This window comes from Oncorhynchus kisutch, linkage group LG7 (genome assembly GCF_002021735.2).
Source record: "Oncorhynchus kisutch isolate 150728-3 linkage group LG7, Okis_V2, whole genome shotgun sequence".
Classification (NCBI taxonomy): Eukaryota; Metazoa; Chordata; class Actinopteri; order Salmoniformes; family Salmonidae; genus Oncorhynchus; species Oncorhynchus kisutch.
The window spans coordinates 49,915,170-49,979,630 of NC_034180.2; the positions used below are offsets into that span (position 1 = coordinate 49,915,170).

Here is a 64,461-nt window from a genome sequence, read left to right on the forward strand (position 1 = left end):
AGGACAAAATAGTAATGGTGGATGTTCCTAATCCCCAGTCTACCCCTCTACCTTGTGTTTTAAAGGTAGGAGACTGGATCAGGATTAGGAAGAATCCAGCGGCAGATAAAAGTGACCTGGTAGTACCAAAGAAGTAAAAGGCGTATTATTGAGGAAGTAATAAGCGCCAATACTGTAAGGACAGTTTGCGGGAAAACAGTTGACATAGCACAACTTAAGAAAGTATGTCCTCCGCAATAGTACCAGAATGGAAATACCTCCTAGAGTGCAGAGCAGGCCTCCAAGTCAGGAGGAGTCCAAGAACCATTTGGGTAGGCAGGCACTTTAGACATGAGGAACTAGCCAGACAGGGCCTCAAAGGAGGGAGCACAGGAAGAGTGGTCTGGGAACAAAGTGTTCTGACAGGTCTACCTGGCTCAAGCAGACTGAAGTGTGTCCCCTGTATCATATGCAATGAGCCCACTGGCGATATGCAATACGAAGGGCCCGCTGAGCTAAGCATCAGGCAACTAGAGGTGTGCCCTGATGGAGCCTCAGGAGAGAATAGGTGCAGGTATGGACGAGTTCAGACGTGTGGCAGGTGCAACTGCAACACCATGACCAACTGCGCACTAGACATAAGGACAGTTAATAGTTCCTGGGACCCCAGAGGGTGTCAGTGTGCCTGGGATAGACATGGGAACATCTCGGACAGAGATTGCCTAGAATGTCGCAGACAGAGGGTCACAGAGGTTAAACTAACCAGAGGGGCCCTCTTAACCCCAGTGGCCTGGATGGAGTGCTTCTGGAGTCCACAGGTTGGGACCAGGTGGACAAATATCCCCTAGACAATAACCATGAGGCTAACAAACATCCTGGATGGATGAGGAGGTGTTGGTGGGAAGGCCAGTGCCGGCCAGTTAGAGAGCTACTCTGGGGCAGAGCCATGAGAAAGGAACAAATGTTCACTTTTGTCACCCCCATGACTAGAGGAAATGATGTCCCTCCCCATGATGGAGATGGCAGGAGAAGGTACAGGTTAGGCCTAGGATGGCAGCTGTACTTAGCCCAGGACCCTGTGTATAAAACTGAAGGGGTCTACTCTTGTCACAAGTACATAAGTTGAGATAGTGCTGCTGGAGAGGGAAAGGGTAAGCAAAAGGCAGCACTCAAAAAAGAACAGAGCCCACCTAAGAAATCATTCCTGGCGAGGGTAAAATTGGTATTTGGATCAGACCCTGGAGAGGGCCTATACAAACCCAGAAACCCAATGGTTAAAAAATAAACTAAGAGATGCTCTCCCTCTTATACTTCACAGGAAATATGAAGTTGGGGGAGTACAGAACAAAGCATAGGGAATGTAAGATAGGATGGTGCTGGTGGGTGAGTATGTTTTTAATTATAGTTGGCGTCCCCAGCGCCACCATATTAGGGTTTTATTTGAGCCTAAAATACGATCAAGAAGATTTATCCATAGGGAGCGCACTATACCTACAGCAACGAGAATGCGAAAGGGACTTAACCACATTTAGAACATTCACAAAGAGATGGGGCATCCAGGTACAATGTGACATAGCCAATGGAACTGGGTGTCCAGGTTTCCCCACTGTAAAACTAAAAAACAAAACTACTTACACTGAGTGGAACAAAAGCCCAGGTGAAAATGTCACCCAAGTAATACTATGGAAATCTATCGAGGGTACCATGTTATCAGGCTGGATAGTTAACCTAACCCCAGGACCAGTTTTAGTAAATCACACTTGTTTAAACGGAATTTACACCCAGTCCTATAAAGGAGGGCAATGGGAAGGTAGCCTAAACAATGGAACAAATATCACAGAGATGAAGTTCATCTACGACCAAAGCACAGATAGTGAACCTTGGGAGGACGTGGTTTGTCACAACCCCAGTGTTGTTTTAAACACCACGACCTGGCCTACCACAATAAGTAGCAACCGCACTCTTTTAACTTCCGCCATAACAAGCAACCCAGTAAACAGAACTACATCTCCCCAACCCTCTAGAGAAACGGACACCGCCAGTGTGTCAGCCACAGAAATAGCTGGGGTCACGCCACCACAAACATTAATCAACAGCGCAGCGGTAACTAAGCCAGTCATAAAACTACAACCACCCCAGATAGAACCTAGGCCAAGCATGGATAATGCCTCCGAAAGGTTATGCATAAAACAGAAAAATGGCCCTAAACTTAAAATGCAACGCCAGGTTAAAAGGGGACCTAGTCAGGTAGAGATATACCTTAAAGATTTAGTGTTATACCTTCACCCAGGCAATAAATCATCATGGGATGATAGAGCGCTAGGAGGGAAAAATGGAATCATCCTCCCTTATACAGAACGAAGAACATACATGTATCCAGGTTACAAGTCAGGGCCTCTAGATAGGTTCTTTATGCTTAAGTATGGGCAAGTAAACAATGAGATACCAATGGCCCAAACCCAGGATAACAAGCCCATGTACTATACAAAGACAGGGTGGACCTGTTTTACCACCCACAACAGAAGCAACCCAGGCCGGGTGGGACCCCGCCAGACGCCATGGGTGACGCTAAATATAACTAGCCTAAAAGGAATATATAAACAAAGCCTAGCCATGGCACAATACTTATGTGGAAAAAAGCCCCAATGGAACTGGGGACAAGAATTGAATAACCCCTACCTCCGCAAAGGGGTCTGGAGCAATGTATTTATCTATGTCAAATTTTTCAAACCACCTGTCAACCAAACCGAAGCATGGGCAAGGTACCACTGCATCTCGGCACATGGACAGCTTCATGAGAGATATAGTACCCCCTTCTACCACAAATGGTCTGAAGATCATTACCCCTCCCCAGGTATGGTAGGGGTAAGCCCTCGCTTTGCGGCAGCCAACCTAAATGCCCCTAGGCCAAGTATATCTGGTAGCAGCGGACATTGTCCTCAAAGACGGTTAGCGGTAGGATCCGTGAGCAATCCAAGAAGAATAGATCCTGAGTATTTTATGGAACCTGTGAACTTCCATGGCTATAGTTTCCCTGCCATAGGACAGGCGAATAACGATACGTTTGTATGGATGCATGGCCTAACCATGCAAAAATGGAACACCACGGGCACAGTAATGACAAGGGTAAAGGTAAAACTACAAGAAGCCCTAGTGTCTACCTACACAACCACACTTAAACCCAGCAGTACAGTTGTAACGACTCTGTACGACCCAGACAGTCTAGGGTGGCATAAGAGGCCTTTAGACCCCACTCCCTCCACAGGAGGGTACGTACAGCTAGCCTGTTACGGAGGATTGAAATTCCATGTCAACCAAGGAGACATACCCGGTACTAGGGATCAATCATTGAGAACCAATGCGGCATTAGCTATGCATTCCAGATTCATGATGGAGACAAGCAGTAGGAAATGGTTTATGAAGGCCTACCAAAACTGGGCCACAAAGTTAATGTGGACCTTGGCAGAAACCCAGTGGGCTGATAAATGGAGTACTAGCTCAGATTGGAATAATAACCTAACTATGGTGTGGAATAAATCTAGCTGCGGGGAACAAGGGTGTAAAAATAATATGTCTCAAGGATGTCAGATAATACAAAATAGTGTTTCTCTTTTAAGGAATGGAGGTCAGGACAACTTTTGTAATATCCTAGGAGAAAACTTCTGGACAGAAGGTGTAAATGGGATACAATGGTATTTGAATGAAGAAAAAACTCAAGGGGCCTATGGGAACTGGATAGCGAAAGCCTGGGGAGGTTTCACTACTGGATTGGCAAGAGCAGCTAAAGATATCATTGAAAAACCATTCAACCAAGTTAAACAAGCAATTGAACTTTGCGACCTTTTGCCACATTTCAGGCTTCAAACACAAAGATATAAAACTGTATTTTTTTGTGAAGAATCAACAACAAGTGGGACACAATCATGAAGTGGAATGACATTTATTGGATATTTCAAACTTTTTTAACAAATCAAAAACTGAAAAATTGGGCGTGCAAAATTATTCAGCCCCTTTACTTTCAGTGCAGCAAACTCTCTCCAGAAGTTCAGTGAGGATCTCTGAATGATCCAATGTTGACCTAAATGATTACACCCGTGTGTAATCAAGTCTCCGTATAAATGCACCTGCACTGTGATAGTCTCAGAGGTCCGTTACAAGCGCAGAGAGCATCATGAAGAACAAGGAACACACCAGGCAGGTCCGAGATACTGTTGTGAAGAAGTTTAAAGCCGGATTTGGATACAAAAAGATTTCCCAAGCTTTAAACATCCCAAGGAGCACTGTGCAAGCGATAATATTGAAATGGAAGGAGTATCAGACCACTGCAAATCTACCAAGACCTGGCCGTCCCTCTAAACTTTCAGCTCATACAAGGAGAAGACTGATCAGAGATGCAGCCAAGAGGCCCATGATCACTCTGGATGAATTGCAGAGATCTACAGCTGAGGTGGGAGACTCTGTCCATAGGACAACAATCAGTCGTATATTGCACAAATCTGGCCTTTATGGAAGAGTGGCAAGAAGAAAGCCATTTCTTAAAGATATCCATAAAAAGTGTTGTTTAAAGTTTGCCACAAGCCACCTGGGAGACACACCAAACATGTGGAAGAAGGTGCTCTGGTCAGATGAAACCAAAATGGAACTTTTTGGCAACAATGCAAAACGTTTACGTTTACGTTTGGTTTACGTTTGGCGTAAAAGCAACACAGCTCATCACCCTGAACACACCATCCCCACTGTCAAACATGGTGGTGGCAGCATCATGGTTTGGGCCTGCTTTTCTTCAGCAGGGACAGGGAAGATGGTTAAAATTGATGGGAAGATGGATGGAGCCAAATACAGGACCATTCTGGAAGAAAACCTGATGGAGTCTGCAAAAGACCTGAGACTGGGACAGAGATTTGTCTTCCAACAAGACAATGATCCAAAACATAAAGCAAAATCTACAATGGAATGGTTCAAAAATAAACATATCCAGGTGTTAGAATGGCCAAGTCAAAGTCCAGACCTGAATCCAATCGAGAATCTGTGGAAAGAACTGAAAACTGCTGTTCACAAATGATCTCCATCCAACCTCACTGAGCTCGAGCTGTTTTGCAAGGAGGAATGGGAAAAAATTCAGTCTCTCGATGTGCAAAACTGATAGAGACATACCCCAAGAGACTTACAGCTGTAATCGCAGCAAAAGGTGGCGCTACAAAGTATTAACTTAAGGGGGCTGAATAATTTTGCACGCCCAATTTTTTAGTTTTTGATTTGTTAAAAAAGTTTGAAATATCCAATAAATGTCGTTACACTTCATGATTGTGTCCCACTTGTTGTTGATTCTTCAAAAAAAATGTTATGTTTGAAGCCTGAAATGTGGCAAAAGGTCGCAAAGTTCAAGGGGGCCGAATACTTTCGCAAGGCACTGTATGTGCACTGTAAGAAAAGTATTTCCTGTTGTAAAATATGTCATCACCCTCTCTGCTCTGAGGGAATGGGAGGAGCAGTGGATCGGGTGCAGAGAATCAAAAGGTATATAAAGAGACATTTGCCATTACTTTGGCGCTGACTTCTTGAATTCTGAATTCATTTAGACAACCATTTGACTTCGGGTAAATTGACACCTGACTCAAATTACTTAAAAGATTCTAACTTGTTGGATCTGAGAAGTAACTCTCCGATATACCGTTTAACTATTGAACAGTTGTTTTGTGGGTTTTGCGCCAGGTACGTGGGTGCTGATGCAAATATATCCAGAGAGTTCTTTGTAGCCTCTCGATTGAGCTCAGTATCTCGACCTCGTTGCGGGCCACTGACACTGCGGTAGTTCAACAGGGTTGAGAGGCACTCTAGTCCTTAAGGTTATCCCTTGCTTTCTCTTATGGATGTCTGAATTGACCCTGTGGTTTTGCGCCAGGTACGTGGGTGCTGATGCAAATATATCCAGAGAGTTCTCTGTAGCCTCTCGATTGAGCTCAGTATCGCGGCCTCGTTGCGGACACAGACTTTTTGGTATTCCATTTGGGGCAGGGAATCACCAGCGGGTTCTCCCATCCGAGCCAAACTTGAATCTCTCAATTTAGTAAAGCACCGACTCCAATTCAACCTCTCAGCCAGTAGAGGGGAGTCGCAACCTATGTAAATTCTTAACAGAACTCTGACCGATTGAAACTCTGCTCCTGATCTCGTGGGTCTCCTCGTCATCTCTCAAATGTAATTAAATAACTATTACAAGTATTTAATATAGAGATAAGTGTTATCATTGTACCAGGCATTTTATAAGAGCATTAAGTCATTTGCATGTTTTTGATTAACGCTGTGTGTGACCGAGTAACAAATTGTGTATTTTGAAGTGTGTTTGATTGTAAAAAGACAAAAAACAGAGTGTTTTCAAAAATAAATGGTAGTCTTATTTTGTCTCGAGTAAAACGCCCTCCCAAGACAGTTAACGGCACGGGAGATAACAACTCTGACACTCCACGTTACCGGGACACAGGAAACGGGGATCAATGCTCTATGACAGAATGAGTTACCATTAAAAGACAAGGAGGAAGGTGTGTCCAGTAGTGATTCATTTAATTGTCTTATCGATCTAAGTTTTATTTTCCAAGCGATACATAGCCGACGGGCAGAGTAGTGAGACTAAGTTGACTAAAGGTCTTCACACTTTAAACTAGATACATCACAGAGGGGAAATACTCAACCACAGGGAAATCATATAGAAACTGGTAGGCCTAGTGGTTAATAATAACTCAAGGACAAATTAGTGGTGAAGCAAAGAGTCTAGAGGATAAAGGTGGGGTTCACACATCCCAGCTAGAGCTAGACCGTTGAGAGTGACAAGGCAAAAGACCCCTCTAAGCGGACAACGCTTCGATATAGGAAGAGAGGCAGGGCTACGCGAGCGGTCCTGGTTATACCGAGATAACCTGAAGTATCTATAGTGCCCTGTCCAATCCAGGGAATGGGACGCTAACCACCTCTAGCACCCCGCTGCCGGCCAAGGGGCGGGGCTGAAGGTTTCGTATCGCGACAAACTGATGTTGCATGGTAAGAACTTGGTCTCATTGAAAATAAAAATCACTGTCAAAGAAAAACAACACTCACATTTGAAACTGAAAGAGCGACTTGGTATTTTATTATCCCCAGTAGCTGTTGCACAAGCAGCAGATACTCTACCTGGGGTCCACACAAAACATAATGACATATACAGAACAACAAGAACAAATCAAATCAAATTTTATTGGATACATATGGTTAGCAGATGTTAATGCGAGTGTAGTGAAATGCTTGTGCTTCTAGTTCCGACCATGCAGTAATATCTAACAATTTCACAATAACAAAGGAATTAATAAGAATATGTAGATGTAAATATATGGGATGAACGGCATAGGCAGGATGCAGTAGATGGTATAGAGTATATACATGTGAGATGAGTAATGTAGGGTATGTAAACATTATATAAAGTGGCATTGTTTAAAGTGACTAGTGATACATTTATTACATCAATTGTTGTATTATTAAAGTGGCTAGAGATTTGAGTCAGTATGTTGGCAGCAGCCACTCAATGTTAGTGATGGCTGTTTAACAGTCTGATGGCCTTGAGATACAAGCTGTTTTTCAGTCACTCGGTCCCAGCTTTGATGCACAGACACAAGAGCCCCGACTTCCCTGTACCCAGCTGTCTGTTGATGAAGAGTGAACAGTCTATGGGAAAAGCAGTTAACCTCAGAGAGGGAGACTTCTCTACTAAACAGGGATAAGAAGTATTGCGTCATTGTTTTGGGGTGAAGCTGGTTGATCAGTTGTAGTCAACTTCTTTTTCTTACAGAGACCAACAGGAGAGATCAGAAGCAGATATTTCCAGTGGTCAGTCTTCCCAAAGTCATACAACAGACCTGGACTCGATATTCCTCATGGGGCGGCAGGCAGCCTAGTGGTTAGAGCATTGGACTAGTAACTGAAAGGTTGCAAGATCGAATCCTGGAGCTGACAAGGTAAAAATCTGTCATTCAGCCCCTGAACAAGGCAGTTAACCCACTGTTCCTAGGTCATCATTGAACATAAGAATTTGTTCTGACTTGCCTAGTTAAATAAAGTTACAATAAAACATTCATGGTGAGCTGTCATACATAAAAATAGAATTGAACTTAATTTTTTTGTCTGAAATCCCAATGGGTTTACCTAAATGTAAAAACTGCTGAAAAGAAGGCCAAATATCATTTTAATTAACTTTTTTTTGTATTGGTTGGTTTCAGTTGCTTGTGCAGAATGAATTACACCTAAATGTAAAAAAATAAAAAACTCTTTCTCAGTCACTTGAAGAGACTGTCATCACTTTAGTGAAGAAAGAACTGAAGAGTTTCAAGAGGATTCTGAGTCCAGATCTCCCAGAATGCTTAGAGAGTCAGAGAGAGGATGCTGAAGATGAGAAGCAGGAGAGCAGGGCCAGAGAGGATCACACTTCACTTCCTGAGGAACATGAAACAGAAGTCTGTTTATTGATGCTTTATACACGGTTTTGTCTTTAGATGTGCTTCTTGACAACATAAACTCAAATCTAACCTGAAGAAGTAGTTTCGGTGTGTGTTTGAAGGAATAGCTGTCATAGGAAACCCAAGTCTTCTCAATAAGATCTTTACAGAGCTGTACATCACAGAGGGTGGAAGTGGAGGGGTCAGTCATGAACATGAGATGAGTCAGATTGAGATGGCATGCAAAAACCAAACTACGCAAGAGACGCCAATCAAATGCAATGACACCTTCAAGCTTTTACCTGGACAAGACAAGCCTATCAGAACTGTGCTGACAAAGGGAGTCGCTGGCATTGGTACAACAGTCTCTGCGCAGAAGTTCATTCTGGACTGGGCCGAAGGAAGAGCTAATCAGGATATCCACTTCATATTTCCACTTCCTGTTCGGGAGCTGAACATGATGATAGAGAAAAAACACTGTTTGATTCAAGTTGTGGAAAACTGTTTTGTGTATGTGAAGCATTCTGGAATCTCCAACTTTGGCAAGTACAACGTTATGTCTGTCCTTGATAGTCTGGATGAGTGCTGACTGCCCCTAGACCTCAAGAAAAATGATAGCTGCTGTGATGTCAAACAGTCAACCTCAGTGGACATGTTGCTGACAAACCTCATCAAGGAGAAACTGCTCCACTCTGGACAATTTCCCGACCTGCAGCAGCCAATCAGATCCCTTCTGAGTATTTGGACCAGGTGACAGAGGTACGATGTTTCAACGACCCACAGAAAGAGGAGTACTTCAAGAATAGAATCAGTGATGAGAACCTGGCCAGCAGAATCATCACACATATTAAGTCATCAAGGAGACTCCACATCATGTGCCACATACCAGTCTTCAGTTGGATTACGGCCACTGTTCTAGAGAGACTGTTGGTTGAAGCAGAGGGTGGAGAGATGGCAAGACTCTGAAACAAATGTACTCACACCTCCTGGTATTTCAGACCAAACAGAGGAGTAAAGTCAAGTTTTACTTTATCTTGTTCAACACTGTACACCAAGTCAGAACTGTAGGATAAATAAAGGGGGCTTAAAAGCAGACAATAAAAGCTCTTACAATATTCAATGATGACATTTCTCTAAAAACAGGCTATAGGCTACATATGCACCAGTAAGTCAGAGCAGTAGGCTAAGTTAGGAGAGGAAAAGGGACACAATGATTAGGGTGAGCCGCATGGGCTACTGACAGCTTACTTCACAACATACACTTAGTATTACCATCTTAGCTACAGTATACATATCTCCCTGGCATATTACATCATTTATGCAGCAGCTTCCAATACATTTTTGGACTCACCTTATTGTGCTGTGCTCACATGAACAGGAAGGTGGGGAAATTTTGTCATCAAAGTCTGGCATTCTCTGGATTGATGGTGCTTTCAAGACAACTGGGAACTCGGAAAAAAAACATGGTTGAATAATAAGGTCATTGATCTTCAGTTTGGAGCTCTAGGAGGAGGCCCGAGTTCCCAACTTGGAATTCCGAGTTGAATGACTGTTGAATGACCGAGTTTAATGTATTTTTTCAGTTGGAGCTCGCTTTTTCCCGACCTCACAGTTGTCTTGAACTCACTGAAGTCACGTTTTCGTAGTTCTGAGTTAATAGTATTTTGAGTGCGGCACAACTCATGCTTCATTGACAGCATGGCCAATGTTGAAAGTGTATTATTTAAAACTTGGAAAATAACCCCTTAAAACCTCTACGGGATCGATGTCCTCTCCCATGGGAGATATATGATTAGCATGACATTGTAAGTAACAAGAACATTTCCCAGGACATAGACATGTCTTATATGGGCCGAAAGCTTAAATTCTTGTTAAACTAACTGCACTGTCCAATTTACAGTAGCTATTACACAGTAGTTGAAAAAGTACCCAATTGTCATACTTGAGTAAAAGTAAAAAACCTTAATAGAAAATTACTCAAGTAAAAGTCCCGCAGTAAAATTCTACTTGAATAAAAGTCTAAAAGTATTTGGTTTTAAATACACTTAAGTATCAAAATAATTTCAGATTCCTTATATTAAATAAAGCAGATGGCACCATTTTCATATATATTTTTTAAGCATTGCCAGGGGCTTTCGCCAACACTCAGACATAATTTACAAATGCAGCATTTGTTTAGTGAGTTCGCCAGATCAGAGGCAGTAGGGATGACCAGAGATGTTCTCTTGATAAGTGTTTGAATCAGACCATTTTACTGTCCTTCATTCTTTCTCTTCATATGACAAGGATTATTGATGACTGCTAGATTTTGAAAGTAAGATGATGACATGATCAGTCCAATCAAAGCTACTGTACATAAAACATGATTTGACATCATTTTATCTGTGGCGAATGACCTTGAGCCTTCTTGGATGGGCACTTATACTGTAACTCTATCTCTACCCTTAGACTTGGAGGTGACGTGGTGTCCCCATAAGTGACTGAACATTGAGGCAATCACAGTGCAATGCTCTGTATTTTCTGCTGGCTTGCTCCACCACCACAGAAAGCACTGAGCTAGGCTGAAACATCTGTATTTTGGAGCTGCCTTTCTCAGGAAAACAAAATAGAGACCATGTTTGTATGTAGCTTTATTAACTCAATTATATAAATCTTTTTTTTTACATTGTTTGCAAACTAATATGTGACAAGTATTAAATGACAAAATAACATGCAAAACAGGCAAGCCCCCCCCCCCAATTTTTTATTTTTTTTCTATATTTTTGCAAAAACTCTGGTGCTCAAAACAGAGCCCCACCTGCCCTGAATTATGGGTCGCCACTGATGATAACGGCCCCATGTCACAAAGATTTGTAAACAATTCCTGAAAGCTGAAAATGTGGCAGTTCTTCCATTGCCTGCATACTCACAAGACATGTCAGCCATTGAACATGTTTGGGATGCTCTTGATTGACGTGTACGACAACCTGTTCCAGTTCCTGCCAATATCAAGCAAATGTGTGCTGCATGGAGCAAATGATGGTCACACCAGATACTGACTGGTCTTCTGTTCCACGCCCCACTACTTTTTTTTAAGGTACCTGTGACCAACAGATGCATATCTGTATTCCCAGTCATGTGAAATCCATAGATTAGGGCCTACTTATGTAAATTGACTGATTTCCTTATGCAAACTGTAACTCAGTCAAATCTTTGAAATTGTCGCATGTTGCGTTTATATTTTTGTTCAGTATATATTATTAGTACAAATCTGTTATTAACAAACTCTTGTGCAAGAAAACAAACAATAGAAGCCACTGGAATTTGGTTAAATGCAGGGAAACTTAAATCACTTCTACCAAATTTCCATCAACATGTTAAATCTGCAACCAGAGAGAAAAAAATTCTAGATCACCTGTACTCCACACACAGAGACGAGTACAAAGCTCTCCCTCGCCCTCCATTTAGTAAATCTGACCACAACTCTATCCTCCTGATTCCTGCTTACAAGCAATAATTAAAGCAGGAAGCACCAGTGACTCGGTCTATAAAAAAATTGTCAGATGAAGCAGATGCTAAACTACAGGACTGTTTTGCTGCACAGACTGGAATATGTTCCTGGATTGTTCTGATGGCATTGAGGAGTACACCACATCAGTCACTGGCTTCATCAATAAGTGCATCGAGGACGTCGTCCCCACAGTGACTGTACCGAGGACGTCGTCCCCACAGTGACTGTACTTACATACCCCAACCAGAAGCCATGGATTACAGGCAACATCCGCACTGAGGTAAAGGGCAGAGCTGCCGCAGTCAAGGTGCGGGACTCTAACCCGGAAGCTTACAAGAAATCCTGATATGCCCTGCGACGAACCATCAAACAGGCAAAGCGTCAATACAGGGCTAAGATTGAATCATACTACACCGGCTCCGATGCTCGTCTTATGTGACAGTGCTTGCAAACTATTACAGACTACAAAGGGAAGCACAGCCGAGCTGCCCAGTGACACGAGCCTACAAGACGAGCTAAATCACTTCTATGCTCGCTTCAAGGCAAGCAACACTGAGGCATGCATCATGAGAGCATCAGCTGTTCCGGACGACTGTGTGATCACACTCTCCGTAGCCGACGTGAGTAAGACCTTTAAACAGGTCAACATACACAAGGCTGCGGTGCCAGACGGATTACCAGGCCGCGTGCTCTGGCAGGTGCCTTCACTGACATTTTCAACATGTCCCTGATTGAGTCTGTAATACCAACATGTTTCAAGCAGACCACCATAGTCCCTGTGCTCAAGAACACAAAGACAACCTGCCTAAATGACTACAGACCCGTAGCACTCACGTCCGTAGACATGGAGTGCTTTGAAAGGCTGGTAATGACTCACATCAACGCCATTATCCCAGAAACCCTAGACCCACTACAATTTGCATATCGCACAAACAGATCAACAGATGATGCAATCTCTATTGCACTCCACACTGCCCTTTCCCACCTGGACAAAAGGAACACTTATGTGAGAATGGTATTCATTGACTACAGCTCAGCGGTCAACACCATAGTACCCTCAAAGCTCATCACTAAGCTAAGAAACATGGGACTAAACACCTCCCTCTGCAACTGTATCCTGGACTTTCTGACGGGCCGCCCCACAGGTGGGGAGGGTAGGTAGCAACACATCTGCCATGCTGATCCTCAACACCGGAGCCCCCCCCCCAGGGGTGCGTGCTCAGTCCCCTCCTGTACTCCCTGTTCACCCAGGACCTCATGGCCAGGCACGACTCCAACACCATGACTTAGTTTGCAGATGACACAACAGTGGCCTGATCACCGACAACGATGAGACAGCCTATAGGGAGGAGGTCAGAGACCTGGCCGGGTGGTTCCAGAATAACAACCTATCCCTCAACGTAACCAAGACTAAGGAGATGATTGTGGACTACAGGAAAAGGAGGACAGAGTAAGTCCCCATTCTCATCGACGTGGCTGTAGTGGAGAAGGTTGAGAGCGTCTAATTCCTTGGTGTCCACATCACCAACAAACTAGAATGATCCAAACACACCAAGACAGTCGTGAAGAGGGCACGACAAAGCCTATTCCCCCTCAGGAAACTAAAAGATTTGGCATGGGTCCTGATATTCTCAAAAGGTTCTACAGCTACAACATTGAGAGCATCCTGACCGTTTGCATCACTGCCTGGTATGGCAATTGCTCGGCCTTCCGACCGCAAGGCACTACAGAGGGTAGTGCGTACGGCCCAGTACATCACTGGGGCTAAGCTTCCTGCCATCCAGGACCTCTACACCAGGCGGTGTCAGAGAAAGGCCCTAAAAATTGTCAAAGACCCCAGCCACCCCAGTCATAGACTGTTCTCTCTACTACTGCATGGCAACTTTAACCATATCTACATGTACATACTACCTCAATCAGCCTGACTAACTGGTGTCTGTATGTAGCCTCCCTACTTTTATAGCCTCACTACTGTATATAGCCTCTACTCTTTTTCACTGTCTTTTTACTGTTGTTTTTATTTCTTTACTTACCGATTGTTCACCTAATACCTTTTTTGCACTATTCGTTAGAGCCTGTAAGTAAGCATTTCACTATAAGGTCTACTACACCTGTTGTATTCGGCACACATGACAAATAAACAACTACTAATCAGTATAGCATTACTGTATAGCATAGCTAGCATTACTGTATAGCACACATGACAAATAAACAACTACTAATCAGTATAGCATTACTGTATAGCATAGCTAGGGGGAAATAATGTATGTACTGTATTCTGGAGAAAAATGATTCCTCTGTAATGCTTGGGTTCATGTTTCCATAATGCAAATAGGTTTATGCCAAGTTCCATGCTTCCAATAACTATCACTGGTGCTTGACAGTCTTATCATGGATCACACTTTGAAAAATTCAGATTGTCCACCTGTAGAGGCTCTTATTATTATTATCATCTATCCTGATGCCTAGTCACTTTACCCTGCCTTCATGTACATATCTACCTCAAATACCTCATTATTATCTATCCTGATGCCTAGTCACTTTACCCTGCCTTCATGTACATATCTACCTCAAATACCTCATTATTATCTATCCTGATGCCTAGTCACTTTACCCTGCCTTCATGTACATATCTACCTCAAATACCTTGTTATTATCTATCCTGATGCCCAGTCAATTTACCCTACCTTCATGTACATATCTACCTCAAATACCTCATTATTATCTATCCTGATGCCTAGTCACTTTACCCTGCCTTCATGTACATATCTACCTCAAATACCTCATATTATCTATCCTGATGCCTAGTCACTTTACCCTGCCTTCATGTACATATCTACCTCAAATACCTCATTATTATCTATCCTGATGCCTAGTCACTTTACCCTGCCTTCATGTACATATCTACCTCAAATACCTCATATTATCTATCCTGATGCCTAGTCACTTTACCCTGCCTTCATGTACATATCTACCTCAAATACCTCATATTATCTATCCTGATGCCTAGTCACTTTACCCTGCCTTCATGTACATATCTACCTCAAATACCTCATATTATCTATCCTGATGCCCAGTCAATTTACCCTACCTTCATGTACATATCTGCCTCAAATACCTCGTATCGCTACTATCAACAAACTATTTGCTGACAACAGCCATGCCCTTCTTTTCATAGTGTTTCCGGATGTAATTTGTGATGGCATTCTCGTTGTTGAGCTCCTTCCTGAAGAGCATGATGTAGCACTTGGGAGCAAAGTGACAGCAGAGTACGCTGTAATTGGACACCAAGATGGCCGCCGCCTCGATGGCCCGCTGGTACTTCCCCGACATGTTGATGTAGACAGGGATGAAGACAATCCAAACCACCAGGAAAATCATCATGCTGATGGAGACAAAACTGGCGTTCTTATACAAATCTGGCAACTGCTTCCCTTTGAACGCAAACAGGAAGCAGACCACTGCCAGCAGGGCAATGTAAGTCAACATGGCTCCAAAGAGCATCTTGGAACCTTTGTTGCACTCCAGAAGGATGGTGGCCTCGTCGAACCTGCTGCTTTCGACAATGAACGGTGGGGCGTAGGTCAGCCACAGCACGCACACGGCCACCTGGACCGCCGAGCAGCACGTTACCACAGCGATGGGTCGGTTGAGGCGCTTCAGTGTGTCGCCGACTGTAACCCTCAAATCGAAAGTGAAGCCCACAAAGATCTGGAGCAGGTTGGCCAGGATGCAGGAGACGCAGACAGTGAAGGCCATGCCAAAGAGTGGGAGACCCGCCATGCAGGTGGTCTTTGTTGGCTCCCCCAGGAACATACTGATACAGCAGAAGCAGGCCAGCAGGGACAGCAGCTCCAGGAAGCTGAGGTAGCCTCCAGTGGATTTCACTATGGGTGTTCTTCGATCCACAGCAAACAAAATGGCCACCAGAAGGCTGACAACAATCCCCAAGACATCAAATGAGACCAGAACAGTGGTGAAAGCGTCAGTCCACCCCAGGTACTCAATGGTTTTCATCAAACATCTGTCCTTGTCTGAGGATGTGTACTCCCTTTGTGGATGACAGGCCACGCACTTCTTACCTGAGGGTTGAATCAAATAGACAGTATGTGATATTTGTGATAATAATCATGTACTTGTTTGAGGAGTATGCAGGATATATTTACATGAGGACGTTTGGCTTTGAATAGAGTTGTGTGAGAAACAGGCGTTGTCTGGTATTATGACACTATTTGAAGCAGTCCACAGTAACCACACTTATGCAAATTACCTATTTGCTTAGAGACCCAATTTGCCCTCAGAACATCCTCAGTTCGTCAGGCCATGGACTCTACAAGGTGTCGAAAGCATTCCACAGGGATGCTGGCCCATGTTGACTCTAATGTTTCACAGAGTTGTGTCAAGTTGGCTGGATGTCCTTTGGGTGGTGGACCATTCTTGATGCACACAGAAAACTGTTGAACGTGAAAAACCCAGCAGCATTGTAGTTCTTGTCGCACAAACCGGTGCGACTGGCACTTACTACAATACCCCGTTCAAAGGCACTTAAATATTTGGTCTTGCCCATTCACTCTCTGAAATGCACACACACACAATCCATGTCTCAATTGTCTCAAGGCTTAAAAATCCCTGTTTATTAACCTGTCTCCTCCCCTTTATTTAAAGTGTATTTAACAATTGACATCAATAAGGAATCATAGCTCTCATTGATTCACCTGGTCAGTCTATGTCATGGAAAGACCAGGTGTACTTAATGTTTTGTAAACTCAGTGTATACAAAACATTCAACAAAATACAGACTAAACATTTAGACAATAGACTCAATATGCCCTCAGATCAGTTACAGACCTAAAGTAAAAATAAATTGTGGCCATATAGAACTGTAATCAGATTAGTTGCAAAAATCCCCTCAGACAAATCCCCGGTGGTATGGAAACTGACCTGCTTTGGATATTGTCTGATGATTTTTCAATTTACATCAAAATCAATAAGCATCTTGATATTTTACTGTACTTACCACCTCCGGTAGAAATGTATCCACGACTGCAAAGAGAACACTCCTTGCAGCATGAGTTTATCTTTGAAATTAACTCATATCCCGGATTACATGTCTTACAGCAGTTGGCAAAAGTCACCTAAAAAAGAGAGAAGATTTTAGGTAGCACTTTACATTGCAGCATGGAATAAAGTGGTAATAATATGGTAATAGTAGAGTAACAACTAATGTCAAGTAGACTTCATGTCCAATGCTATCTATTGTGTACTGTAGATCGAGCTCTTTGCCCCAACCTCAAATTAATAGGAGGCTAAGTGAACCCACATCCAAGAATAATGATTAAAGATGGGAAGGCTTACTGTAAAGTTAAGAATACTGATTTAAGATGGGAAGGCTTACTGTAAAGTTAAGAATAATGATTAAAGATGGGAAGGCTTACTGTAAAGTTAAGAATACTGATTTAAGATGGGAAGGCTTACTGTAAAGTTAAGAATAATGATTAAAGATGGGAAGGCTTACTGTAAAGTTAAGAATACTGATTTAAGATGGGAAGGCTTACTGTAAAGTTAAGAATAATGATTAAAGATGGGAAGGCTTACTGTAAAGTTAAGAATAATGATTTAAGATGGGAAGGCTTACTGTAAAGTTAAGAATAATGATTAAAGATGGGAAGGCTTACTGTAAAGTTAAGAATACTGATTTAAGATGGGAAGGCTTACTGTAAAGTTAAGAATACTGATTTAAGATAGGAAGGCTTACTGTAAAGTTAAGAATACTGATTTAAGATAGGAAGGCTTACTGTAACATTTTCGAACTCTCTGATGAGATGCTCTCTGACGCGGATGGGTTCATCAGGCCTATACTCTCCAACGGTTATTATCCGATTTTCTGAAACCGACATATTCCACTCTACGATGTCATATCCTGTAGTAGGGTCACCATTTTCATTGAAAGCTATGTGTGTGGTATTGTCCACTATGAAGTTAACCCGCTTGAGTTCCTCAAGAAGCTGTGGACACAACCAGGTAAATATGAACAGCGGGCAGCATCTTATAGTTTACTCTGTGGTGTTATGTAGGAGAGATTGTACGTCTAAAATACAGTCAACCCTATGAATCAATCCTAATTAACAACAGTATCACAATAAAAGGTCCATTCAAATATAAGATTATTTTTTCTCTTTTGCACACCAGTATCTCTACCTGTACATGACCATCTGATAAATTATCACTCCAGTGTTAATCTGCAAAAATTGTAATTATTCGCCTACCTCCTCATGCCTTTTGCACACAATGTATATAGACTCTTTTTTTTGTGTGTTATTGACTTGTTTATTGTTTATTTCATGTGTAACTGTGTTGTTGTCTGTTCACACTGCTATGCTTTATCTTGGCCAGGTCACAGTTGTAAATGAGAACTTGTTCTCAACTAGCCTACCTGGTTAAATAAAGGTGTTCTCAACTGGCCTACCTGGTTAAATAAAGGTGTTCTCAACTAGCCTACCTGGTTAAATAAAGGTGAAATAAAAATAAATAAAATAAAAGTATGTACAGTATATGCATCAATCTGAAATTAATGGGAAAGATAGACACCAAATACAACGAGGAAATTAGTGCCAATCTTTCCCATTAATTTGGGGCCGAGGCACATAGCTGCATCTACACTAGCCTACAGATAGTATAGTATCTTTAGAGGTCTGAAAACCAACACCTATTTTTTGGAACTGATTTTGTAATTAAGTGATTTTAACCCACACAGTGCAGTGGCTTACCTCCCAAACAGCAAAAGTGGCATTTCGTTTACACCTTACATTGTCGCAGTTCAGCAAGCTCCTCAGCCCCTGAGCAATGACTTTGACCGCTAGATAGATGTAATAAGACTCATCCTTGTCAATGTATTTCAATAAGCACCTTCTGTCCAGGCATGTCCTTCCACCACTCTCTGACTGGGATTTGGTGTCGGGTAATGTACAGTTCAGCACACTTTCATCTACCAAGGAATCGGGACATGGAGGATAATGACACATAAATTCATGGATAAAGCTGTTATGGGCTTTGCTTTGGAACATAGAGTCACGGACGTACTGATGAAAACCCGGCACTTTGTTTCTCTTTGGAATGAATCCAAATACCCTCCCAACCTTTTGAATATCGGGCATTTCAGAAAGCTCCTTGTTGGTGGCCCAAGTGTCACATGCAATCCAAATTCTGCTGATCCCCATTCTAAGGACCTCTTTGAGGATGATCCTAACATTCAATTCAGCTGTGAAAATGACAATGGCCTCGGCAGACGAATTGCGAATCTTTGACATGAGCATGGCCAATTCTGTTTGTGTTCTGGTCTCGTTGAGTAAAAAGTTTGCTGATAGGATCTCCTTGAAGTCCACACACAGTTTCCTGTCATTTAAGTGATCGATCAGCCTCTCGGCGCCATACTTGCCGAACTCATCATCACTGCCTATCACTCCCACGCTCTCCCAGGTGAGATGCTTCACCAACTCAGCGATCGCAATGGTCTGATGCTCATCACTGGAGACCGTTCGCAGAAACGAGGGGAACTTGCACTTCCTACTGAGCAACTCACTTGTTGATGAATAACTGATCTGCAAAAATGAGGAACAAAGCATTGAACAGCGCTAGAGCAGAAGTTACAGTGACAATTGGTCATTATGTATTCCCACTTGAAATTAAACCTAACTTATAAAGGCTTTATAGAGCATTGAATGCTTTATAGAGCATTAACAAAGGCTTTATAGAGCACTCATAAAGGCTATTAAGATTATTTACGTTTTCATAAGTACAACACAGACTCTTCATAAATCATTTATAAGCAAAGTTATACTCCATCAAGGGTTAGGGTTAGTCACTACATCAAGGGTTAGTCACTAGATAAAGGGTTAGTCACTAGATAAAGGGTTAGTCACTAGATAAAGGGTTAGTCACTAGATAGATAAAGGGTTAGTCACTAGATAAAGGGTTAGTCACTAGATAAAGGGTTAGTCACTACATCAAGGGTTAGTCACTATATAAAGGGTTAGTCACTACATCAAGGGTTAGTCACTACATCAAGGGTTAGTCACTACATCAAGGGTTAGTCACTACATCAAGGGTTAGTCACTATATAAAGGGTTAGGGTTAGTCACTATAAAGGGTTAGGGTTAGTCACTAGATAAAAGGTTAGGGTTAGTCACTAGATAAAGGGTTAGTCACTAGATAAAGGGTTAGTCACTAGATAAAGGGTTAGTCACTAGATAAAGGGTTTGGGTTAGTCACTAGATAAAGGGTTAGTCACTAGATCAAAGGTTAGGGTTAGTCACTACATCAAGGGTTAGGGTTAGTCACTACATCAAGGGTTAGTCACTACATCAAGGGTTAGGGTTAGTCACTACATCAAGGGTTAGGGTTAGTCACTACATCAAGGGTTAGGGTTAGTCACTACATCAAGGGTTAGGGTTAGTCACTACATCAAGGGTTAGGGTTAGTCACTACATCAAGGGTTAGGGTTAGCATACCTGAGCCACTAAAGGTAGAGCTAGTAGACGGGCAACAGCTATTGACTTCTCAGAATACCTCTCCCCAATTACCACTTTAACATGTGGTGTGGTTACATTAGGCTTCACCCCCTGCCCTTGGATGTCCTCCATCATGCTCAGTGTTGCTCTGATGGCATTTGTTACATCCCCACAGGTGTCGTATATTTCGTATCCGACACTCACATTGGGCAACATCTGAGACCTGTTTATCTCTTGGATGGCATAAATCATCACTTGCGATCGGAGGAACATCTGCACGTCGTAACTGCAAACATTATACAATTAGAATGGTTTGGAATAGCGTACTGTACGTTCTAGTTGCAGTCTTCTAGTTACATAGAATTCTAGTTACATAGCATTCTAGTTGCATAGAATTATAGTTACATAGCATTCTAGTTGTAGTCTTCTAGTTACATATAATTCTAGTTACATATAATTCTAGTTACATAGCATTCTAGTTACATAGCATTCTAGTTACATAGCATTCTAGTTACATAGCATTCTAGTTACATAGCATTCTAGTTACATAGCATTCTAGTTACATAGCATTCTAGTTACATAGCATTCTAGTTACATAGCATTCTAGTTACATAGCATTCTAGTTACATAGCATTCTAGTTACATAGCATTCTAGTTACATAGCATTCTAGTTACATAGCATTCTAGTTTATTGATGACGCTCATTGATGTTCACTGTATACTCACTCAATGCACGTCTTTTGCGGAGGAATGGTGGATCCATTAGTTTTCACCTGCAGGTAAACGGGAAAAAGTCCACCCACAACAATGTCCCCAGGGACATAAATATGACGAGGATTGTTGTTGACTGAACAAGAAGGTCCCGAGACTATTGAGGTTACAGTCACAATTAAGAGCAACAAGACCCACATTGTGTATTTACTGTAGACTGGTGCTGAGGTCCTGTCTGTGTAATAACTCCCTGTCTGTGTAATAACTCCCTGTCTGTGCTGAGGTCCTGTCTGTGTAATAACTCCCTGTCTGTGCTGAGGTCCTGTCTGTGTAATAACTCCCTGTCTGTGCTGAGGTCCTGTCTGTGTAATAACTCCCTGTCTGTGCTGAGGTCCTGTCTGTGTAATAACTATGTGTAACACTCCCTGTCTATTGAAGACCTGTATATGACAGAGGAAGTTTGAATATTTGCATACAGACTACAAACAGAATTCAGAGTAACAGCGTTGTCTGTTTGTTTTCTAATTAAGGCAATGAAATGAATGTGTAGTTCTTATCTATGAAGATGAGAACTAACCCTAACACTTGTAGAATAAAACCCAGCAATTTATAATAGTATTAATTATGTATTCTTTAGGTTCTCAATATGAAACTTCTGGTTTGTGGTTTGTTAACAACCATTGTAATTTTCTAAGCACTCGTATTTAGTTTTTTTGAGGGGGCTTTCTAGACACAATCCAACAGGATAATTGCCTTGTTCAAGGGCACAGCGGCAGTCGGTTTGGAATCTGACACCAGTATCCCCTCAAATGCCAGTTGAGTGTGTCAGTGTGTTATTTTTTAGTACTGTAGCAAGATGATTTTGAAAAGGTTAAAGAGGGACTTGACTTGCAGGATCCGGGTAGAAGTAAATGTTTTAATACAGAGTTTTGGGGTACAATGGTGTAAATAATGTGTGACTCGGCTATCTTGCAGTGACTGTGTCTGTTGGAGCTGCTGTCATTCTCAATCGAACCAATGGCTGGAAACACTTGCCCGGAAAACAAAGAGAGAGGAGAGACAGTAGCACAGCTACCACAGGCCATCTGAGTAGTGACAGCTGGTTAGTCTGTGACCAATCCTTGTCTGGCATGGTTGGAGATGGTTACGCTAAGGGCGATTTGCAGTAACTCAAGAGACAGGAGTAGTTGTCATTCTTACACAACATTCCACCATAACAGCTCTTCAGAGCACCCAGTTAAATAGTGTTTAGGAGTGCTTTTCCATGGTAGAAATAAATGTCATTGTTGTATTTCTGGGGATTGTGTTTAATTTACTGTAATCTTAAATAGAAATACTGAACTATTTTAACATGGTTTACTTTAAGCTAATTTCCCTATGGCGGACAGAACGTGTTGCTACATTACGCTGACTAACGTTTTCACCACAATATTTACAGGAAATACACATCCCTTTTTACTTCAGATTAGTGATGTTTGTATAAAAGTTTACAGTCGTCACAATCTCACAAAATCGATTGCTTAAAACAGATCAATATCTTTGGTTTAGCTCCAGTGTTTTGCTCATATGCACCTGTCTGTAGATGGTCTTTGAACTCCGCTGTGATTTTCAGACCATGGAGGCAATCTTTTTTATTTTTTTTATTTTAGGGCTCCTCGTATGAATGTCTCTGGCATAGGTTTTTAAGCTATCATTCAAATGAAAACCGACCCCTGTTTGTCACGTATCCACCACCAGGCTGCCCTGCATCACGCACACCTGCCTTCCCTTGTCACGCACATCAGTGTTGTTGGACTCACCCATGAACAGCATCCTATTTAATCCAGTAAAAACTACCGAATGAGCCCAAAAAATTTCGTTTGATTGATTGATTTTGATGATATTATTGAAATCGTGAAAATACGTTTGTCTTGCCTGTCAGAACTCGTAAACTACAACACAACATGTCAATGGAACATACTACTAAGACCCAACACGGTATTTCTTGAAGCTTAAAGCTACTGTATATTCACAATTACCAAAGTTTGAAAACGTAAATGATTAAATGATTAAACTTCGCAAATTTTTTACAACTTTTAATGCGTTATGAAATAATGACATGAAAATTATTTTAGGGCAGGTTGTCAGCTCTATCTGCCCGGACGCTAACTGCCAATCATGATAAGCACCCGGCCGGTTAGAGTAAGTTCGAGATTTCCCCGTCTGCCCTTACGCTAACTCACCAAGACCACCCAACCTGTCTATTAGGTTAGGTTCAAAACAAAGAAATCAAAACGTCTTACCTGCGTGAACATCTGTAGGATGATTTTAAAGAGTAGCTTTTTGGTAAACTCCGTTCCTTTCTTTGTCAATTACACACGCTGTGCTGTTCATCAGTCTCTTCCTATCATGAGACAATTTATAATATTGTCACCCATCAGACTATTGTCAATTTAGGCTACATCTATAATTATGATGGGCCAGTGGTCGCTCAGACCTTCTGGGGGGACTGTGAAACTGTGGATGCCATTGATAGACTTATTTAGAAAAATGTCAAGGACGGAGGTGGACATGACATTAAAATTGTAATGATATTAACATTTTAAATATGTTCCAACGACATCGGCAGCTGTTCTAGCGTTAAACAATTGCAGCCATGGTTGTCAACAGCCTTTTTGGCTATTGTAGTCTTTTGACTGTTAACAAACCGGAATCTCTAAAGTTGTCAGAAGTGAGGCATGCAGCATGCAACTAACTGTGCCAGCGCCTGACCTAAAACCAACCCGCACCTTACCGCATTTGACCACTTCCTGTTTTTTGCTGTTTAACAGGAAACCAGACTTCTAGGAAACCAGTTTAAGCAAAGATTGTCTATTAAATTGACAAGATAGTCAAGTAACCGCTCTAATTATGGAAATACATGTCCTCAGATGGAAGACAGGCAGGAGAAGGCGAGATCAGGTGGGACTATTCTAGCCAATGAGAGGACAGATACGCGTGTGAACAGCAGGCCATGGAGATAGACACTGTATATAGACATAATAGGACATTTGAAATATATTTAATATTTTTTAACTTTTGTGAGTGTAATGTTCAATTTTGTTTTGTATTTCACTGTTGTTTATCAATTTCACTTGCTTTGGCAATGTAAACATGTTTCCCATGCCTATAAAGCCCCTTAAATGGAAAATTGAATTGATAGAGGACTCATCTTTGTGGCGATCGTATAGGTGTACAGTGAAGATTTGATGACTCTGTGATATATTGTAAATCTTATCTACATAGTCTGACACTAGACGATGTGGCGATCGTATATGTGCACAGTGAGGATTTGATGACTCTGTGAAATGAAATGTATGAAATGTTTTGTTAATTGATCGAGACGTGTAGCCAAGACTGGGACTGGTGGAGCTGGCATCCCACCAGGAGCCTCGGTTATAGATTAAGATTGGACTAGGAGTGAAGGAATTAAATCTGATCTCTCCAGATTAATGTCACTGATTGACCGTTTCATGAGACCGAGTGATACTGACCACTGACTCTAAAATTGACCGCCGAGTCAAAAGTGGAGCGGGGGGGTGCGGCCGCCGTGCTGTGTAACGAGTTGATTTTTGTCCAATTCGAGCTGTTGGTGTTGCCTAGAATTAATTCGACCAATATTATAGAAGGCAGTTGAATACATTGACACTGACCCAAAAGTAGGCGTTAGGGACACTAACATTTGGCCAGGCAGTAGAAATGTGGGTAGTTGTAGAATTACAAAAAAAAAAACCTTAGACGCATAATTATCTCGCGAATATCCCCATCGATATTATAGTATAGTAATTCTACAAAACTCTTTGTGCACGAGGGTGAGACACAAGAGATAAGTCTGTGTGAGCACCGTGAATACATCGCTGGTTTAGACTAAGTGACGGGCTAAGTGTATGAAGATAGTTATTAAACCCAGACATAGTTAAACGACAGAATGGCCACAACCACCATTCCCAAACTCAAATTCAACGAATATTTAGATCTGAGAATACAGGAGAGATCAGGGGGAAAACAGGAATATAATTCTATAAAGAAAGTATGGGAGGGAATTAGGCTGAAATGGACACAGGCAGGTTACATTAGTGGAGTCGTCCCGTCAAGGGAACAGCTCGTCGCTATGGAGAGAGAATTAGAGGAAGCAGTGGAACACAGTAATAACAGAGAAACAGAAATAAATAAGAGCCATTTTTTCAAAAATAAAGGGACGAAGAATAGGAAGAGCCCGGAAGCTGAGCTAAAAATAGGAACGTGGGCAATTCAAGAGACAAAAAGGACACGCCCACACAAAAAACCTGATATGATGGGCGTGCTTGCCGGGGCCTCAGATGACGTCAGAGAAGGCAAAATCAACAACCACAAACCACTACCGCCCACCGTGACCACCCCATCAGCCCCGCCCTCTCTATACCCACCACTGCCACAGGAAGAGAAGACTGCAGTGCCACCTCCCTATTCACAAAATCCATTCACACACCTCCCACACAACCCGTTTAAAACCCACACCACCCCAGCCGCAATACAGGCCCCGGTCTTTATGGTGCAGGGAGGACAGCTAAAAGGGAACATGACTGTGGGTATTCAAGATGGCCTACTAGTCTGTGAAGAAAGGCCCGATTGCTCAAGCCCCATAGCACTACAAGGCCCAGGTGGGTCCCTGTCGAACTACACACAACCAAGGGAAGGAGGATCTCAACCGGGCCTCCTAAGGAAAGAGGGCCACGATCTTATTCAGCTCTCCTCTACTCCGAACACTGACTGGTACGGATGCAGAGATAAAGAAGATGATCAAGGGTCGTGGGTGTCACAGGGAAAATGTTCCGTCGGGGCTTCGTCAAGAGATCACCCCAGTAAAGACGAGGAAAACGAAAGTAGACCTGGACGTGATGAGGAGGAAATGGGACGGGACATCCGGAACTCTGTAGCTCAAGCCAGAACTATGATAGACGAAGCTGAACGTGGAGGGAGCACATTCCATGTGGAAGGGGTAATGGTAGGAACAGTGACAGACCTGATCGAACCTGTCAGACAGTCCGTAAGGCTCTCAGAACTAAAAAGTAGGGGGGTCTCGTCCAGAGCAGACTGGGATCCCCAACATGGAGAGACAGGAAGGACAGGCTTCCAAATGCCGTTGAGGCCCACTCCTGATGGAGAATACGAAGAGTACCAACCATGGAAAATGACAGACCTCACCACTTTAATGGAACAGATGCCCAGTCTACATGGGGGGGCCTCTGCATGGCTCCTCCAACTACAGACACTTACCTCTGGCCTACGCCTCTGTCTGGGAGACATGAAAGCTCTGTTGGCTAGAGCTACAGACCATACCACCATGATGGCTCTCATAAGATACGCAGATCTGGCCACGGCCCCAGCTGCACTAGGTCTAGGACGATTCCGAACTCAGTTATGGGCTGAGTTGAGAAGAGTATACCCTACCGAACGAAACCACTCAACCCTGTCATCATTCACCATCAATCCAGGGGAACAACCAGCAGCCTACCTGGATAGAGCAAAGACAACATGGAGAACCGTTCATGAAGACCCATATGATCACACTGCTACCACACTCAGCATGTGGAAGGAAATGGTGGTGAACGGGACCCAGAATGAAGTCCGTAGGAAACTAAGGGGCACAGTGGGGTTGATGGCGCTACCTTTAGCTCAGTTTAACTCCCATGTACATCACCACATCACCCAATTCAACAAGGAAAAGGGTGGAGCAGATACACAAGTCCAGTCCCTACAGATTCAACTTCTGAAACTTCAACTGAAAGACGCGCAGAGGGGAGACAAACCACAGAAACAGATGGTGGCCGAGGCATCTACAGACATTGCCGATATAATCACTAAAACAGTCACCCAGATGATTTTTATTTATTTTATTTTACCTTTATTTAACCAGGCAAGTCAGTTAAGAACACATTCTTATTTTCAATGACGGCCTGGGAACAGTGGGTTAACTGCCTGTTCAGGGGCAGAACGACAGATTTGTACCTTGTCAGCTCGGGGGTTTGAACTCACAACCTTCCGGTTACTAGTCCAACGCTCTAACCACTAGGCTACCCTATGCAGCAACAAACTGTCCAGCAGACCTCCGCACCCGCTCCTGCCCCTGCGCACTTAACACCAATGCCAATGGCAGCAGAGGGGGGACCACAGGTTGCATTCCAGCCACAATGGATTCCAGGACTGCCTAAAGGGGGAGTCTGCTACAACTGTAGGACGCCCGGTCACTACTCAAGGGACTGCCCATATCCACTGTCTCAACCTCAGTCCCCACCCAGGGGAAGAAGGCCCTTCTACGGTCCACCTAGAGGGAGGGGTGGCTACAGGCCATCCCCTCAGCCACAACCACAGCCGCAATCAAGAATTGAGAGTGAACAACCTGCATACAACCACCCAGTGCCATTTGCCTCCTACCCACCACAGCAGGCGCCGTTCCAGGTTATGTCAGGAGAATACCCACCTTGGCAATGAAGCTGCCCACCATCACCACGAGAGAAGGACCTGACTCCTGCACCGAAACAGCTGCTAAAGAATTGAAACTAAGACCCGACCTGGGAAACACACCACTGACCAAACCTGACCTATGGTTATACACAGGTGGCTGCTGCTACAAAGGAGAGAATGGTGATGTGGCGGACTATGCAGTGGGACAGCAGGCCCAGACGGCTCATACGTTACCCTTGAATCAGCCATCATCCCTCAACCAGCACCTGCCCAATTAGGTGAAATCATCGGATTTGACGCAGGCCCTCATCAGAGGAAAAGGAAAGACTGTGAATATCTATACAGACTCAGCCTATGCCCATGGAGCAGTCCACACTGATGGACTCAGAACTTTTACGAGAAGCACATAGCCACACACACGAAGGCAAACTAAGGATTTTACAGAAGGTGTCTCACATCTGGTGGCACACTCACATGAAAATATGACAGATTTTTTATATATTGTTATTATTTTATTTTATATGACGATTATTTATTTTATGACAAATGAAATGTTTGTGACAGACACAACCCATTGAAATCATATCAAACACCAATGGGCTCATACTCAGTACCTAATGCATGTTTTCAGGATATTAGTATAGACCACACCGACATGGGCCCCGACAAGGTATTCTAAAGATAAACGCTATCTCCTAGTTATGATAGATAGGTTCACCAAATGGGTAGAAGCAGTACCAACAGCGAAGAGGATGCTAGGTATGTCGTTAAGTGGCTAACAAACCAAACTAATACCCAGGTATGGCATCCAAAGAAAATTCTAATTTGACTATTTGGCTCACATTTCAATAACAAACACCTGAGACAGGTGGAAGCGATTTGGCATAACACACAGATTTGGTTCTGTGTACCACCCCCCGATCCCAAGGTCTCGTGAAACGCAGGTCAACCGCTTAAATCCAAAATAGCTAAAGTATGTGCCGGGTCGAAGTTGAAATGGGTCGAAGCCCTGCCCCTGGCGTTGATGGCCATGAGAGCCTCACCAGGGTCAGGCACCCATCTCTCTCCTCATGAGATAATGACTGGTAGAGTCATGCCTGGTCCACCAAGGGAGGGAGGTCATATGCCCGCCCTTGATGTACAACAAATTGTAATGTCTGATTATGTGAAAAAACTGACGGTTCTCTCTGTAGCTCTCTCTGTTTAGGTTCGCAAGGTCCAGGAGAGAGAACTGCCGGAAGCTCCAGCACCACTGAAGGTAAAAATTGGAGACTGGGTAAGGGTAAAGGTCCACAAAAGAAAGTGGCTGGAACCCAGGTGGACTGGTCCGTACGAAGTGAAGGAGGTTACTTCACACTCAGTCCAGGTCAAAGGTAAATTGGGCGCACCTTGGCACCACCTCACACATTTTACACCAGCTCCAACCCCTTCCCGCACACTGACGTAAGTCAGAACTGACCTAAGTGGTCTACTTTCGGTCCCAAATTCTACATCTATTTAGCCAAGGAAAATGGGAGGTTCAGCCCCATACTCCCTGACTAAATCACACTTTTCCCCCTGGGAACGGTTGGGAATCTCGAGACCCCAGTTTGTTATTTTTCTCTCACAGGAGGGGTCACTCTACTTACACTCACATGGCTCATAGACAAACAGATGCACCCACTACCGATTCACACACTGAATTCTACTCTGCCAGGTGAAACTAACTCTCTCTCTCTTCCCTCTTATCTACCACAAGACCATACCGTTTCTAGGCGTGAGGTGAGGGTCACTAAGTGCACCCCCCAGGAGTTGAAGAGCACCACCTTGTGTTTGCCTTTCAATGCCACCACCACCGCTTACCTGCCTTGGAGCCTTTTGGGTCATACGTGAAATAGTCTGGGGCTACCTGCCTGGACCTATTCCAGTTTTAACTGGTATATAACCAAAGGGGGATATGGTGAGTGGTCTTGGAAAAACCTGGTGGCAGAAACAGGATATGACTGGTCCAGCTATTCCAAGGGACGGGCTGTCCTTGCCTGGCGCAAACGGCTTACACTTTCACGCACTGGTTTTCAAATGAAGCTGATTGTACGGCCTGGGACCACTATGGGTTGCCAGGTTTTTACGTTGGCCCCATATGTAGATAGCAGCAGGGCCGAAGTCTATTTCACACTATATATCTGCTTTACGCCACAACCGCAGCCTACTTCTGTGACGGTGCGTGACGATATGGCAAAGCCACATACCCTACCCAAGCAAAGGGATGGGTGGGGTTCTGCTGTTTTAGTGGCCACTACCCCTACCCCGGATGAGAACATTCTGGTTGCTACAGGTGTCTCAGGTTTGTCTAACAATTGGTTATTATTGACCGAACAAGCAGCCAATACAACCCCCACTAGTTGCGTAGTTTGCATGGGTGCAAGACCATTGCTCCGCATTGTCCCGGCCACTGTCAACATCGGATGTTTGATGCCCCTTATGGACAAAGACAATCCGACTGGTAATTGCTCCTTGTGGGATGCAGATTACCCTGTGGTCTCCGCTACGGTCAGGGCACCAGTATTTTCCTCTGATGTTGCCAGGGCCAAATTCTCCTGTATTAACATGACAGGGGGTACACTACAGTTAGGGTTGCTCCCTGTGGGTTGGTGTACAAATACTATCATAGTAGTGGGTGGGTTTAAGCCAGTGATCAGGGCTGACATCTGGTGGTGGTGTGGGGGACCTCGGCTTTTTGACAGAACTCCCAATAATGCCACGGGTACTTGTGCGCTTGTAACACTTCTGCTGCCTATCTCTGTTTACCCTATAGGTGTGGGTGATTTGGTGACCCGGATACAGGCTGTGGACCCACAGTTTCTGCCTACCAGAACCAAGCGGGAAGCAGCCCCGACTGGTGGGGATCCCACATATATTGATGCCATAGGTGTTCCTAGGGGGGTCCCTGATGAGTACAAGCTGGTGGACTAGGTCCCAGCAGGTTTTGAATCATCTCTCTGCTGGTGGTGCACTGTGAATAAAAATGTTGACCGCATTAACTATATACATTTCAATGTCCAAAAATTAGGTAACTGGACTCAACAAGGTTTTGAGGCCGTACATGGTCAACTGGCTGCCACCTCACTTATGGCTTTTCAAAATCGCATTGCCGTTGCATGTTGCTGGCTGAGAAGGGTGGGATATGTTTTATGTTTGGGGAGCAATGTTGCACATGTATCCCTAATAACACAGCCTCTGATGGCAGCCTCACTTTGGCGTTAGAAGGCCTGCGTACCCTTAATGGTAAAATGAAATCCCACTCTGGGGTTGATACCAGCATGTGGGACTCCTGGATGGATGCATTTGGTAAATATAAGGTCTTGGTCACTTCTATTCTGGTCTCTATCTCTGTGTTTGTCGCTATATTAACCCTCTGTGGCTGTTGTTGCATCCCATGTGCCCGCTCCCTGCTTTTTCGTGTTATTACTTCTGCTATTCCACCAAATAATGACCCTGCACTGATGTTCCCCCTCCTACAACAGGAGGATCCTCTGGTGGAGTTTGAAACATGCACATATGGGTAGTTGTCACGTCTCTTTCGAGACGTAAAGAGGGGGACTATAAATTTTACTTGCTTTTAATTCATGTCACGTCTCTTAGGAGACGTGAAAAGGGGGATTTGTAATGAAGTGCTATTTCCTATGCAAATGACCAGCTTACTACTATTGCATTGCTATAACTGTGACAACACATAGCAACGTATTTTCACAGTAAAACATGGAAGGGCCATACAGAATCTCTCACACACGCACTCACTGAAAAGACACACAGACTTGCCAAGACAGGAACACACACACTCACACACACGCAGCCCCTCCCCTTCTGGATGGGCTCCAAAGACAAAGAACTCCGTCGAAGAACCAATGGGATACTGACACCAGGCTGGAGGAGACTGTCTATCATCTGCAAACAACCTATCAGAAAGCCAGGACTACTAGAATCTACCTACGTCATTTCAATGTATAAAATGAACTGTACGATTGTGACCGGGCTCTCTTTTTCTTTTTCCAATGGTTCGCATGAGAACTTGACGAAACGGAGCCGTGCACGTAATTGCCAGATATCATTACTCTTGAATAAACGGCCTTTACTATACCGTATCCGCCTTGTCCAGCGTCTCGACTTGGTCTCGTTTCTCATATACCTATTCATCAACACTGCCTACATTTTCACCCAATTCTACATGTAAAATCTGTGAGCACTCGGTTAGCAAATTATAGCCAACACTGTACTCTGTTCAGAGGTGCTAAGTACTCTCGGTCAGCAAACGCTATTGGTGTGTCTGAACCCTTAGATTTGAGGTTGGTTCAGGGGTTTGTCTCATTAGTTCCATTGCGGCGCATATTCTCATCTGATATTTATGCAGACAATGTCCTAGTTATCGGCACCCCTAAAGGCTGCATGACTCTGGGTTGGTTTTAATCGTATTCTAAGCACTTCTAGATGAACACATGTCAACATTCCTGTGTATTCATGGTATGGATGTAGGAGATATGAAAATTAAAGTAGTCCTGTTTTGTGGTATTGCTATAGGTCTAGCTGGTGTGTAAGAAATATATTTGCTATTTTCACAGCCGGAATTATGAGTGCAATAGCTGGCGGTGGGGTGAAGGAGCTGGGTTTTGATGAATTAGCAAGTTGTATGTGTGAGGAAGGCTTGGCCACTCACTGGCCAATCAATTAGTTCCATTGCTTAATTCTGCATGTGTTTGTCTCAAGTTTTGTAGGTTACTGACGGTCTTTGCTTTGTCATCAACTCCAATTCGGCTGGGAACCAGAATATTATCCTCCTGAGCCCGGTTTCCCAAAGCATCTTAAGGCTAAGTTCATCGTTAGAACCTTTGTAGGAGCAACATTAAATCTCTGAGCTGTTTCCAAAAAGCATTGTTATTAGCATTGCACTTGAAATGCTCGTAATCTAACACCTACCTCAGACCACTCGTAGAAAAGCTAAGTGTGTCGATTGATGCTTTTTTGCCCTCCATGCATCACTTTATTCACAGATCTTCACTCAACATGGATAAACCATGTGATTCTGTCTCTATGTGACCATGATAACTTCAGAACAAAGTTGACTACAAATACCAAGTAGTGAGGGCCGAGCCCTGGTAGACATCAGTAGTGAGGGCCGAGCCCTGGTAGACATCAGTAGTGAGGGCCGAGCCCTGGTAGACATCAGTAGTGAGGGCCGAGCCCTGGTAGACATCAGTAGTGAGGGCCGAGCCCTGGTAGACATCAGTAGTGAGGGCCGAGCCCTGGTAGACATCAGAAGTGAGGGCCGAGCCCTGGTAGACATCAGTAGTGAGGGCCGAGCCCTGGTAGACATCAGTAGTGAGGGCCGAGCCCTGGTAGACATCAGTAGTGAGGGCCGAGCCCTGGTAGACATCAGTAGTGAGGGCCGAGCCCTGGTAGACATCAGTAGTGAGGGCCGAGCCCTGGTAGACATCAGTAGTGAGAGTCGAGCCCTGGTAGACCTCAGTAGTGAGCTGTCTTGAAGCTTGACTGGTTAGTGTAGCTTTTACTACTTGAGAAAAGGTACAGGGACTCTGTTCAAAAGGGTATCTTAATTTGAACCCTGCATTTGTTTCTGTAGCCCACCAGAGGGGTGTAAAGAGGGTGTGCTATCCTCAGTGTATGAAATCTGGATCACCTACATTCGGAGATGAGCTCGCCAATCCAAAATGGGTAGATTTTGGGAAGTGTGTTGCCAAATATCTGCGCTATGCTCAGGAAAATGAGAAAATGCCCCAAAAGGTCTTCCAGTGACATCTTTGTCTTTTTCCTTTCACCTCACCAGAGGAGCTAGATGGAGAGGAAGAGAGAAGGGGGTTGTGGCCATAGATCTCCACTGTAAGTTGCTGTGTGTGTGTGTGTGTGTGTGTGTGTGTGTGTGTGTGTGTGTGTGTGTGTGTGTGTGTGTGTGTGTGTGTGTGTGTGTGTGTGTGTGTGTGTGTGTGTGTGTGTGTGTGTGTGTGTGTGTGTGTGTGTGTGTGTGTGTGTGTGTGTGTGTGTGTGTGTGTGTGTGTTTGTGTGTGTGTGTGTGTGTGAAATCAACAAACACAATCTTGGTCAGACTTTTGGCAAGTCAAGATGATGAAAAATACCATATCACATGCTCTGCTCTACTGTGTCAATCTCCAAACTAAATATATATATATTTTTGATGTTAAGGAATGGATCACGAATTGTCTACTCGTATCTGATAATCATTTCAAGTAGCATGCAGACACAATATCAGTCTGATTTATTAAAGGTACACTATGCAGAAATCACTCATTTGCTTGTTGCTGAACTTCGAATAGTTTGCCTAATTTCAGTTTGTGACAAAACAAGCAATTATAGTCTAGGTAATCATTGTACCATCTAAACCGCTTTTGGATATATTTTCAGCTGATTGAAGCTGGTGTACAAAACCGAAAGTAAAAGATACAAAAAACTAAATTTAACTTTAACAGGAAGCATAGAAATAGAGCCGATAAAACAGATCTACCACTTCTTAGACTTTCAATAATGTTTTATTTAATAATTATTAAACAAGGCAAGTCAGTTAAAGAACAAATGAAGAAGAATGACAGATCTACTGTATAATAGTAATAAAAATGTCTTTTTGAATTTGGTCACCCAAAATGTATTACAGCTTTAATTAAACAGAAATTAAACTTTAAATGAAACTCACATGGCCAGATCAGCTAAATACGAAACGGTGATAAATCATTTGATAAATCAGACTTCTTGCACACTGCCGTTTCTGTCAAATCCATGCTTGTTTGTAAATGTGTGTGTTTTAATATAATTACAGCCGGCCACTATCAGTATGATCATTAAATCAGGGCTAAAGCTATTTATTGTGTTGTGGTGTTGTGGTTAGGGGCAAGGAGACATGTTGGTGGTAGGAATGTTGTTTAAAAAAAAAAAAATGCACATCAATGTCCCTTTTAATTATATTACTCATTACATTGTACTTATTAATTCAAATATATGTTGCATACCAAAGTGTAAAACTAAATTACACTCCAAAATCACATTTTCAGATGTTTTCAGACCGCTGATGTACAAAACTCAGGTCTCAAAATGTGCAGGTTGGCATTTATTGTCATGAATCTTGCCCTGGTGGCCATGCTGCAGAGTGGTCACTAGCTGGCACATACAATCTGATTTTAAACCTTACCCTAACCTTAACCACACTGCTAACCCTAATGCTTAACCCTAACTTAAAATTTACAATGTAGCCAATTTTGACATTGCAGCTGGCCCATTTAGCGTACAAATCGCTCAGTTTTGCCTCCAGGACAAGATTCATGACAATAAATATCAACCACAACATTGCAGAATGTGATTTTGTAGTGTCATGTGCCTTTTAACTTGAAGTGGCATTCCTCAAATTGCAATTCGACATGGCACAAAACAGAATCCAGATGGAAAATGTCTCCACTGTGTCAACTTCAAATAGAATGAACCTAGTGTCTTTGTTTTCTTTATCAGGGTCCATCAGGAGAGACCCGGCTCCCCTGTACCCAGCTGTGTATCTATGAAGAGTGAAAATTCTATGGCAGATATAATCAACTTCAGTGGTGGAGACTTTACCCATGAACCAAGGTACAGTAAAACAATATATATGACTATATATTTGCAATGAATGAATTACACAGAAAAATCGAAGTCACATAGTCAGATTTTTTTCAGTCATCCGTTGTACAAAAACAGCAGTGGTGGAAAAAAGTACCCAATTGTTATACTTGAGTATAAGTAAAGATACCATAATAGAAGATGACTCAAAATACCAGTTGAGTAAAAGTCTTAAGGTATTTGTTTTTAAATATACTTAAGTAGCATAAGTAAATGTAATTGCTAAAATATACTTGAGCATCAAAAGTAAAAAAAATAATTTCAAATTCCTTACATGAAGCAAACCAGACTTCACTATTTTATTGTTTTTTTTTGTTGCCAGGGGGCACACTCCAACACTCAGACATCTTTTCAAATGAAGCATGTGTGTTTAGTGAGTCCACCAGATCAGAGGCAGGAGGGATGACCAGGGATGTTCTCTGTTTAGTGAGTCCACCAGATTAGAGGTAGTAGGGATGATCAGGGATGTTCTCTGTTTAGTGAGTCCACCAGATTAGAGGCAGTAGGGATGACCAGGGATGTTCTCTGTTTAGTGAGGTCACCAGATTAGAGGCAGTAGGGGTGACCAGGGATGTTCTCTGTTTAGTGAGTCCACCAGATCAGAGGCAGTAGGGATGACCAGGGATGTTCTCTTGATAAGTGCATGAATTGGACCAATTTTCCTTTCCTGCTTAGCATTCAAAATGTAACGAGGACTTTTGGGCGCCAGGTAAAAAGTATATAATTTTCTATAGGAATGTGGTGAAGGTAAAGTAAAAGTTGTCTAAAATATGAATAGTAAAGTTCAGATACCCCCGAAAAACATCTTGAGATGTACTTCAAAGTATTTTTTACTTAAGTACTTTACACCACTGCAAAACAAATGGACTCAACTTGACATAGACTCTGAAAACCAGACCACTGGGAACAAACTGGTTCAATCAACGTTGTTTCAATCTAATTTGTCGACGTATTGTGACGTGGAAAATATATTGGATTTGAAAAATGTAATCACCTGTTGTTTTGAGGGTGAAATATCCACCACAGGATTATGTCATCAGGGTAACCACATTTCAACATAGACAAAACCTTACATAAAATATGTTGAATGTGTACCTTTAAAACAATGTCAGATTTTCAACGTTATAACTTCCATCAGAAAAAAAACAGTAGGTTGGCCATGACCATGCTTTTATCAATCATCAATGATGCTATTTAGGACAATATAGCATTTGCAAAGCCATCAACAGCAATTGTTTAAATTCATCCCAGAATTCAACAACAAAAATTGTCAATAGCATAAGCCTTGGGTTTCAAGCTCTGGTTGATTTAAAATTCAATGATATTTAGTGATATTGAATTGTGTTTGATTGTGAATGCAACCAAATATCAACATTTGAAGGAGTATCTTCTGCTTGGATAGTTCCATCTGTACCACTGACTTAGTCCGGCTTTAATGTCAGTTTTTCTACAAATTGATATGTTGCATTCACTTCTCCATTGCAACCAAAAATCGAAGATAAAGAATAGGATTAAATCAAATCCAATTTGTATTTTAAAGTGCTTAAAAACATTTATTTGATTTAGTCCTATTCTATAACATAGATTTTTGGTAAAGAGGGAGACGTGAATCCAACATATACATTATTAATTTGTAGACAAACTGAAATTAAAGCCAGACTAACAAACTGGAATTAAAGCTAGACTAACAATCTGGAATTAAAGCCAGACTAACAATCTGGAATTAAAGCCAGACTAACAATCTGGAATTAAAGCCAGACTAACAATCTGGAATTAAAGCCAGACTAACAAACTGGAATGAAAGCCAGACTAACAAACTGGAATGAAAGCCAGACTAACAAACTGGAATGAAAGCCAGACTAACAAACTGGAATGAAAGCCAGACTAACAAACTGGAATGAAAGCCAGACTAACAAACTGGAATGAAAGCCAGACTAACAAACTGGAATGAAAGCCAGAGTAAATTTGTGTCTCAGATCCAAGCAGAAGATAAATCTCCTCCAAATGTTGATATTTGGTTGCGTTCTCAACCAAACACAATTTAATATTCATTTTGTAAGACATTAAATAGCCAAAAAATTAAGGCTGTTTTACAAACTAATGTAACATTCAACCTTAACATGAGTAACACATCCATGGCCACATTTTGAGGTTACTGTAACTATAAACGTCTTCTTATGTGATCATATAAAGTGTGCATGTTCAAGATGGCATGCAAGGGTCAGTGGAGGTCAGTGGAGATCTTCACATTGCTGTAATAATCTGTCAGAATCTCGAACGCCATTGATCACCATGCAGTCCAGGTTGTTTGGTTCTGCTATTTGACGAAGCCCAGTGATAACACATTAATCTGATGTAGAAACAAACAAAATATCTGACATTGTATTCCCATTTTAACTTTGCTGTGATTTTAAATTGTTGAAAGCGCAGTGATAAAAATGTGGGTGACAATTAAACCAAAAATCTGACATTGTTTGTGCATTGGAATATGGTTGTGCTTTTAGATGGTTGAAAGCAAGGTGATAACACATTGGAAATTCAACTAACATTTTGTGTGGGTGAATATAGCTTGTAATGTCATTGATCAATGTTTCAACTAAATATGACTCAACTATCCACGTTAACATGATGTAGGTTACCCAGTGGGAGGACTGGGGTCAATTTGAGTTGAAGGCAGTCAATTCAGGAAGTAAACTTAAGTAACAATTCAACATTAGAAAAAAGCCTATATATTTTCAATGACTGAGGAATAGAATCTATTTATGTACGTTTTTTAAAACTTTATTTAATTAAATTAAAATCACTTTCTGAATTGACTGCTTACAATTTGAATTAACCCCAACCCGGCTGGAAACATCTGACAATGTGATTTTAGAGAGAAATGTTCCTCTACAGTAAAGTGGTATTCCTTAAATCGCAGTTTAACATACCACAAAACAGCATCCAGATTAAAAAACAATGTTTTTCCATGTATGAATATGTTATCCAATGTGTTTCCATAGGCTAATAGCATTAAGGCCAAATCCAATGTTTCAACAACAACAAAAATCTCATCAGTCTACAGACAATACCACATAATGACAAAGCAAAAACAGTTTTCTTGAAATTGTTGCTAATATATTAAAAAGAAAAATCACAAATAGCTTATTTACATAAGTATTCAGACCCTTTGCTATTAGACTTGAAATTGAGCTCAGGTGCATCCTTTTTCCATTGATTATCCCTGAGATGTTTCTACAACTTGATTGGAGTCCACCTGTGGTGAATTCAATTGATTGGACATGATTTGGAAAGGCACGCACCTGTCTATATAATGTCCCACAGCTGACAGTGCATGTCAGAACAAAAACCAAGCCATGAGGTCAAAGGAATTGTCCGTAGAGCTCCGAGACAGGATTTTGTCAAGGCACAGATCTGGGGAAGGGTACCAAAAAATGTCTGCAGCATTGAAGGTTCCAAATAAATACAGTGGCCTCCATCATTCTTAAATCGAAGAAGTTTGGAACCACCAAGACTCTTCCTACGGCTGGCCGCATGGCCAAACTGAGCAATCGGGGGGTGAAGGGCCTTGGTCAGGGAGGTGACCAAGAACCCGATGGTCACTCTGACAGAGCTCCAGAGTTTCTCTGTGGAGATGGGAGAACCTTCCAGAAGGACAACCATCTCTGCAGCACTGCAACACTGGGAGACTAGTCAGATTGAGGGGAAGATAAACGGAGCAAAGTACAGAGAGAACCTTGATGAAAACGCGTGACCTCAGACTGGAATGACCCAGGTCAATGACCCTAAGCACACAGCCAAGACAATGTAGGAGTGGCTTCGGGACAAGTCTTTGAATGTCCTTGAGTGGCCCAGCCAGAGCCCGGTCTTGAACCCAGTCAAACATCTCTGGAGAGACCTGAAAATAGCTGTGCAGCTACTCTCCCCATCCAACCTGACAGAGCTTGAGAGGATCTGTAGAGAAGAATGGTAGAAACTCCCCAAATACAGGTGTGCCAAGCTTGTAGCGTCACACCCAAGAAGACTGGAGGCTGTAATCGCTGCCAAAGATGCTTCAACAAAGTACTGAGTAAAAAGTCTGAATAGCTACGTAAATGTGATATTTCAGTTTTTCTTCTTCTTTTTTTGCAAAAATTTCTAAAAACCTGTTTTTGCTTTGTCATTATGGGGTACAATTTAGAATCAGTCTGTAATGTAACAAAATGTGGAAAAAGTCAAGGAGTCTGAATATTTTCTGAATGCACTGTATATCTACAAGGGTTCTAAAATTCCAAATCAAATAGCTACGTAAATGATTCATGGTATAACCATCATAAAACAATTCTTAGCATTCTCAAGTATTTAAGGAAAGCAAATTGGCTTGCCCCAGAAGTGTAGAGTTCCAGTGACAAGAGGATGTTGAGATATCTATTTATTTCTGATGCTAGAAAGTGAATAAAAGTATATTGTATAGATCAATAAAAACAAAGAAGGCTATTTAAATAACTTTTTTTTTTTAAACAGTATTTATTTATTTGTTATTTTACCAGGTAAGTTGACTGAGAACACGTTCTCATTTGCAGCAAATGATCTGGGGAATAGTTACAGGGGAGAGGAGGGGGATGAATGAGCCAATTGTAAACTGGGGATTATTAGGTGACCATGATGGTTTGAGGGTCAGATTGGGAATTTAGCCAGGACACCAGGGTTAACACCCCTACGATAAGTGCCATGGGATCTTTAATGACCTCAGAGAGTCAGGACACCTGTTTAACGTCCCATCCGAAAGACAGCACCCTACACAGGGCAATGTCCCCAATCACTGCCCTGGGGCATTGGGATATTTTTTTAGACCAGAGCAAAGAGTGTCTCCTACTGGCCCTCCAACACCATTTCCAGCAGCATCTGGTCTCCCATCCAGGGACTGACCAGGACAAACCCTGCTTAGCTTCAGAAGCAAGCCAGCAGTGGAATGCAGGGTGGTATGCAGTATAATCTCTGTTTGTCAGCTTTATGTAATTGTTGTTACCACCTTGAAAATCACTACGAGGACCTTGAGCATTTTCTCCAGTGTGCAAATTGTTACCGGGAGAGGGCTCTGTATTAAAGAAAATGATTAGTTAATCAAATCAAATCAAATGTATTTATATAGCCCTTCGTACATCAGCTGATATCTCAAAGTGCTGTACAGAAACCCAGCCTAAAACCCCAAACAGCAAGCAATGCAGGTGTAGAAGCACGCTTAATCACACCCTTTTAGTGTGTTATAAATGTTTGTGTTCTGTTGAAACTATGCCTTTTCTAAATCCAAAATGTAATTTAGTGTTACTCAATTTAATTAAGTGAAATAACCATTTGAGCAAAATGATTAATCATACAACATTTAGTAAATAATTTGTTAAACATTGATGACCTTAGATTTTAGCATTTGTGGCCTCCATTTCAGAAAATCCAAATTTTCCTAAAATGTCTCATTGGTGTTACCATCGTTGGTGTTACTACTCCTACTGATGGCACAATGTTATCATATTCGTAAAAAAAATATTTGAAGTAATTAAGCTTCCACAAAATCTTGAAAATTTTTCTGCAAAAATACATTCTGAATTGCTTCTTCTTTTTTTCAGAACAATTGGTGACCAAGAGCAGAGGTCAGAGTCAGAGATTCCGAGTGGTCAGTACACTTGTTCACTGATTGGCCAGCTTTAGTCCTTTCTTGGTATCAATTCATAAGGAATGGATCACTAATGATTGTTTAAATTAAATCATTAATAAACGATACATTGTTTTCAAGGGATAGTTCTCTCAAAATACAGCTTCATGATGTTTTCCAACTTGTCTTGTCTAGTCGATCCCCAGGAAAGTTGTTGTGTGTGTATTTCGTTAACACTTTGTTAACACTTCGTTAACACTTTGTTAACACTTTGTTAACACTTCGTTAACAATTCGTTAACACTTTGTTAACACTTCGATAACACTTCGATAACACTTCGTTAACACTTTGTTAACACTTCGTTAACACTTCGTTAACACTTTGTTAACACTTCGATAACACTTCGTTAACACTTTGTTAACACTTCGATAACACTTTGTTAACACTTCGTTAACACTTTGTTAACACTTTGATAGCACTTTGTTAACACTTTGTTAACACTTCGATAACACTTCGATAACACTTCGAAAACACTTCGGTAACACTTCGATAACACTTCGATAACACTTCGATAACACTTTGTTAACACTTCGTTAACACTTTGTTAACACTTTGTTAACACTTCGTTAACACTTTGTTAACACTTTGTTAACACTTCGTTAACAATTCGTTAACACTTTGTTAACACTTCGATAACACTTCGATAACACTTCGATAACACTTCGTTAACACTTTGTTAACACTTCGATAACACTTTGTTAACACTTCGATAACACTTCGTTAACACTTCGTTAACACTTTGTTAACACTTTGATAGCACTTTGTTAACACTTTGTTAACACTTCGATAACACTTCGATAACACTTCGAAAACACTTCGGTAACACTTCGATAACACTTCGATAACACTTCGTTAACACTTTGTTAACACTTTGTTAACACTTTGCTACGACACAGTGTAGCAGCTAAAAACCTACTGTTGTCGCGACGCCCCAGTCGACGCCCCAATCATGTAAAGACTTCATTTTCACACAAATTATGGTGCAGTGAAACATGATGCAATAATTTATTCAGTAAACACTGTCAGTGTGGAGGACAGAAAATGGTTACTGTAGTCTGATGTCTCCTCTTGTATTACTGTAGTCTGACGAGGGCTCCTCTCCTACATTACTGTAGTCTGACGAGGGCTCCTCTCCTACATTACTGTAGTCTGACGAGGGATCTTCCTGTATTGCTGTAGTCTGACGAGGGTTCCTCTCTTGTATTACTGTAGTCTGACGAGGGCTCTTCCTGTATTACTGTAGTCTGACGAGGGTTCCTCTCTTGCATTACTGTAGTCTGACGAGGGCTCCTCTTGTATTACTGTAGTCTGACGAGGGCTCCTCTCCTACATTACTGTAGTCTGACGAGGGCTCCTCTCCTACATTACTGTAGTCAGACGAGGGCTCCTCTCCTACATTACTGTAGTCTGACGAGGGCTCCTCTCCTACATTACTGTAGTCTGACGAGGGCTCCTCTCCTACATTAATGTAGTCTGACGAGGGCTCCTCTTCTACATTACTGTAGTCTGACGAGGGCTCCTCTCCGACATTACTGTAGTCTGACGAGGGCCCCTCTCTTGTTTTACTGTAGTCTGATGAGGGCTCCTTTCCTACATTACTGTAGTCTGACGAGGGCTCTTCCTGTATTGCTGTAGTCTGACGAGGGTTCCTCTCTTGTATTACTGTAGTCTGACGAGGGCTCCTCTCTTGTATTACTGTAGTCTGACGAGGGCTCCTCTCCTACATTAATGTAGTCTGACGAGGGCTCCTCTCCTACATTACTGTAGTCTGACGAGGGCTCCTCTCCTACATTACTGTAGTCTGACGAGGGCTCCTCCTGTATTACTGTAGTCTGATGAGGGCTCCTCTCCTACATTACTGTAGTCTGACGAGGGCTCCTCTCCTACATTACTGTAGTCTGACGAGGGCTCCTCTCTTGTATTACTGTCGTCTGACGAGGGCTCCTCTCTTGTATTACTGTAGTCTGACGAGGGCTCCTCTCCTATATTACTGTAGTCTGACGAGGGCTCCTCTCTTGTATTATTGTAGTCTGACGAGGGTTCCTCTCTTGTATTACTGTAGTCTGACGAGGGCTCCTCTCTTGTATTACTGTCGTCTGACGAGGGCTCCTCTCTTGTATTACTGTAGTCTGACGAGGGCTCCTCTCCTATATTACTGTAGTCTGACGAGGGCTCCTCTCCGACATTACTGTAGTCTGACGAGGGCTCCTCTCCTACATTACTGTAGTCTGACGAGGGCTCCTCTCTTGTATTACTGTAGTCTGACGAGGGCTCCTCTCCTATATTTTCTCTCGTCCCGACTCCTGGGTGCTGCTTGACTTTCGCGCTCTACTCTACTTTCACCCAGAATTCTGCAAACTGAAGTGGATTTCGCAAGTATGGAGCAGAATATTCTGCTCATATCTGGCCAATGTAGGGATCTGTAATTATGTGAATGTTAGTTTGCACGCAAGCAAATGATCATGTAAAATGTATTCATGCAGTGAATTTGTTTCCGCTCAGATCAGTCAAATAGAAAACTTTGATAAATCAGATGTACACTTTTGTGCTCAACCACCTCTGTGGAAAAAAAATACTTATCCAAAAATAGCCAAGGTAATTGGACAAATCATATGAGATTGTGTTTTGAGTAGAAGATCCCTTTAATTACCCTCTATACTGCTAGAGCTAACGAATCAAAATGAGGAGTTATCATCCTTCATATCAGTGTTTCTAATGTTGAGAGTCCTTAGGACTGCATGTTATTCCTCCTAATACATTTATTTGACCAGTGATGCTGAAATTTATAAATGTTACTGTGAAAAGAATGGTTTCAGGATTATGGAAAATGTATTTGTAATTTGCATTCCCCCAAAAATTGAGCTGTACACTACACTTTTTAGTAATTATCAGGGAACATTGAAATATCTGTCAAACTACATCTGTAAAGTTAATGATTTTGCTATTTATAATACTTGTTTCATCAAATAGATGAACTTCATCTGGTGTATCAACTCAAATCTACCCTGAAGAAGAGACATGAATGCATATTTGAGGGAATAGCTAAACAAGGCCACTCAACACTTCTCAATAAGATCTACACAGAGCTCTACATCACAGAGGGTGGAAGCGGAGATGTCAATAACGAACATGAGGTGAGACAGATTGAAACAGCTTCCAGGAAATCAGCAGCACAAGGGACAAAAATCAAATGTAACGACATCTTTAAACCCTCACCTGGACAAGACAAACCTATCAAAACTGTGCTGACAAAGGGAGTTGCTGGCATTGGAAAAACTGTCTCTGTGCAGAAGTTCATTCTGGACTGGTCTGAAGGAAAAGCTAATCAGGATGTCCAATTCATATTTCCACTTCCTTTTCGGGAGCTGAATTTGATGAAAAATAAAAAAATCTGTTTGAATGAACTTATAGATCACTATTTCATTGAGATTAGAGAATCTGGAATCTCCAACTTTGACAGCTACAAAGTTATGTTTGTTCTTGATGGTCTGGATGAGTTTCGACTTCCTCTAGACTTCAAGAACAACAAGAGCTGCTGTGATGTCACAGAGTCAACCTCCGTGGATGTGCTGCTAACAAACCTTATCAAGGGGAATCTGCTCCCCTCTGCTCTTGTCTGGATAACATCCCGACCAGCAGCAGCCAATCAGATTCCTCCAGAGTGTGTTGACCAGGTGACAGAGGTACAAGGTTTCAACGACCCACAGAAGGAGGAGTACTTCAAGAATAGAATCAGTGATGAGAACCTGGCCTGCAGAATCATCACACACATTAAGTCATCAAGGAGCCTCCACATCATGTGCCACATACCAGTCTTCAGTTGGATTACGGCCACTGTTCTAGAGAGACTGTTGTGTCAGGCAGAGAGTGGGGAGATGCCCAGGAATCAGACTCAAATGTACACACACTTCCTGGTATTTCAGACCAAACAAGGGATTCAGAAGTATCTTGAAGACCATGACCGAGATCCACACTGGGATAAAACGATAATTCTCTCTCTGGGAAAACTGGCCCTCAAACAACTGGAAAAAGGCAATCTGATCTTCTATGAGGAAGACCTAAGGGAGTGTGGCATTGATGTCAGAGAAGCATCCGTGTACTCAGGAGTGTGCACACAGATCTTCAGAGAGGAGTGTGGGCTGTACCAGGAGAATGTCTACTGCTTTGTGCATCTGAGCATCCAGGAGTTTCTTGCTGCGTTATATGTGTTTCTCACATTCAACCAAAGCAGAGAGAATCCACTGGTCAAAAAGAGATCTTCATTCAGGGACCAGGAATCATCGATCGGACACAAATCTACGATCGACTTCTACAACAGTGCAGTAGATATAGCTTTACAGAGCGAGAATGGACACCTGGATCTGTTCCTCCGCTTTCTTCTGGGCCTTTCACTTGAGTCCAATCAGACTCTCCTACGAGGCCTACTGTCACAAACAGAGAGCAGCTCACTGACAAATGTGGAAACAGTCAAATACATCAACGAGAAGATAAGGGAGAATCCCTCACCAGAGAAATGCATCAATCTGTTCCATTGTCTGAATGAGCTGAATGACCACTATCTAGTGTGGGAGATGCAAAGCTACTTGAACTCAGGAAGTCTCTCAGAAGCCAAATTGTCACTTACAGAGTGGTCAACTCTGGCCTTTGTGTTGCTGACTTCAGAAGAGGAGCTGGATGTTCTTGACCTAAATAGATTCTCCAGAACAGAGGAAGGTCTTCTAAGGCTGCTGCCAGTGGTCAAAGCCTCCAGAACAGCTCTGTAAGTACTTCTAATGGTTTCATAACTTGGCTGGGTGTGTTAGACTTAATATTTTGGCAGTTATGTTTGAAAATGTTCATTATGTTGATTCAATTTCAATTGATGTCCTATTCAGGTTGAATAGATGTAAACTCACAGAGAGATGCTGTAAAGAGTTGGCATCAGCTCTCAGCTCAAACTCCTCACAACTGAGACAACTGGACCTGAGTGACAATGACCTGGAAGATTCGGGAGTGGGGCTGCTGTATGCCGGACTCGGCAATCCGCAGTGTAAACTGGAAACACTGAGGTGAGGTTATTTACATTGGCCCTTATCAAATGAAGGTGTACAGATATGATCATAAAGTGGATTTTCCTACCCAAATATCGCGACGTAAAGGTGTGTGATTATGTTAGTTTCATGTCGTAAGGCAGGTAAACATTGAACAATCAAATCCGTCAAATACGAGACTTTGATCAATAAGGCACGCACCTTTGTTGGATCTGAACCACTGCCACTCGTGGATTACGAGTCCTGCGTATCACACTATTGCTTTTTTGTCAACTCCGTCACTGGCTAACCACCTTCAGATTGATTTTATTGGTCTATTGAATATATAGAATATTTTCTGCTAAATTATTTCAAAAATCACTCTTCTGCAAGATATACATAAACAATTGAAGTATTTTCTGTGTTAGACTTAAGAGATAGTGTTTGCTTTATAAATGTTGTATTCTGTTCTAAATCTAGAAAAACATGTCAAAATGCTAACTCTAATCAAATCAAATGTATTTATAAAGCCCTTCTTACATCAGCTGATACCTCAAAGTGCTGTACTGAAACCCAGCCTAAAACCCCAAACAGCAAGCAATACAGGTGTAGAAGCACGGTGGCTAGGAAAAACTCCCTAGAAAGGCCAGAACCTAGGACGAAACCTAGAGAGGAACCTAGGCTATGAGGGGGGGACCAGTCCTTTTCTGGCTGTGGTGGGTGGAGATTATAACAGAACATGGCCAAGATGTTCAAATGTTCATAAATGACCAGCATGGTCAAATAATAATAATCACAGTAGTTGTTGAGGGTGCAACAAGTCAGCACCTCAGGGGTAAATGTCAGTTGGCTTTTCATAGCTGATCATTAAGAGTATCTCTACCGCTCCTGCTATGTCTAGAGAGTTGAAAACAGCAGGTCTGGGACAGGTAGCACGTCCAGTGAACAGGTCAGGGTTCCATAGCCGCAGGCAGAACAGTTGAAACTGGAGCAGCAGCACGGCCAGGTGGACTGAGGACAGCAAGGAGTCATCATGCCAGGTAGTCCTGAGGCATGGTCCTAGCGCTCAGGTCCTCTGAGAGAGAGAAAGAAAGAAAGAGAATTAGAGAGAGCATACTTACATTCACACAGGACACAGGATAAGACAGGAGAAGTACTCCAGATATAACAGACTGACCCTAGCCCCCCTACACATAAACAACTGTAGCATAAATACTGGAGGCTGAGACAGGAGGGGTCAGGAGACACTGTGGCCCCATCGGATGATACCCCCGGACAGGGCCAAACAGGCAGGATATAACCCCACCCACTTTACCAAAGCACAGCCCCCATATCACTAGAGGGATATCTTCAACCACCAACTTACCATCCTGAGACAAGGCCGAGTATAGCCCACAAAGATCTCCGCCACGGCACAACCCAAGGCGGAGGCGCCAACCCAGACAGGAAGATCACGTCAGTGACTCAACCCACTGAAGTGACGCACCCCTCCTAGGCACGGCATGGAAAAGCACCAGTAAGCCAGTGACTCAGCCCCTGTAATAGGGTTAACCCTGAAGCATTTAATAGTACTATAAAACAAAATAAATATATATAATAATATAATATAAGTTGAGTTTTTTTATTACATATTTGAATCATCTAATGTTAGAATTAAACAATCAATATTAACAATATTTTTTAAATATATTTTGATAGACCAAAGTATCAGCTATCATACCATGTAATGGAACAACTTAATTGTGTAGAAAAAAAGAAAACACATAAGACGCAAATTACTGGATTCATGTCGACTTTGTCAGACGCCATAAAAGGCGTTTTAAAAATTATATTCCAACAAGTGTTTTAAGGCCTTAAGAGAAATGTTGATTGTCCCGTCTTTCAAACAGCAACTTTTTTTCTCAGTCTCATGGCAAAATATGTAAAATAGCACGAGAACAAATGATCTGTTGGCATTTATAAAATAGTACCAAAGCTTCCTGTTTCCATTACAGCGGTTATGATGATTTTTTTATACTGTATGACTTTTCTCTCATGAAAACTGTGAATGGAAATGTGGTTAATGAGTCTATTGTTATGCCTCTGAAGTGATAATGGCCAGTTACTTTCATGAGTAGAATCTAAGTAGTGGATGATTCGTATCCAATTTGTGCTGTCCAACTTGTTTCATTTTAGGTTGAATAGCTGTAAACTCACAGAGACATGTTGTGAACAGTTGGCCTCAGTTCTCATCTCAAACTCAAACCTGAGAGAGCTGGATCTGAGTGACAATGACCTGCAGGATTCAGGAGTGGAGCTGCTGTCTGCTGGACTGGGAAGTCTGCAATGTGGGCGGCAGTGTAGCCTAGTGGTTAGAGCATTGGACTAGTAACCGAAAGGTTGGAAGTTCAAATCCCCGAGCTGACAAGGTACAAAATCTGTCGTTCTGCCCTTGAACAGGCAGTTAACCCACTGTTTCTAGGCCGTCATTGAAAATAAGAATTTGTTCTTAACTGACTTGCCTTGTTAAATAAAGGTAAAAAAATACAAAAAACAAAAAAATGTACACTGGAGACACTGAGGTGAATTATTGGAACACTTGAGTTTACAACCATATTTACTTTGGCCTTCATTTATTAAATGAATGTGACTGATCATAAATTGTTAACATTAACAATGACATAATAATAATATGGCAACTACTGTCAAAAAATTTTTTAAACAATTAAATAATTATAATATGGCATATGTTGCTCGCTTCAAGGCAAGCAACACTGAAGCATGCACGAGAGCATCAGCTGTTCCGGACAAATTTGTGATCACACTCTCCGTAGCCAATGTGATTAAGACATTTAAACAGGTCAACATTCACAACGCCTCGGGGCCAGATGGATTACCAGGACGTCTACACCGAGCATGCGCTGACCAACTGGCAAGTGTCTTCACTGACATTTTCAACCTGACCCTGACTGAGTCTGTAATACCAACATGTTTCAAGCAGACCACCATAGTCCCTGTGCCCAAGAACACAAAGGTATCCTGCCTAAGTGACTACTGACCTGTAGCACACATGTATGTAGCCATGAAGTGCTTTGAAAGGCTGATCAAGGCCACATCAACACCATTATCGCAGAAACTCTAGACCCACTACAATTTGCATACCACCCCAACTCATCCACTGATGATTAAATCTCTATAACACCCCACACTGCCCTTTCCTACCTGGACAAAAGGTACACCTATGCGAGAATGCTGTTCATTGCTGACAGCTCAGCGTTCAACACCATCACTAAGCTAAGGACCCTGGGACTAAACACCTCCCTCTGAAACTGGATCCTGGCCCTCCTGATGGGCCTCCCCCAGGTGGTAAGGGTAGGTCACAACACATCTGCCACGCTGATCCTCAACACGGGGGCCCCTCAGGGCTGTGTGCTCAGTCCCCTCCTGTACTCCTTGTTCACCGATGACTGCATGGCCAAGCCCGACTCCAACACCATCATTAAGTTTGCCGACGACACAACAGTGGTAGGCCTGATCACCGACAACGATGAGACAGACTATAGGGAGGAGGTCAGAGACCTGGCCGTTTGGTACCAGGATTACAACCTCTCCCTCAATGAGATCAAGACAAAGGAGATGATTGTGGACTACAGGAAAAGGTGGACTGAGCACTCCCCCATTCTCATCGACGGGGCTGTAGTAGAGCAGGTTGAGAGATTAAAGTTCCTTGGTGTCCACATCACCAACAAGCTATCAGCACGACAAGTCTATTCCTTTCAGGGGACTGAAAAGATTTGGCATGGCTCCTCAGATCGGCGGCAGGGTAGCCTAGTGTTTACAGCGTTGGACTAGTAACCGGAAGGTACAAAATCTGTCGTTCTGCCCTTGAACAGGCAGTTAACCCACTTTTCCTAGGCCGTCATTGAAAATAAGAATTTGTTCTTAACTGACTTGCCTAGTTAAATACAGGTCAAATAAATGTTTTTTAAAAGATCCTCAAAACGTTATGCAGCCGCACCATCGAGAGCATGACTGGTTGCATCACTGCCTGGGATAGCAACTGCTCGGCCTCCGACCGCAAGGCACTGCAGAAGATAGTGCGTATGGCCCAGTACATCACTGGTGCCAAGCTTCCTGCCATCCAGGACCTTTATACCAGGTGGTGTCAGATGAATGCCCTAAAAATTGTCAAAGACTCCATCCAGCCTGGTCTTAGACAGATCATAGACTGTCCTCTCTGCTACCGCACGGCAAGCAGTACCGGAGCTCTAAGTCTAGGTCCAAGGCTGCTTAACAGCTTCTACCACCAAACCATAAGACTCCTGAACAGCTAATCAAATGGCTACCCAGACTATTTGCATTGCTCCCCCCCCCCCCCCCCGCCTATGCTGCTGCTACTCTCTGGTTATTTTCAATGCATACTCACTTTAACTGTACCTACATGTACATATTACCTCGAATTACTGCATTCTAACCTGTTGCCCCGCACATTGACTCTGTACCTTTACCCTCGTATATAACCTCACTACTGTTATTTTACAGCTGCTCTTTAATTATTATCATATCTTTTTTACTTATCAATTTTTTACCTATTTAACTGTAAGGTCTACCTTCGCCTGTTGTATTCAGCACATGTAACAAATACGATTTGATTTGATTAGACTGGTGGAAATCTGTCCTTTGGTCTGATGAGTCCAAATGGGAGATTTTTGGTTTCAACTGCTGTGTCTTTGTGAGGCGAACAGATGATCTCTGCATGTGTGGTTCCCACCATGAAGCATGGAGGAGGTGTGATGGTGTGGGGGTGCTTTGTTGGTGACACTGTCAGGGATTTATGTAGAATTCATCGCACACTTAACCAGCATGGCTACCACAGCATTCTGCAGTGGTTTGCGCTTAGTGGGACTATCATTTGTTTTTCAACAGGACAATAACCCAACACACCTCCAGGCTGTGTAAGGGCAATTTGACCAAGAAGAAGAGTGACGGAGTGCTGCATCAGATGACCTGACCTCAACCTAATTGAGATGGTTTGGGATGAGTTGGACCGCAGAGTGAAGGAAAAGCAGCCAACAAGTGATCAGCATATGTGAGGACTCCTTCAAGACTGTTGGAAAAGCATTCCAGGTGAAGCTAGATGAGAGAATGCCAAGAGTGTGCAAAGCTGTCATCAAGGCAAAGCGTGGCTATTTTGAAGAATCTAAATTCTAAAATATATTATACTTTTTTGATTACTACTTGATTCTGTGTGTGTTATTTCCTAGTTTGATGTCTTCACTGTTATTCTACAATTTAGAAAATAGTAAAAATATAGAAAAACCCTTGAATGAGTAGGTGTGTCCAAACTTTTGACTGGTACTGTACATATTTACAAGTATCTTCACATAGGGATGTTTTTTTTATTAGTTAAAAACACAAACCGTTAGTTCTTAACATTAGAAAAAGGGTTTTCTTAAATTCACTGTGTTGATTTTAATGCCTGATCTCGACAGGTAAATGATTCCAGTCAGTAGGGCCTTTGTACTGTATCTGAAAGATCATTCTCCAACCTCATGATGATGTTGTACAGTATGTGGTGCTGTCTGTTTTTCAGTGTATGTGTTTTTATTGTGTAAATGAGAATTGGAATGTGGAAAGGGTTCTACATGGAACCAAAAGTGTTCTACCTGGAACTAAAAACGGTTCTCCTATGGGAACAGCAGAATAACCTTTTTTTCTAAGAGTGTAGTGAAGATGAGGTTAACTCACATTGCCTACCTTGTGAGTGGGAGGGGACTGGGAAAGGGTGGGGTCAAAAAAGGAAAGAAGAGGAAAGAAATTAGTCGAAGGTGTCGGGAGGTTGATGTCTTCGAGTAGGGTCAGAGGTCAGCCATGGTCGGGGAATGAGCTATGCAGTATGTCCAACTAATCAAATAATCAAATACAATTGTTCACAGACTAGCAGACCCCCTAAATATGAGATGATCCTACCCCATTATCCATTTCCCTGGACATGATAGGAGGACGTCTGCACTCTTTAAATGTCCTTTATACCAAATCATGTCTGTACCAGGTGTGTAGGTATTACAATTATAATTCTGGGGGAGATGGAGATCCGCACACTGTCAAAAAAGAGGAATACATTGAAAACCAAGGCCTAAATGCTGTATTAAATGTATTTACTTCAACAATTTATTTATATTATAGGCTACGTGGATGTAACCTCACAGAGCATTGTTGTGAAGCACTGGCCTCAGTTCTTAGCTCGAATTCCTCATGCCTGAGAAAGGGGTGTGATAATGGCCTGTTACTTTCATGAGTAGAATCTAAGTAGTGGATGATTCTTATCCAATTTGTGCTGTCCAACTTGTTTCATTTTAGGTTGAATAGCTGTCAACTCACAGAAAGCTGTTGTGAACAGTTGGCCTCAGTTCTCATCTCAAACTCAAACCTGAGAGAACTGGATCTGAGTGACAATGACCTGCAGGATTCAGGAGTGAAGCTGCTCTCTGCCGGACTGGGCAGTCCAACCTGTAAACTACAGACACTGAGGTCAGTATTACTGGCATTGTTGAAGAACAGAACCTTGTTGAATTCCTTAATTTATAATATTTATTTGAAAGCTTTTGAAATCAATATAAATTCAGGGAGGTCTGGTGTTACACTGTGCAAATACAGGTGCATTTTGATTCAATTTGTGCTGTCCAACTTGTTTTCTTTTAGGTTGAATAGATGTAAACTCACAGAAAGATGTTGTGAACAGTTGGCCTCAGTTCTCATCTCAAACTCAAACCTGAGAGAACTGGATCTGAGTGACAATGACCTGCAGGATTCAGGAGTGGAGCTGCTGTCTGCTGGACTGGGGAGTCTGCAATGTAAACTGGAGACACTGAGGTGAATTATTTAGCAACTTGACTTTACAACCATATATTAACTTTGTCCCTCATTTATTAAATGAACGTGACTGATCATAAAATGGACATTTATCAATATCAACGTGATCATATGGTGTGTTTGAATTAATCCCACGTCTGCTCTGAGATGTGCGTACAGTCAGTTTTACTGGTGAACAAGTGAACATCTGTACATTATATATCTTCTCTGCTCTACATACAACAGTGGATTCTTGGTGATGTTGGGCATGTCATTATGTTAATTTCAGGCTGCATGCACATGAACCTTCAGGTCAGATTTATGAAGTGAATTCATGTATGATCAAAACAGAGGGCTTGAACTGACTTTAAAAAAAACTTTTTATTTATTTATTAGACATTTTGCAGGATGAAATCTCTTGAGATGCACCATCTCATTTTCAAGAGTCCAAATGGAAACAACAAAACAATACTTAGTAACAAGAACAATATGGCAACTACTGTCTAATAATATTAACAATTAAATAATAAATATGGCTGCTACTGTCTAATAATATTAACAATTAAATAATACATATGGCTGCTACTGTCTAATAAAAATAACAATTAAATAATATGGAAACTACTGTCTAATAATATAAAACATTTAATAATAATTATATTGCAACGGTCAAATATATCGTCCTGAATATGAAACCATTTGTTTAGAAAACAAATATCTCTGTAAATAGTTGTCAAGGTGTGGGTGTAGCTGGTGCAATGAAAGTCAGGCTCAGGAGAGCAGAGATGAGTGGATAAGGCAACTTTACTGAGGCAACATCATAAGAATAGAACGCAACCGCATCTCAAAAACAAAAGCCCTCAGAACAGGTGAGGCAGCACTAAGTTCAAAATAACAAGGTACAGAGTACAGGCTGTCGAAAAGCACGGGTGTAAAATAGAACCCGGCGCAAACCAGCCGGAAGAGTGCCAACCTGACAATCAACAATTACACACACAGACATGGGGGTAACAGAGGGTTAAATACATGACATGTAATGAGGGAATGAATACCAGGTGTGTGGGAAAAAGAGACAAAACAAATGGAAAATGAAAGGTCGATCGGCGATGGCTAGAAGCCCGGTGACGTCGACCGACGAACACCGCTCGAACAAGGAGAGGGACTGACTTCGGCGGAAGTCGTGACAATAGTTCCCTCCTGATAACTCTAGTGTTAGTGGCCGCCCCCAATACATTACAATTCCACTTTACATTAGCCACTAAGATGTAGCTTTTTTTAAATTTATTTTGTTTTAGGCTGGACTGATGTAACATCACAAAGAAAAACTTGGAAGAATGTTCCTCAACTCTCAGCTCAAACTCATCACACCTGAGAGAACTGGACCTGAGTTACAGTCAGCCAGAAGATCTAGGAGATCCAGGAGATCTAGGAGATCCAGGAGATCTAGGAGACCCAGGAGATCTAGGAGACCCAGGAGTAGAGCTGCTCACTGCTGCCCTGGAGGATCCTCAATATCATCCCGAAACAGTCAGGTAAAACAGTTCTGTTTTTTAATCTGTCAAATATATATAAATGTGCAATATACAATAAGGTTTTCAGAGTCACTTCATGTCCTTGTGCTTTTCTTACAGTATAAACGGTGAAGAGTTTTTGCTGTTTCAGAGATGTAAGTTATTTGCTGTTAAATGTTGCTTTAATATCTTGAATATAAATATATATTACTAAGTATCCAAAAAGTATGAAAAAACAGCACACTGGTGAAGGAGGACGGCCAACCATGACTTCATTCCATTAGTCATTTTTCACTGCAGAGTGTATGAAGGAACAACACATTTTTCACTGCAGAGTGTATGAAGGAACAACACATTTTTTTTCATGTAGTTTTTATCAGGCTTTATTACGGATGAAGTCGGTCGTCCGTCTTCACTAATATTTAGAAGATTGTTCTGGTTACTTACAGCGCATTGCATAATGACTTTTCCATACTCTGTTCTTCCTTGATTAGCCTCAGTAGTTGCATGTGAGCTAACACTGGACCCGAACACAACATACAGACATCTCTCTCTGTCTGAGGACAACAGAAAGGTGACATGGGAGATAGAAGAGCAGCTGTATCCTGATCACCCAGACAGATTTATGGACTGGACACAGGTGCTTTGTAGAGAAGGTCTGACTGGGCGCTGCTACTGGGAGGCAGAGTGGAGCGGGGATGTGGTTGATATAGCAGTAACGTATAAAGAAATCAGCAGGAAAGGAGCGGGGAAAGACTGTGGGTTTGGATTTAATGACAAGTCCTGGAGAATGTTGTGCTCTGATCAGAAGTACACTGCCTTGTACAATAACAAGTGTACTTTCATACCGGTCCCCTGCTCCAACAGAGTAGGAGTGTATCTGGACTGGTCGGCTGGCACTCTGTCCTTCTACAGCATCTCCTCAGACACAGCAACTCTACTGCACACGTTCCAAGCCAAATTCACTAAGCCTCTTTACCCAGGGTTTAGGCTTTGGGTTGGTTCTTCAGTGACCCTGTGCCATGTAGACACCAAAGCCATCAAAGAAACACAGTCATAAGTTTGTTGTGATAATTGTGACGGCCACACATTTGATGTGTTCAGTGAAACATAATACAAATGAATGGGAAAAAATATCAGAATTTGGCTGCCTAACTAAACGCAGCCATTGAGCTGCACGTTAAAAATCTGTTTACTCATGCAGTTTAAAATTCACTTTGCATAACACACCAAGCTTTAAAAGACGCATGGTTTTAATATATCCCAAAAATATTTATTAAAAGAGAGAACTTGCCCAAGCCTCCCCATTTCTCCTTCACCCAAATCCAGATAGCTGATGTTCTGAAAGAGTTGCAAAATTTGGACCCCCTACAAATCAGCTGGGCTAGACAATCTGGACCCTCTCTTTCTAAGATTATCTTCCGCAATTGTTGCAACCCCTATTACTAGCCTGTTCAACCTCACTTTCATATCCTCTGAGAACCCCAAAAATTGGAAAGCTGCCACGGTCATCCCCGTCTTCAGAGGGGGAGACACTAGACCCAAACTGTTACAGATCTATATCCATCCTGCCCTGTCTTTCTAAGGTCTTCGGAAGCCAAGTTAACAAGCAGATCACCGGCCATTTTGAATCCCACCGTACCTTCTCCGCTTTGCAATCTGGTTTTCGAGCTGGTCATGGATCCACCTCAGCCATGCTCAAGGTCCTAAACGATATCGTAACCACCATCGATTAAAGACAATACTGTGCAGCCTTTTTCAACCACCCCGCCAAGGCCTTCGACTCTGTCAATCACCACATTCTTATCGGCAGACTCAACAGCCTTGGTTTCTCAAAAGATTGCCTCGCCTGGTTCACCAACTACTTCTCAGACAGAGTTCAGTGTGTCAAATCGGAGGGCCTGTTGTCCGGACCTCTGGTAGTCTCTATGGGGGTGCCTCAGGGTTCAATTCTCGGGCCAACTCTCTTCTCTGTTGTCGTGGTGGAATCCCTATTTCGCAACAAAGCACCCTTCACTCATGCTGCCAAACATACCCAGGTGCAGCCGCAAAGCACCATCAGCGGCCGTCTTATTCTGTTAAGATGCTGTGCAGAGAGATTCTTTGATGAATCTATGAGATGGACCATATGTTGATTTATGTACAGTAGACTGATTTCTAAGGATGCCAATTTTTGTATTCGTGATCTCATGATGGTAATTGTCTGTTATTGTGGGTTTATTGATTCGATATTTGATGCTACTGGTTCTACTATGTTGTATTGTGGTACCGTATGTATTTATTAATGCTGATTGATTGATGCTGCTGTTAGCTATGCTATTGTTGTAAGACAACAACCACCCGGGCCACTGTCTGTTCACCCCGCTATCATCCAGAAGGCAAGGTCAGTACAGGTGCATCAAAGTTGGGACCGAGAGACTGACAAATAGCTTCTAAGGCCATCAGACTGTTAAAACAGCCATCACTAACATTGAGTGGCTGCTGCCAACATACTGACTCAATCTCTAGCCACTTCAATAATAAAACATTGGATGTATCACTAGTCACTTTAAACAATGCCACTTTATATAATGTTTGCATACCCTACATTACTCATCTCATATGTATATACTCTATACCATCTACTGCATCCTGCCTATGCCATTCGGCCGTCGCTCATCCATATATTTATATGTACATATTCTTATTCATTCCTTTACACTTGTGTGTATAAGGTAGTTGTTGTGAAATTGTTAGATTACTTGTTAGATATTACTACATGGTCGGAACTAGAAGCACAAGCATTTCGCTACACTCGCATTAACATCTGCCAACCATGTGTATGTGACCAATAAAATTTGATTTGATTTGGTTAATCTATAATTTTGTGGTCCTTTTTTTTTTATGGCTCTTGACTTTCTATTCTGTTTTTGTTTTGTAGAGTATGTGTATTTTGTCAAACATTGTTTTTCAAAATGCTTTTTGATACTATGATACGATACGTTTTGACTATAACCATTTAAAGCATTTGCATAAAAGCTCCATAGGCTTCAATGGTACATTTTTTTTGGGGGGGGGGGGGGGATTCGCCACTGCTCTTGAACCGTCTAAGCTACAAACACCAAACCAACATTGTCATCTGCAGTCTGACTTAACTTAGATTGCTTCAACATAGCTTTTTGCTACCAATTATACGTTATAAATTATAACGCTTGTTGAGTAACACTTTAGATGAAGGGGTTTTTACACCTTTACACCTAAACAAACAGGCATAACACATTTACTTCTGCAGTATCATTCATAACAACCACCATAACACATTTATTGAACATCATTCATTAGGAGTTATAAAGTAGAAGTCCACCCCCCCCACATACATTGTACAACAACAAATCGCTTATTTTTACTGTCACAGCACCCGACCTCCTGACACACTATTGAAACAACAGGCTGGAACCAGCACAGTGTCATCCAAAGGGTCCCAGCTATAACATGTAGCGTTGTTTTGTTAGATAAAATCCTTCTTTATATCCCAAAAAGTGAGTTTAGTTGGCGCCATCAATTTGAGTAAGCCTCTCGTTAAACTTGCAGAGAAAGGAATCCGAAAATCTTCCCTTAAATATCCTATTTTTGAAGTAAAAAGCCTGAAACCTTGAACATAGACTGCTTACACCCTGTGGAAGCCATATTTTGTATATGACCTTTTTCTTGCATTTCTAAGAGGATGGTCTCTCATAAAAAAAGTTCAGGTTTGTTTTTCTATGGATTTTCTCCTACCATATCTATTGTGTCATATTCTCCTACATTATTTTAACATTTCTACAAACGTCAGTGTTTTCTTTCCAATGGTACCAATTATATGCATATCCTGGCCTCAGGCAGTTTACTTTGGGCACGTTATTCAGACAGGAAGTGGAGAAGAAAGGGACCTAGCCCTAAGAAGGTATGTTCATTTCCTAAACTTCTACACATTTTGCCATGGGGCGGAGAGAAACATTTGTAGTTTTAAATCTAATTATCTGCAATTCTACACATTTAGCCATTTCTGATGCTATCTCTTATGCCATGTTATTATGATAGCAGAGTGAGAATGAATAACAAAATCAATGGAGGCCCCCTGGAGGTCAGGGCCCCTGGGCACATGTCCTTCACGTCCGGTCTGTAATTCAGCCATGATTTAGATAGCTGCGTAGACTAACTTACCAATCCAAAACATTTTAGCTGACATGGGCTAATTGAGTGACTGTCAGTGACTGACATAACAAGAGGAAAGAGGAAAACTGCTGATGAGCCACCAAGTTTTTTTTGTTTTTTTTGGTAGCTACCTATGTTGCTTCCGACACAGGGCTGGCCCTGCTCCCCAATTCAGTGGCCTTGTGGTTAAATCGTCTGCCCTGAGATTGGAAGGTTGTGAGTTTGATCCCAGGTCAAGTGATACCAACGACTGTAAAAATGGAGTCCAATACGTCTCTGTTTGGCATTAAGGAGATGCATCCAGGAAAGTATTCAGACTTCACTCCCCTTGACGTTTCCCACATTTTGTTACGTTACATCCTTCTTCAACAATGGATTAAATTAAATATTTACCTCATCAATCTACACACAATAACAAAGTGAAAACAGGTTTTTGAGATGATTTGCTAATTTATTAATAACAACAACAAAAAACGTATTTACATAAGTATTCAGATTCTTTGGTAAGAGACTCGAAAATTCTGATCTGGTGCATCCTGTTTCCATTGATCATCCTTGACATGTTTCTACAACTTGATTGGAGTCCACCTGTGGTAAGTTAAATGGATTGAACATGATTTGGAAAGGCACACCTGTCTATATAAGGTCCCACAGTTGACAGTGCATGTCAAAGCAAAATAAGGTCGAAGGAATTGTCCTCATCTGTAGATTAGGAGTAAGGCCCTGCGACAGGCTAGCATCCTGTCCAGAGTGTGTACATCAAGCTTAATCATGCTACAGAAACAGGATATCTGCTCCTACGAGCCATTTGGGTCAAGGCTACTTAACTCATTTTAACATGGACAAAGAGATGACTGTCCTTTCTGTACGGTTCTGGTATTTAAATATAACCTATAGCACAATAAACAAACATATGCCGAAGCATATCTATATTTCTGTTTCTGTAAATTGTGTAGCAGTTCTTGGAATATTTATTTTTTCCAGAGATGTTTTCTAAAGACATTCATCATTCACCAACCTCATGGAGCGTCCTCCATTTTGTTTTCTTCAGTGGTGGGATTGGTGGATTTTCTTCTGATTGAAAGATGTTCAAATAGTAAGCCTTTTATTCAGAAAGATAAGAATAAACCATGAAAAATGACAGTCACACAGCACACCTACAATTTCCTCTGTCTTTTGTCATGCCGAAGCGAACAGAGAAGCAGTGGAGACTGGAACAATAGAGAAGAGATGAAAGGTATGTCAAAAAAAACAGGTGGAAGTAGGAGAAGAGAGAGAGAGAGAGAGAGAAGAATAGAAAAGGAGAAAACGAGTGGGTGGTTGAGAGAAAGGAGGGCAGAGGGCACTAGCCTTTATGGTGAGTCTCCCCTTGTCAGTACAGAGCCTCTCCTGCATCAAGACCCCTATGCTGTACTTTTCTAATACTAGACTATACTACACTATGCCTTTTTGTGGCCAAGACCTGGAGATTTCACCAACCTTAGAGATCTGCAGACAAATCCCCGAAGAGCAACAAGACCCCTGGCCCTGACAGCATCCCTGCTGAGATGAGAGCAACTGCAGAGGGTAGTGCGTATGGCCCACTACATCACTGGGGCCGAGCTTCCTGCCATTCAGGACCTCTATACTAGGCGGTGTCGGAGGAAGACCCTAAGAATTGTGAAAGACTCCAGCCACCCTAGTCGTAGACTGTTCTCTCTGCTACCGTACATTTAGCAGTACCGGAGCTCCAAGTCTAGGACCAACAGGCTCCTGAACAGCTTCTACTCCTAAGCCATAAAACTGCTGAACAGTTCATCAAATGGACACCCAGACTATTTACATTGACCCCCTTATTTTATTATTTTTGATTGTTATTTTCAATGTAAACTCCCTGGACTCTACCCACACATGCACACATTCACATTCCTTCACACTTTTCACATATGCTGCTGCTACACTGTGTTTAGTATCTATGCACAGTCACTTTACCCCGACGTGTACATATTACCTCAATTACCATGACTAACCTGTACCCCTGCACATTGCCTCTGTACCTCTTCATTGTTATTTTATTGTGGTACTATTTTTCCTGTAGTTCATACTTATATATTTTTTTAAACCCTCTATTGTTGGTTAAGGGCTTGTAAAGTAAGCATTTTACGGTAAGGTCAACACCTGTTGTATTTGGGGCATGTGACAAATAACATTCGATTTGATTTGATTTGAGGAGCAACATAGTGAGGAGAGATCATCATTCTGGTCCACGCTCATTTTTTTACTGCGTAATAAAATAAATTGCAGGCCTTCTAAACAATGTGTTCAGGTAAGAATCTATTTGAATGGCACATTTCACTATTATGACATCATGTTTTTAGGATTTTTTCATGTATGTTTTTTCCTTCCATTTTTAAGCCTTACTGAACGAAGAGCCGTTTGGGAACCAAATGAACATGGCTCTTGTAGGTGAATGGAGCCAAATGAACATGGCTCTTGTAGGTGAATGGAGCCAAATGAACATGGCTCTTGTAGGTGAATGGAGCAAAATGAACATGGCTCTTGTAGGTGAATGGAGCCAAATGAACATGGCTCTTGTAGGTGAATGGAGCCAAATGAACATGGCTCTTGTAGGTGAATGGAGCCAAATGAACATGGCTCTTGTAGGTGAATGGAGCCAAATGAACATGGCTCTTGTAGGTGAATGGAGCCAAATGAACATGGCTCTTGTAGGTGAATGGAGCCAAATGAACATGGCTCTTGTAGGTGAATGGAGCCAAATGAACATGGCTCTTGTAGGTGAATGGAGCCAAATGAACATGGCTCTTGTAGGTGAATGGACTTTTTAAAAAGTCACCAGAACTGAGCTTCTCGGTACTTCTTTCTAAAAATGATCCCGGGGAGGACTCCGGATCACCTAAGCAAGAGGACTGGACTTAGTCAAACGCACACTTTCCTTAAAAGCATGATGGTCATGACTTTCTGACATGAAAGGGCAGGTTAATTTGGCCCCAGACAATCGATCTGAGATCGACTTAAGATTCAGTCACGGCATTTTTTATTTAAACCCTGAGTTAGGGGCAAAGCATATTGCTGGCTCACACCTAAGAACCAATTTGTTATGTAACTTGTGTCTAGGATTCCTGTTCCTCTCAGTGTGTCTTGGTACACAACTCCGGTTTGAGTTTTCAGTTTAAGATCTTAGTGTAACGGTTTTCTGGGGAAAGAGAGGCGGACCAAAATGCAGCGTGGTTAGTTTTGTACATCTTTAATAAAGATGAAAGTACAACACTCTACAAAACAAGAAAAAACTAAAACAGTCCTAACTGGTGCCACAAAGATAGGAACAATCACTCACAAGAAACCTAAAGAATATGGCTGCCTAAATATGGTTCCCAATCAGAGACAACGATAAACACCTGCCTCTGATTGAGAACCACTCTAGGCAACCATAGACTTACCTAGAGTACTACTCTAACCACAATCCCATTACTACAAACAACCCCAGACAAAACAAACCACATAAATCCCCATGTCACACCCTGGCCTCACCAAAATAATAACGAAAACACAGAATACTAAGGCCAGGGCGTGACACTTAGATACTGTATTATCGACAATGTTACAAACGGCAACAATGTGGGAGATTTGGGTTATTAAAGAACTACAGAAAGAGGACCTAACAGCTTTTAGCAACCAGCAGAAAAACAATGCTTTGGGACAATGCTTTGTGATTCGTTACACCACTTTTTATCTGACAACAACATTATCAGCTACTTTACTCCTATCCTTTTTTTGGTCATGTTTAAGATTCTAAAGCCTGACGCACCCACCAATGGGGGACAGATTTAGAGTTCAGGCCTAAAACCAAGAGAGACGTCAGCCCTGATAGAGTGGCAGGACTAGTTGTGACGAACCCTGTGGCTTGGCTATTATCTGGTGTTTCTGGTTGTGACGTCAGCCCTGATAGAGTGGCAGGACTAGTTGTGACGAACCCTGTAGCTTGGCTATTATCTGGTGCTTCTGGTTGTGACGTCAGCCCTGATAGAGTGGCAGGACTAGTTGTGACGAACCCTGTGGCTTGGCTATTATCTGGTGTTTCTGGTTGTGACGTCAGCAAGTCTCTGGGGTATTGCCACAGATATGCTGCATGCACACGTTAGTAGTGTTCACTTCAGCACCAATTGAATTATCTGTCTGAACTAGTGGTTTTGAGACTGAAGAGATAACCTTCGCATAACCCTCTTTTGAAGAAACAAGTTGGTTCTCGTTTGCGTGTATTGGTACTGTGTTTTGGGGGCATTGTCTGTCTGCCTGTCTGCTTGTCTGCCTGTCTTTGCCTGTCTGCCTGTCTGTATTGGGTACATTGGGTACAAAGCATTTTTGGTGCCTATACCTGTATGTTTGTCTTTGAAAGAAGAAAGAAAAAGTATATAAATTCAATTGAGTATGTCACAGACAATGTTATTGTTGAATCCAAGTTGAACCCAGGTTGAACCCATGGTGGGTGCGTCAGGCTTTAGAATCTTAAACATTACAAAAAAAGTATAGGAGTAAAGTAGCTCATAATGTTGTTGTCAGATAAAAGTGGTGTTGAACCCAGGTGAACCCATGTTGAACCCAGGTGAACCCATGTTGAACCCATGTTGAACCCATGTTAAACCCAAGTGAACCCAGGTGTCAAAGAGAGCACATGGTCAGGTGCATTCTGATGTCTTTATTGGGTAACTGTTGTCATCAATTTGATCCAGTCACAAAGCACCGTTTGTGAATTTTCAAGGAACATTTCCAACTCTTCCCCTGAGTCAAGTGGATTAACCCCAAACTTGATCCAAACTATTCCAGTGCCACTCTCTGTTTAGACCATCGTCCTTGTCTTTCATTGTCGTATTTTCCCAGTTTTCATTCCTTATTCTTTCTTTCCTGTGCTTCTTTCCTACACTATCCCCACCATTCTTCCACTCTTGTATCCATCTCTTTGTCCCCCTGTGTGTGTGTGGAGTGCCGTGTAGCATTGGGAGCGGATCTGGATTCTGCTGCTCCTTTATGAGTGAAAGTGGATGAGGACATCAGACTGATATCTATTAGTGACGGGGACATCAGACATATCTATTAGTGATGAGGACATCAGACTGACATCTATTAGTGACGGGGACATCAGACATATCTGTTAGTGATGAGGACATCAGACTGACATCTATTAGTGATGAGGACATCATACTGACATCTATTAGTGATGAGGACATCAGACTGACATCTATTAGTGACAGGAACATCAGACATATCTATTAGTGACTGGGACATTAGACTGACATCTATTAGTGATGAGCACATCAGACTGATATCTATTAGTGACGGGGACATCAGACTGATATCTATTAGTGATGAGGACATCAGACTGATATCTATTAGTGACAGGAACATCAGACTGACATCTATTAGTGACTGGGACATCAGACTGACATCTATTAGTGATGAGGACATCAGACTGACATCTATTAGTGATGAGGACATCAGACTGACATCTATTAGTGATGAGGACATCAGACTGACATCTATTAGTGATGAGGACATCAGACTGACATCTATTAGTGATGAGGACATCAGACTGACATCTATTAGTGATGAGGACATCAGACTGGCATCTATTAGTGACGGGGACATCAGACATATCTATTAGTGATGAGGACATCAGACTGGCATCTATTAGTGACTGGGACATTAGACTGACATCTATTAGTGATGAGGACATCAGACTGACATATATTAGTGACTGGGACATTAGACTGACATCTATTAGTGATGGGGACATCAGACATATCTATTAGTGATGAGGACATCAGACTGGCATCTATTAGTGATGAGGACATCAGACTGACATCTATTAGTGACAGGAATATCAGACTGACATCTATTAGTGACTGGGACATTAGACTGACATCTATTAGTGACAGGAACATCAGACATATCTATTAGTGATGAGGACATCAGACTGGCATCTATTAGTGACGGGGACA

General features: G+C 42.1%; 2 protein-coding genes and 1 long non-coding RNA gene across 3 annotated transcripts; 1 reads left to right on the forward strand and 2 right to left on the reverse strand.

The window, feature by feature from the left end:
* Positions 1-7,072: 7,072 nt before the first annotated feature.
* Positions 7,073-10,473, reverse strand: LOC116374714 (uncharacterized). Its single transcript, XR_004210676.1, has 5 exons — positions 9,325-10,473; positions 9,106-9,232; positions 8,741-8,889; positions 8,530-8,610; positions 7,073-8,436 (listed from the first exon to the last, which is right to left on the reverse strand). It is a non-coding gene; the product is annotated as an uncharacterized LOC116374714 (long non-coding RNA).
* Positions 10,474-14,933: 4,460 nt separating this feature from the next.
* On the reverse strand, positions 14,934-23,366 carry LOC109894719 (G-protein coupled receptor family C group 6 member A). The gene is made up of 6 exons (XM_031829239.1): positions 21,162-23,366; positions 20,436-20,721; positions 18,696-19,526; positions 17,724-17,933; positions 16,946-17,063; positions 14,934-16,010 (listed from the first exon to the last, which is right to left on the reverse strand). Exons 1-6 carry the CDS (start codon positions 21,344-21,346, stop codon positions 15,070-15,072), a joined length of 2,571 nt encoding a protein of 856 aa, XP_031685099.1. The 5' UTR covers positions 21,347-23,366; the 3' UTR covers positions 14,934-15,069.
* Positions 23,367-43,322: 19,956 nt separating this feature from the next.
* On the forward strand, positions 43,323-55,537 carry LOC109893822 (NACHT, LRR and PYD domains-containing protein 12-like). The gene is made up of 8 exons (XM_020487021.2): positions 43,323-43,356; positions 43,915-45,703; positions 45,819-45,992; positions 52,293-52,463; positions 52,635-52,805; positions 54,137-54,316; positions 54,416-54,450; positions 54,790-55,537. The coding sequence occupies exons 1-8, from the start codon at positions 43,323-43,325 to the stop codon at positions 55,353-55,355; spliced, it is 3,120 nt and encodes a 1,039-aa protein (XP_020342610.1). The 3' UTR covers positions 55,356-55,537.
* The last annotated feature ends 8,924 nt before the right edge of the window (positions 55,538-64,461 follow it).

Coding starts and splice junctions, on each gene's coding strand:
- LOC109894719 (XM_031829239.1), bottom strand. CDS start 21,346: ATGTGGGTCTTGTTGCTCTTAATTGTGACTGTAACCTCAATAGTCTCG. Junction 19,527..20,435: donor CTCTACCTTTAGTGGCTCAG/GTATGCTAACCC, acceptor TCATTTTTGCAG/ATCAGTTATTCATCAACAAG. Junction 16,011..16,945: donor ATACATTTCTACCGGAGGTG/GTAAGTACAGTA, acceptor TTCAACCCTCAG/GTAAGAAGTGCGTGGCCTGT.
- LOC109893822 (XM_020487021.2), top strand. CDS start 43,323: ATGGAGCAGAATATTCTGCTCATATCTGGCCAAT. Junction 43,357..43,914: donor TCTGCTCATATCTGGCCAAT/GTAGGGATCTGT, acceptor TTCATCAAATAG/ATGAACTTCATCTGGTGTAT. Junction 45,993..52,292: donor TGTAAACTGGAAACACTGAG/GTGAGGTTATTT, acceptor GTTTCATTTTAG/GTTGAATAGCTGTCAACTCA.